Source organism: Rutidosis leptorrhynchoides, chromosome 1 (genome assembly GCF_046630445.1).
Source record: "Rutidosis leptorrhynchoides isolate AG116_Rl617_1_P2 chromosome 1, CSIRO_AGI_Rlap_v1, whole genome shotgun sequence".
Taxonomy (NCBI): Eukaryota; Viridiplantae; Streptophyta; class Magnoliopsida; order Asterales; family Asteraceae; genus Rutidosis; species Rutidosis leptorrhynchoides.
The window spans coordinates 178,410,018-178,482,106 of record NC_092333.1 but is presented as its reverse complement, the minus strand read 5'-3'; the positions used below and the strand labels follow the sequence as shown (position 1 = coordinate 178,482,106).

The 72,089-nt window shown below is 33.8% G+C and overlaps 1 protein-coding gene and 1 non-coding gene across 2 annotated transcripts; both read right to left on the bottom strand.

Moving 5' to 3' along the window:
• Positions 1–5,383: 5,383 nt before the first annotated feature.
• On the bottom strand, positions 5,384–5,490 carry LOC139887041 (small nucleolar RNA R71). The gene has a single exon (XR_011772893.1). It is a non-coding gene; the product is annotated as a small nucleolar RNA R71 (small nucleolar RNA).
• A 33,955-nt stretch (positions 5,491–39,445) lies between these two features.
• On the bottom strand, positions 39,446–39,964 carry LOC139892199 (uncharacterized mitochondrial protein AtMg00810-like). The gene has a single exon (XM_071875245.1). It carries the CDS (start codon positions 39,962–39,964, stop codon positions 39,446–39,448), a length of 519 nt encoding a protein of 172 aa, XP_071731346.1.
• Between the last annotated feature and the right edge of the window lie 32,125 nt (positions 39,965–72,089).

Here is a 72,089-nt window from a genome sequence, read left to right as displayed (position 1 = left end):
TTAATTGCACTTCTAATTATAGCACTTTTATTTATTGTTATTATATTTAATTGCACTTTTAATTATCGTACTTTTTAATTATCGCAAGTTTATTTTATCGCACTTTTATTATTCGCAATTTCATTATCGTTATTTACTTTATGCTTTAATTTAAGTCTTGTATTTATTTTTAATATTTTACATTTGGTTTTAACTGCGACTAAAGTTTTAAAATCGACAAACCGGTCATTAAACGGTAAAAACCCCCCTTTATAATAATAATATTACTTATATATATATTTGTATTTTTATAAAAGTAAACTAATATAGCGTTAAGCTTTGGTTAAAAAGATTCCCTGTGGAACGAACCGGACTTACTAAAAACTATACTACTCTACGATTAGGTACACTGACTATAGTGTTGTAACAAGGTTTAGGTATATCCATTTTGTAAACAAATAATTAAAACTTGTGTAAAAATGTATCGTATTTAATAGTTTTTCCTTGTAAACTTTAATAGTATTTTATACCCCTTAGCTTCGACATCAGCTTCATACGAAGCCGCCGGCTTGGCACGGATTTTGAGGTCTATAAATACTGGCCGAATTTTACAGTTTTCAATGTACCTTTTTCATTATATTTCTCTCTAGTTATGAAATTCTGTAGTTTAGGCTTTAGTTTATGGTTTTTTTTCAAAGTAACGTTGTAATTTTGCATTGGAAGTCAAGTTTCTTTCATTTAATCAAGGTATCTTTATTATTCTCGTACCTCTTTAACTATATCTTTATTTACTGTTAACTGCTTCTGTTCGTCTCCAACTATGAACTATACGTTCATAGTGGTTACTTGTACGAAAACTGAACTTCGTCTGGGAATCAGATGAAGCCACCGGCTTCACCAGTCCAAGCCACCGGCTTGACTGGAACAAAGTCGCCGGCTTTGTGCTATAATCCGTACAGTTTTTGGTTCTTTTCCAGATCTGTATGTTTGAGTTTCTATAATGATATTTGAATTGTTTTGAATTTGTTACGCTTTAATATACTTGTTTGCCATGCTTAATGATTAGATAACATGATTTTAGGGTTGATTAATACTTAATCCGATGATCTATTATTCGATTCATACTACTTGTTTAAATATAGTCCATCAAACTTGTTAAATTGAATTGCATGCAACTAGGTTAAACAACATAATAGTGATAAACTTGTTTAAATTAGTTTGTGCTTATATAATAGAGTTTAATATTGTTAGGCTTAATCGAAGATCCTTTGTTTGGATATGTTTAATTAATGATTGCATGAGAACTTAGTAGTAATTGACTTTCAGCTAGTAACTTGCGTTGATCTACTTGGTGTTTAATAGCTTATATAATTTGTCAGTCTATTTACATGTTGATCCTCATCACATGATTAATATGTATCATGTAATTGAATTGAACATGAAGAATGATAATGCTAAAAACGAACATATATTTCATAGCATTATCCCTCAAGAAAGACAAGCTTTTAGTTGCAATTGTTCTATTTACAAGTGATATCCGTTTAAATAATAAAAGGTGAAGACAAAAGACAGATTCGATGATTTGAAGACGCAAACGACCAAAAAGCTAAAAAGTACAAAGTACAATCAAAGTGGTTCAAATTATTGGTGAGAAACGTCTCAAAATTACAAGAGTACAAGCCGCAAAACGCAAAGTACAAGATATTAAATAGTACGAAAGGACGTTCGAAAATCCAGAACCGGGACCAGAGTCAACTCTCAACGCAACGGAGCTAAAATTACAAGTTAACTATGCACATAAATATAATATAATATATAAATAATTCTTAAAAATTATATATATTATATATATTTATAAAACCGTCGGCAAGAAGCAAACAACTACATGTGAGCTCTAAAAAGTGGCCATGCGATCGCATGACCAGGAAGAAGGTTTTTCATGTGATCGCATAGAGCCAAATTGCTGGCCACATCTATAAATTTCGCAGTTTTTGATCGAATAAACACATCTTTTTCTTTCTCCATCTCTCAAAGGTATATATATATATATATATATATATATATATATATATATATTATAATTTTAATTTTAATTTTAATTTTAATTTTAATTTTAATAATAAGGGTATGTTAGCGAATGTTGTAAGGGTGTAAGTCAAAATTCTGTCCGTGTAACGCTACGCTATTATTAATCATTGTAAGTTATGTTCAACCTTTTTAAATTAATGTCTCGTAGCTAAGTTATTATTATACTTATTTAAATCAAAGTAATCATGATGTTGGGCTAAATATTAAAATTGGGTAATTGGGCTTTGTACCATAACTGGTGTTTGGACGAAAGAACGACACTTGTGGAAATTAGACTATGGGCTATTAATGGGCTTTATATTTGTTTAATTAAATGATAGTTTGTTAATTTAATATAAAGATTTACAATTGGACGTACCTATAAATAACCATATACACTCGATCGGACACGATGGGTGGGATATTTATAAGTACTAATAATCGTTCATTTAACCGGACACAGTAATGGATTAATAGTCAATGGACTTATTAAAACAGGGGTGAATTATATACAAGGACACTTGGTGTAATTATAGTTTAAGTCCCCAATTAGTTGGAATATTTGACTTCGGATATAAGGATAATTTGACGAGGACACTCGCACTTTATATTTATGACTAATGGACTGTTATGGACAAAAACCAGACGGACATATTGAATAATCCAGGACAAAGGACGATTAACCCATGGTAATAAAACTAAAATCAACAAGTCAAACATCATGATTACGGAAGTTTAAATAAGCATAATTCCTTTATTTCATATTTAATTGCACTTTTAATTATCGCACTTTAATTTATTGTCATTTTAATTATCGTACTTTTTAATTATCACACTTTAATTTATTGTCATTTTATTTATCGCACTTTAATTTATTGTCATTTTAATTATCGTACTTTTTAATTATCACACTTTAATTTATTGTCATTTTATTTATCGCACTTTTATTTATCGCAATTTCATTATCGTTATTTACTTTACGCTTAAAATTAAGTTATATTTATTTTTAATATTTTACAATAGGTTTTAACTGCGACTAAAGTTTTAAAATCGACAAACCGGTCATTAAACGGTAAAAAGCCCCTTTTATAATAAAAATACTACTCCTATATATATATTTTTATAAAAATATAGTTTTTAAAAATATAGCGTTAAACTTGGCTAGCTCCCTGTGAAACGAACCGGACTTACTAAAAACTACACTACTGTACGATTAGGTACACTGCCTATAAGTGTTGTAGCAAGGTTTAGGTATATCCACCCTATAAATAAATAAATAACTTGTGTAAAATTGTATCGTATTTAATAGTATTTCGCAGTAAAAATACAACTATTTTGTACCCCTTCGCTTTAACATCAAGTATTTTTGGCGCCGCTGCAGGGGACCCTAAAACGCCAAAAGCGCAACGCTATAAAAAAACATTTTTATTAAGTTGTAATCTATTTTTTTTAAATATAAAAATATAAAAAAAAAGAAAAATATATCTATACTTTTAAGTTTAGTTAAATTAAAAAGTTTATATTTTTTTTATTTATTGTGAAAAGTTATAAAAACTAATAAGTATTTTTTTTAAATAAGTTTTTATTATAAATTATATTTCATATATATTAAAAATAAAAGTAAAAAAAAAAAAAAAAAAAAAACCAATCGGGCCACTACACTGTAGCAGCCCAATATCTGGCCCGAATTCGCAGACCATGCGATCGCATGGTAAAACAACTAACACCTCATGCGATCGCATGAGGTGAGTTGACAGGTCTGAAACCTTTGACTATCGATTAGGGTTAGGGTTATTTAATAATTATTATTAATTAATTAGTTAATTAGGGTTTAGTTATTTTAATAATTAAATTTTAGTTTATTTTGTATTTTTTGTTTTAATTGGTTTTATTTAGTCTTATAAATATATAAAATTAATACTTTTATAAAATAAATAATATAAAAATAATATTTTTATAAAAATTGTACTTTTTACAACTTTAAGTTTATTTTTATATTTTGTATCTTTATATTTGTTTTAGCGTAATATTTGTATTTTTCGTTCGTATTTAGTTTTAAATGTAGTATTTTGCCGTACTTATTTTTATTTCTTGATTTTTAAGCTTTGCCGTAAAATTCCTTAAGTGCTTTTTCTTTAGACTAAGATTTAGGTGCTTTAGAATTTTGCGACGCCGTTTTATAAATTTTAGTACTTTTTAAGTTATTGCCGTTTTGGGTATAGAATTTCTCTAAGCTTTAATACTTTTAGACGCAACTTTTAATTCTTAGTTTTTAGACTTTTAAGTTTCGACGCGCTACGTTCTTTTTATTATTTTTCGACGTTTTTCGACGCACTTTTTCTTTTTCATCGACGCTCGAGTTTTTAGGACATAGAATTTTCTATTTCTTCTCTAAAATTTCTTTGAATTTCGACGAAAAATTATTTTAAGTGGTTAAATTGATAGACATCCAAAATTTTCTGGTTCGTAGTAATAGTTGGATTTGTTAGTGGCGAGTTGTGGACTTCCGATTTAAAGGGTCCTGGCTACCTGCTGCATCTATCGGCTATTCGAAACGTGGGCAAAATCAGAAAAGTCTATTAATTTGATAACTTATATAATTTTTATATTTTATAACTAATAGGATATTCAGTGAATGCACCGAGCAAAACGTTCACCACCTTTTATACGTTCACCACCTGTAACTCGATCAAGACATCTAGCCAATATTGTCGCTGTTGATTTTTCTTTAGAATCTTCATCTAGTCGACCAAGTACTCCAATTCAAATTTCCGATAATCCATTTTTTGAACCCCACCTTACAATTGAGAATCCGGAGGATATTCAGGGACAATTCAGAGATCCTGAACCACTAATCTTTCCTCTGGAACCACCAATCATTCAAACAGAGATTGTAGAGGAACAACCCATTAAATCAGAATCCTCTAGTGATTCAGATTCAACAAATTCAATCATGGAAAATCTGGAACCTCTAAGTATGGAAGAGCGAATGAGAGCTAAACGCACTGGCCAAGGTCACGCAATTACTCAACTTGACATTAATGCGCCAGATTATGAAATCAAAGGACAAATTCTACACATGGTAACTAATCAATGCCAATTTAGTGGTGCTACGAAGGAAGATCCAAACGAACATCTTCGTACCTTTAATAGGATCTGTACTCTATTTAAAATAAGAGAAGTGGAGGATGAACAGATATATCTCATGTTATTTCCCTGGACTTTAAAGGGAGAAGCCAAAGATTGGTTAGAATTGTTACCTGAAGGGGCGATTGATACATGGGATGTCTTAGTTGAAAAATTTCTTAAACAATTCTTTCCAGCATCTAAAGCCGTAAGACTTCAAGGAGAAATTGTTACGTTCACACAAAAACCAAATGAAACTCTATATGAAGCATGGACAAGATTTGGAAAGTTATTGAGAGGATGCCCGCAACATGGTTTACACACTTATCAAATAGTACAAATATTCTACCAAGGATCAGTGTTGCAGATCTCGGAATTTCTCGGCGAGATCTCGGGGAGATCTCGGTTTCAAAACTCAGCCGAGAATATTTTCTCATCTCGTTAAGATTTCTCGGTCAACGGTTAAAATCTCGGTCAACGTCACGATTTCTCGGATTTTCTCGGTGAGATCTCGGATTTTCTCGTAATTTCTCGGATTTTCTCGCAATTTCTCGGATTTTCTTCTAATTTTTCGCTCATTTCTCAAATTTTCTCGTAAAAATCCATATAAATATACATATATTTATATATTTATACATATTTATATTAAAAAAAACTAGAAAGTCAACACAAGTCAACGTCCGAGATCTCCCCGAGATTTTTCCGAGATGCCGAGATCTCCTCAAAAATGTCCAAACGAGATCTCCCCGAGATCCGAGTTCTCCAACCTTGCCAAGGATGCGACATCACTACACGAAAAGACATCGACATAGCAGCTGGTGGTTCCATTATGAAGAAAACCGCAACTGACGCTTACAAAATTATTGATAACACTGCTTCCCACTCACATGAGTGGCATCAAGAAAAAGATATCGTTAGATTATCTAAAGCGGCTAGAGCCGATTCTAGCCATGACTTTGATTCCATTTCTGCAAAGATAGATGATGTCGAGAGACGAATGGAAAACATGACTAAAGATATTCACTCAATACGAATTAGTTGTGAGCAGTGTGGAGGACCACATTTGACAAAAGATTGTCTCAGTATTGAACAAACAATGGAACAAAGAGAGAATGTTTCATACATGAACCAAAGGCCTGGAAATAATTATCTGAATAATTATCAACCGTCAAGACCAATCTACAATCAAAATCAAAATTATAACCGAAATGTTCCATACAACAATCAACAAGGTCCTAGCAATCAACAAGTATCTAACAATACTTACAATCAGCAAAGACCTATTTTTCAAAACAAACCACCACAAACCGATGATAAAAAGCCAAATTTAGAAGATATGATGTCGAAGCTAGTTGAATCTCAAACGCAATTTTTTACATCTCAGAAACAAACCAATGAACAAAATGCTCAAGCATTTAGAAATCAACAAGTTTCTATTCAAAATTTGGAACAAGAAGTAAGTAACCTAGCAAGGTTAATAGGTGAAAGAAAACCGGGAAGTCTACCTAATGATACAAATGCTAACCCCCGGAATGAAACAGCTAAAGCCATTACCACAAGAAGTGGTATTACACTTAAACCACCTGAAATACCTGTAATTTCTGATGAAGCTATTCCTACTCCACAAGAACCACAGTCTGAGCAAGATAAGGAAACAGAACCGGTAGTTGAAAAGGTTAATGAAGATAACACAGTTAAGGCTAAACCTTATGTTAAACCATACCAACCACCACTTCCTTACCCGAGTAAAATGAGAAAAGAAAGACTTGAAGCCGAGCAATCCAAATTCTTGGATATGTTTAAACAAATAAATGTCAATCTTCCTTTCATTGATGTGATTTCAGGAATGCCGAGATATGCTAAATTTCTGAAAGATCTAATCACAAATAGATAGAAAATGGAAGAACTCTCGGCTGTTACTACGAATGCAAATTGTTCTGCAGTGCTGTTGAATAAGATACCAGAAAAACTTTCAGATCCAGGAAGTTTCACAATTCCATATTTTCTGGGTAGTCTTAGTTCAATAGAAGCATTGGCAGACTTAGGTGCTAGTATAAATTTAATGCCGTATTCACTATACGCTAAACTCGACCTTGGAGAATTGAAACCAACACGAATAAGCATACAACTAGCAGATCGATCAGTAAAATATCCTAGAGGGATAATGGAAAACATGCTAGTTAAAGTTGGTACTTTAGTATTTCCAGTAGATTTTGTTATTCTGGACATGGAAGAAGATTCTCGAGTTCCTCTCATATTAGGAAGACCATTCTTAAACACGGCTAAAGCAATAATAGACGTGTTCGGTAAGAAACTGACCCTAAGTATAGAGGACGAGAGTGTTACATTTTCAGTTGATAGAGCCATGCAACAACCACAATCTGCAGATGATACATGTTATTATATTCAAACTATAGATTCACATGCAGAATTGTTAGAAGAATTTCCAGAATTACAAGGAACAGGAGAATGTTCTTTAGGAGAAGGAACTGAACCAATTGATGAAGCTGAAATGTTAGCTACACTTATGGCTAATGGATATGAACCAACAACAGAAGAAATTCAAATGCTAAAATAAGAAGACAGATATCGATACAAATCATCGATAGAAGAACCACCGACATTAGAGTTAAAGCCACTTCCAAACCATTTGGAATATGCTTATTTACATGGTGAATCTGAATTACCTGTAATAATGTCGTCTTCTCTTACTGAAAATGAAAAATCTCAACTCATTTCTGTGCTAAAAGCTCATAAACCAGCTATTGCATGGAAAATTCATGATATTAAAGGCATAAGTCCTTCGTATTGCACACATAAAATCCTTATGGAAGAAGGTCATAAAACGTATGTGCAACGCCAACGAAGACTAAATCCTAATATGCAAGATGTTGTTAAGAAATAAATTATTAAACTGCTAGATGCAGGTTTAATTTATCCAATTTCTGATAGTCCATGGGTAAGTCCAGTTCAATGTGTACCCTAGAAAGGTGGCATGACTGTCATCACAAATGAGAAAAATGAGCTTATTCCTACTAGGACTGTAACAGAATGGCGTGTTTGTATTGATTAAAGAAAATTAAATGACGCCACCAGAAAATATCACTTTCCCTTACCTTTCATTGATCAAATGTTGGAAAGATTAGCAGGAAATAGTTACTATTGTTTTCTTGATAGTTTTTACGGATACTTTCAAATTCCAATAGCACCCGAGGACCAAGAGAAAACCACTTTCACGTGCCCTTATGGTACTTTTGCTTACAAACGCATGCCATTTGGACTTTGCAACGCCCCTGCAACCTTTCAAAGGTGCATGATGACGATTTTTCACGATATGATAGAAGAATGCATGGAATTTTTCATGGATGACTTTTCAGTCTTTGGTGATACATTTGAATCATGTCTAGTCAATCTTGAACGAATGCTTATTAGATGCGAACAATCAATTCTAGTACTGAATTGGGAGAAATGTCATTTCATGGTTAAAGAAGGCATCGTTCTTGGTCATAAAATTTCAAAGGAAGGAATTGAAGTGGATAGAGCTAAAGTAGATGTAATTGCTAAAATTCCACATCCCACCAATGTTAGAGGAGTTAGGAGTTTCCTAGGGCATGCCAGTTTTTACCGACGTTTCATAAAATATTTTTCTAAAATTGCCACTCCTATGAATAAACTCCTAGAAAAGGATGCTCCATTCATCTTTTCAGATGAATGCATCAAATCTTTTAATATTCTTAAAGAAAAACTCACTATTGCGCCGATCATGATAACTCCAAATTGGAATCTACCGTTTGAACTCATGTGCGATGCAAGTGATTTTGCAATGGGAGCCGTTTTAGGACAAAGGATTGAAAAATGATTTCAACCTATATATTATGCTAGTAATACGTTACAAGGAGCACAAACAAATTACACAACTACTGAAAAAGAACTCCTTGGTATTGTCTTTGCTTTTGACGAATTTCGTTCATATCTCGTTCTAGCTAAAACGGTGGTCTATACCGACCATTCTGCTCTTAGATACCTATTTTCAAAACAAGATGCCAAACCATGATTAATCCGTCGGATCTTACTCTTACAAGAGTTCGATATTGAAATCCGAGATAAAAAGGGAGCAGAAAATCTCACCGCTGATCATCTTTCTCGTCTTGAAAATCCTGAATTAGAAGTTCTAAATGAATCGGCCATACAAGATAACTTTCCTGATGAATATCTATTAAAGATAGATTATAGTGAAATTCCATAGTTTGTAGACTATGCAAACTACTTAGTATGTGGATTCTTTGAAAAAGGGTTGTCGTACCAAAAACGAAAGAAATTCTTTAGTGATATAAAACACAATTTCTGGGAAGATCCACGTTTATTTAAAAGTTGTCCCGATGGAATAATACGCCGATGTGTATTCGGGGATGAAGCCATTCAAATCTTAAACCATTGTCACACAGGACCAACAGGAGGGCATTATGGGCCTCAACTTACAGCAAGAAAAGTTTACGACGCTGGATTCTATTGGCCTACAATTTTCAAAGACGCACACATTCTTTGCAAATCCTGTGATGCTTGTCATAGGGCCGAAAAAATAAGTCAACGTGATGAAATGCTACAAAATGTCATTCAAGTATGTGAAGTATTTGACATTTGGGGTATTGACTTTATGGGTCCATTTCCAAAATCTCATAATAATCTCTACATTCTCGTTGCCATTGATTATGTATCTAAATGGGCGGAAGCACAAGCTCTCCCGACTAACGATGCACGAGTTGTAGTCAACTTCTTAAAATATCTTTTTGCTAGGTTTGGAACACCGAAAGCTTTAATAAGTGATCGGGGTACTCATTTTTGTAACAATCAACTTGAGAAAGTTCTCAAAAGATATGGAGTAACTCATAAAATCTCAACCGCTTATCATCCACAAATAAGTGGACAAGTTGAAAATACCAACCGAGCTTTAAAATGTATTCTAGAGAAAACCATAGGATCAAATCCGAAGGAATGGTCCATGAAATTGAAGGATGCACTCTGGGCTTTTAGAACAGCCTACAAAACTCCAATTGGAACCACACCTTTTAGACTCGTTTTATGGAAAAGCATGTCACCTTCCAGTAGAAATTGAACACAAAGCATTTTGGGCTCTGAAGACATGTAATCTTGATTTACATGAAGCTGGACGTGTTCGGTTAAGCCAACTAAATGAATTAGAAGAATTAAGACATGAAGCATACGAAAATTCATTAATCTATAAAGAAAGAATAAAGAAATGGCATGATAAAAGAATCAGAAGTTTAAAAGAATTTAAAGAAGGATACAGAGTTCTTCTTTTCAATTCACGATTCAAGCTATTTCCTGGAAAATTGAAATCAAGATGGTCTGGACCATTCATAGTCAAAAGAGTTTTCCCATACGGAACAGTAGAATTAATAAATTTAAATGGGATTGAATTTAAAGTTAATGGTCACAGAGTTAAACATTACATAGATAATCTAATGGAAGTTGAAGATGAAGTTAATCACAATTTCGACACCACAGCTAACTAAGTGTAGGAAGGTTCGAATCTTTTTAGAGTAATATATATATCTGTTAGAGTTAGATATTCTGTTTTCGTGTAGTTCTCGAGAATGGAATCCGAATGGTCTTTCCCTAGCAGACCCTAAAGAACTAGTCTTCTCCCCCCATTCTGAATTTTTATCTTTTTTAGGTTTTACGAGATGAAGAATTCCTTTGATCTGAACCATGGTCTAATGCTACACGCTATGATTACTAAACGTAATAATGACACACTTCTGAGTGAATTGGTATCATTCATAAGAGGCAAAATGGACGGAGTAAGAAAAGAACTAAGAAAAGATCATCATAAGATACATTTGATAAAGGAAAATCAAAATTCGAAACAAAAAGAAGAGCACGACACCTTGAAAGATGTTATAAATGCGGAAAATGGTGACATGAAGGTAAATGTTCAAATAATCAAACATATTCAAATACCGAATTTGTTACTCTATGCAGAAAAGGACCGTTTATATGTTTAGAAGAAAAGATATTGAAGAATCGAGGTTATGCTTACGTAGCTATGGAAAATAAAATCACACGACTCTCCTATGAGTCGGCTAAAGCAGGTCTCTGAGAATTCTTTCTCACAGGTACGTATGTACAGTTTTTATTTTTATTTTTATTGCTTTTAACCTTTTGATAATAAACGCTGAATCGTTCGCTATAAAGTATTAAATTGGTATTCAATAAAATTAGGTATGCGTAACCGAAATTATTGATATCATACAAAAATTTATTACATCACTGCGAAATTTACCGTTTATTCTTAAGGTATAAATATCTTTAATCAATCAACCCAAAATATTTCAGAAATTCGTCAGGAGTAAAACTAGGTAATATAGCCAAAATTACTTTACTGAAAAGAGGGGCGTATATTTTTGATAATATTTGATTGATTAAAGTGGGATAAAAGACCAAAAAGATTTTTAATTATATTTTTTTACCATGTTTTTAAATTTAATATATAAATATTAAATTATTATTGTAAACTTTTTAAAATCAATTTAATTAAGTTTGTAAATATTTAAAAAATTAATATTTTTAATATAAGTTTGTATGTATAAAAACAAAAATATAATATAAATTTGGTGTGAATTTTTAATTTTAATAATATGAATTTTTAATTTTATGCATTTTAAATTTAAGTTTGGTGTGAATTTAAAAACAAAAATTTACTTTATTTCATTAAGTTAAAAATGTGATTTCTAAAAATTCGTCGTAAGTTGAAAACTAGGTCGTTGAACCGAAATTGCTTTACCCGAGGGCGGGACGAGAACTTTTATTATCATTATTTTTAATCTTATTGAATTAAAGTAATCCAAAAACATTTAAAAACCCCAAAAATCTTTGCTTTTAAAACAACGCTTAAAAATGACAAATTTTAAAATTTTGTCCAGGGACGGACTAGGACAAAAAGGGGGACCTCATGCGATCGCATGAGATTTACCCTGTAACCTCATGCGATCGCATGAGGCAGAATATCTGGGCAGAAACATAAAGGCACGAGCTCTCTGTTCTGCCTTCTCCAACACACACATACATACGAACACATACACACATATCACCTTAAAATCACCAATTTTCACCCAAATTTCACCAAATTTTTCACAAAACTTCGCTACAATCATGCCTAGGTTCGTATTTTTCAACAAGAAGGTAAAAATTACACTCTAAACTCTTAAATTTCCTAGTTTTTGTGATATTTACCAATATTTTACCTAATTTGATTTTATCAATTTCTAGTGTAATTAGAGTTAAATTGTTAGTATATTATGCATGTATAACCTAGATTGATGCTATTTAACATGATTTGAAGCCAAAAACTTCAAAATATTTAGGAATCTAGGGTTTGTGTTCTTGAGCAATTTGGGGCTTTTTGATATAAACAGGTTATGGCCGATTTTTGTCATAAATTATTGCTAAATTAAGTAGTTGAACATGTTTAGGTAGCTAAATGATCCAAACTTTGATCCTAAACATGATTTTTGAAAATTAAAGTGGACTTTTTAGGTATAAAATTCATGAACTTGATTAAACTGATGTAAATGCCATTTGAAACTTGTTTAATTGCTAGTAATGGTTGTTTTAACATGTTATTTGAGTTAAATGATTATGAACTTTGTAAACATTTTCATATATGCTTATTTGAAAAAGTGTAGAATTGTAAAAATTTTGAAAATGTGTATAAGTTTAATTTTGATTGAACATGTTATTGTAATTATTTCTAGTTGTTATTTCGCTAACACTAATGCATATTTGGATGCACAAATTTTGTGTTTAATGTGTTTTGCAGAGAAATACCGATACTGATGGTGCATCATCATCATCTAGACAACCTGCTCCAGAACCTGAACCAGAAATGCAATATGAGCCACAATATGAACCACAATATGAACCGGAGCAACAACAGGAACAACAACAACAACAACCTGATCAACACGTACCTTATTATGATCCGCAACAAGAATATGTTAATGCCTACGTAGTATTTCCGATGCATCCAATAGTACAACACCCAACGATTAATGAAGAACAGTTCCATTCTAATCTGAGATTTGATTGAAGCTGGAAAGATTACCCAACATATCAAAGTAACAAATTCAAACTGGTACCGAAAAATGTAGAAGTGCCAAGGGTAATCGATTGGGAGCCTTTGGAAAGGATCCAACTAGCTAACCGTGTTAGACTGCTACTGATCCAAAGGTATGGCAGCTCTTCTTTTCCCGATTGGGAACGTTTATTCACCATTCGTAGGCCTGTATATAAAGAATGGTGCGTTGAGCTTATGAGTACTATAGCGTTAAATGCGGATGTAGATAGGTTAGATGATAGAAGTTTTCTTAGATTTATACTTGGCCGTAGGATGTATAGGATGTCCATGCTGGACATGGTCAGGGCTTTACAGATATATACGCCCACTGAATTACTATTACCCGATTGTACAAACTTGATTTATCATGGTGAAAGGGTAGATAGGAATTTTGATGCTAACGCCGTCTGGAGGCGTATGTCAGATTATAATGTTTTTGGGCGTGCAGGAACACACTCCTACTTACATATTAACAGAGTCGAGCTTCGTATAATTCATAGATTTCTGGCTAACTCGATTACATAGAGAGGTCACAACAAGGAGAAAATGACCTTACATGATTTATTTTACCTTAAGTGTATTCGAGACCCAAGAGGCTTTGTTAATATCCCTTATTGTGTTGGTTTTTATTTTTCTAAGATGGTGGAAGGAATATAGGAAGAGGGAGTAATAGGAGGAGGTATTTTTGTTACTCTCATTGGAGAGTATTTGGGTGTAGATAGGGATCAAGGGAGTCCACTTTTGGTATGTAGGGAACAGGTTGAGCCTTTAGGATTGAGGGTCTATCAGGGTGCTAAGGTATTAAAGAGCAGACGCAACCAGGCAGTACCCTATGATGGTAATCATCCACAGGTAGAGAGAGGTTCAGATGAGGAAATGGAGGAAGCGGATGACAATAGGGATGTCATTAGGGAGGCTATGACTGACGTCTACCAGTGTATAGATGAGGTAGAAATGACAAACGAGGATAGATTTAGTCGGTTAGAGCAGTGGCAAGCCCGGAATGAGTACGAGCATTCTAGGCAATGACAGCATGATAGATGGGACTATCATCAGTGTCAGATCGTGAGTCGGCTATCACCTCAGGATCACTACGTACCGACCCGACCTGCTTACTATCCTCCACACCAGCCCGAGATGAGACCACCATTTACTCTCTACGACCCTAACCAGGCCTACCAGTACACCTATCAACAACCATGGAACCCGACTGATGACATGAACTGGAACCCCTATCCAGATTGATATAGTTCCCGTTGGTGATTTCTATGATTTTTATTTTTTTATTATTTCTATTTTATTTATGTTTAAACCTATGATATTGTGATACTTTTATTGTAATGTTTAATATTTTTATTATGTTGTACTAATATTTCATATTTGATTTGAAAGTGGGATGTTAAGTCCCATTTTAAATTACCATGCATGTTATTATTTGTATGTATGTATATTGTCAATTGTACACAACAGGGTAAAACAGCGCATTTTCAAAGACTGACATTAAGTTCAGCAAAAGCTACTAATTTTGATGACAAAACGAAAAACAAATGTGATGTAACAACAAGACGGAATGAACAAATGATGTGCACCATTTATCATTCAACAAACAAACGCCAATATGTTTGGAAACTTTGGTAAAATTTAATCATGTTTCTACGCTAATCACCCTCAATAATTTAAATTGTTACCGATTTCTTGCAAATGAGGGCATTGCAAGATCTTAAGTGTGGGAAGGGGTTAAATTCTTTTGGATTTTTAAAATTTTAACTTATACACTTGGTTACCATTAAAAATACTAGTAACTCAGTAGTTGTATTAGAATCTAGTGCTCTCTGATAATAAAGAACAGCCCTAGTCTTATATACTGACTACCCAATTCTAGTACAATTTTTCAAAATTTTCAAATAAATGAATTCAAAATCATGTTTATACATATTTATGAACGATAAAACTGGGTAATAACACCGAAATTATTGTTACCTCGTAAAGGACATAAATTGAGAAACAACCCAAAATGTTAGAATTCATTTAAAATAGAATAGAGGACAATAAAAAGGCAAAGAAAGGAAAATAAAAGCCAAGTGTGGAAAAAATTTACCAAATTATTTAAAACATATATCACATATTTTTGTACAAATAATTGAAGATACTTTTGTTTTGGACAAAATTAGCCGTTTTACCTGGTAAATTGTAATATATTTGAAAGAAAGATGGTTCTACACGATGAATCAATTCCATTATTAAAAGGAAGTAAAGTCTTCCAAAAAAGACACGCGCTTCTTGATTTAGGTCAGGAAGTTGTCATCCAGACCAGTTGTAGAGTCTACGAAAAACCTTGAAAAGTTTTCTCAAAAATTAGCTGGAAATCCACGGACCTCAGCATCAAACAGGGTTGTCAAGTGGTCAGACTTATCCTAACTATGAGAGGATATGTCTCGTAAAATGCGGAGGGCGCCATGCAAATTAGCTTGATAAGACTAATGAATCAGATCCCCAGAAAGGATAATCTCCTTAAAGATCAAAAATCAGCTTTTAAGACTGATATTACTCAATCCTTGAGATTGACTTTTAAAGATTGAGAATTCAAACTCATGGAATTCGATGATATCTAAACTCGAGCTTGAACGAGAAAATATTTTGATCAAAATTACAAACCAATTTGTTTTCTGAAAAACCCATTTTTAATGCGTTCATTACCATTGAACGTAAAATTCTAGGAATTCACCTGGAATTCATTAGGTCACCTGAACCAAATCGGGTGTCAACCGTAAGAACGGTGGTTGCATAGCATGGTCGAAGACAGGACCTTGTGCCAGACTAAAAAATTATAGGGCGATCTTTACTATTGCTCCTACAAAGGATAGTAATTGCATCCGATATGTTATAGACCATAATTAAAAGCATGTCACGTGACATTGCCTTAACAGTTGCTTGATCAACGCTTTTCTTTACAACCGGACGGTAGTTTACCGAAAGATAATATACGGAACAAGTATACTGGACGTGTTGCTTTCCCGACACAAGGTTAGCAAGTGGGTGACACAAAACCGTAAGTTTTAAGCTAAAATTTTCAAATCTGAAACCCAACAAACCCATAAAAATATTTTGCAAACACCGGTGAAGGGTTATTCTTGAAAAATTATCTAGGGTAAAAGCTAGATTGAATTTTCAAAAGATCAAATGTTTTTATAAAGATCCAATTTCCTAAAGGATCTAAATTTTTATAGTCATGTGGGACTGTAAACCACATCGTTACTACCATTATTCATACCGCCGTATAAAAATCACTGATGTACAAAGTGTGAAGAATAAAGAAGTGATTCTAGTATTTTATTTCAAGACTATATTGCTTGAGGACAAGCAACGCTCAAGTGTGGGAATATTTGATAATGCTAAAAACGAACATATATTTCATAGCATTATCCCTCAAGAAAGACAAGCTTTTAGTTGCAATTCTTCTATTTACAAGTGATATCCGTTTAAATAATAAAAGATAAAGACAAAAGACAGATTCGACGATTTAAAGACGCAAACGACCAAAAAGCTAAAAAGTACAAAGTACAATCAAAGTGGTTCAAATTATTGGTGAGAAACGTCTCAAAATTACAAGAGTACAAGCCGCAAAACGCAAAGTACAAGATATTAAATAGTACGAAAGGACGTTCGAAAATCCGGAACCGGGACCAGAGTCAACTCTCAATGCTCGACGCAACGGAGCTAAAATTACAAGTTAACTATTCACATAAATATAATATAATATACAAATAATTCTTAAAAATTATATATATATTATATATATTTATAAAACCGTTGGCAAGAAGCAAACAACTACATGTGAGCTGTAAAAAGTGGCCATGCGATCGCATGACCAGGAAGAAGGTTTTTCATGCGATCGCATGGAGCCAAATTGCTGGCCACATCTATAAATTTCGCAGTTTTTGGTCGAATAAACACATCTTTTTCTTTCTCCATCTCTCAAACGTGTATATATATATATATATATATATATATATATATATATATATTATAATTTTAATTTTAATTTTAATTGTAATAATAAGGGTATGTTAGCGAATGTTGTAAGGGTGTAAGTCGAAATTCTGTCCGTGTAACGCTACGCTATTATTAATCATTGTAAGTTATGTTCAACCTTTTTAAATTAATGTCTCGTAGCTAAGTTATTATTATGCTTATTTAAATCAAAGTAATCATGATGTTGGGCTAAATATTAAAATTGGGTAATTGGGCTTTGTACCATAATTGGTGTTTGGACAAAAGAACGACACTTGTGGAAATTAGACTATGGGCTATTAATGGGCTTTATATTTGTTTAATTAAATGATAGTTTGTTAATTTAATATAAAGATTTACAATTGAACGTACCTATAAATAACCATATACACTCGATCGGACACGATGGGCGGGATATTTATAAGTACTAATAATCGTTCATTTAACTGGACACGGGAATGGATTAATAGTCAATGGAATTATTAAAACGGGGGTGAATTATATACAAGGACACTTGGTGTAATTATAGTTTAAGTTCCCAATTAGTTGGAATATTTGACTTCGGATATAAGGATAATTTGACGAGGACACTCGCACTTTATATTTATGACTGATGGACTGTTATGGACAAAAACCAGACGGACATATTGAATAATACAGGACAAAGGACGATTAACCCATGGTCATAAAACTAAAATCAACACGTCAAACATCATGATTACGGAAGTTTAAATAAGCATAATTCCTTTATTTCATATTTAATTGCACTTTTAATTATCGCACTTTAATTTATTGTCATTTTAATTATTGTAGTTTTTAATTATCACACTTTAATTTATTGTCATTTTATTTATCGCAATTTCATTATCGTTATTTACTTTACGCTTAAAATTAAGTTATATTTATTTTTAACATTTTACATTAGGTTTTAACTGCGACTAAAGTTTTAAAATCGACAAACCGGTCATTAAACGGTAAAAACCCCCTATTATAATAATAATACTACTCCTATATATATATATATATATATATATATATATATATATATATATATATATATATATATATATATATATATATATATATATATATATATATTTTATACAAATATAGTTTTTAAAAATATAGCGTTAAACTTGGCTAGCTCCCTGAGGAATGAACCGGACTTACTAAAAACTACACTACTGTACGATTAGGTACACTGCCTATAAGTGTTGTAGCAAGGTTTAGGTATATCTACTCTATAAATAAATAAATAACTTGTGTAAAATTGTATCGTATTTAATAGTATTTAACAGTAAAAATACAACTATTTTGTACCCCTTCGCTTTAACATCAAAGAATTAAGATGTTAGTTATGCACATCACATATCTAGCATATGCTTTAAGTCATGCTTATTGAATAATATGCAACACTTAGCTTAACCTAATTAGGGATAATAATTGGTCTATGATTATTATTTTTTCATGTGTTAATATAAGTTATGAAGCTTGTCTAATATGATTCTCATACAAGTGAATTGTCCATGTAACTACTTTTATTTATAATTGTTTATTTTAATATTTATTTCTTGCATTTATATTTTGTTATTCAATTATTTAATAATGAAACTTCAATTGTCTCTTTCCTAAGAGATAATATTCAAAACCTAAACAACAACCAAAAACATAAATATATATTTCTAATTCTTTAATAAGAGTTAGACTAAAGAATAAAACAGCTTATAACGCATCTACGCTCCCTTCGGACGATAACCTAAAATACTACATCTGATCGGATTGTGTTGCTCGTTAGGGTGTTAAAGTGTATTAAATAAAGCTTTTATAAATTTAAAAGTTGAAATAAAAGATTAAGCACTACTGCACATACTTTTGACACATCAATCGCACGCCTGCCTTTGAAGGGTTGCTTTCTCCGGCACCCGTGTGGCAGAAGCCTGTTTGGCGACAGGATAGTTTATCATAACCGGATGGTTAAGAGTCATTGGGTTGACCTAACCCGCCTGCACAGAACTTTAGATCTGCAAGTCATGACTATAAACGACGGCGTTGGTCGCGCCTGACCTCAATCCTAAGTATTAGCGCACTTAGAAGACTCCCGATGCGCACACACGGACTCATAACTTATGTATATATTGTGTGCACAACAATATATATGATAAGTTAAGTGTTGACATGCCTTGAGTATAATCACGATCAAATTCAACAAGTAACTTAGCCAAACATAGTAACATGTTAACGAACGATCTTACGCGCATGATCAATAGTTAGATATGAGAAAAACCCATGCAATTGGTTGTGTGAGTACCTCGCTATCGCCACTAAGGAGAAACGAACAAATCGAAAATGGCAATAATATATTAAGCGCGAGTACATCTCATATGCTTAATGATGAAGGAATTTGCCCAAATAAAAATCACACGCATTCATAAATTTAGGTGCGCCATAACATAAACAGTATTCGCAACAGAATAAAGCATGAAAGATTAATATTTCATCATCAAAGACATTACATAAGTACGGAAAAACAATAAATTACAACTTTTCCGTTAAAAAGCGCTGAGCATCAACGGTGGGGTCCTTAGACAGAGCAACTAATGAGGGGACCATGATGTTCGCCAAGGTGGACGCAATCTCTTCGCTCTTTTGAGCCATGAGAGGATCCACGTCTTCAGAGATTATAGCATCTAAAGCTGCAGAAGGTTGAACACGGGACTGGATCTTTCGCCAAAATGCTAGCCTCTCCTCCGCCTTAAAGGCAACCATGACATCAACAAACAGGTCACTCACATACACTTAGAATCACATGCGCGAATGACTAGCGAAGGGAGTCCCTTCTTTAGAACCTGAAATTGGCGCACCGCCGCATCGTGATCACCCATGCAGGTAGTCAACCGGCCAACCAAGCCCTCGCGCTCTTTCACAGCGCATGTATTTCAGACTCAAAAGAGTTCACCTTTTTGGTCAACTATTCGGCCCTGGCAGCCAGCGACGCCTTCTCAGAGGCAAGGGTAGATGCAGTAGCAGCTACCTTAAGACGCGCTTTCTCTGTATCCTGAAGCTGTACCTTCAGATATACGGTCATGAGCCTTATCGGCGGACAGTGTGCCTTGCACAGAAGAACCAGCGCCATTAAGATGAGTTTTCATCTCCTAGAGACGAAGCTGAGAATGCTTCAAGTTTAGCATGGTCATCCGAACATCGAAGCACCACAATGCTTTAGGCGATAGATGCGTGAAGTAATTGGGGAAAGTAAAATCCCCCAAGAAGCTCTATTGAGAGGCCGCTGCCTTCTCCAACACCGACAGAAAGTCGTTCATGCAATGGAACACCAAACGAGTCTCTGCAAATAAAGGATAAAATTAGTCGAATCATCAACAAGCCCAAAGACACAGCACAAACTAGGCAAAAGATTACCTTCCGCCTTCTTGGCGCGTTTTCGCTTGTGCCCACTCTTAGTCGGGGCTTCTGTAACCTTGGGCCCCTCAGCATCAACCTTTCGAGAGTCGTCATCAGCATGACTCTCATGTTGGTTAGTGCCACCAGAACCGCCGGCGCCACCAGAACTGCCGCCCTGGACCAAAGGTTCGGCATCCGAACGATGCTCGCTTTCATTTCATGTGTTTGGCGTCTCAGTATAGACGCCTTTGAGTTGCGGGATCCAAGAAGCCTGTATAGACGCATGACTGCAACAAATTACACAAGTTAGAAGAAAGAAATATAAAAGAAATAAACATAAAGTTAGCGCCCATCTGCCGCCTACCATTATCGCGGCCGTCTTTAATAATTGGCAGGTCGGACGGATAAGGACACATGTTAGCGATCCGCAAGATGTCGCTACCATAATGGCAAATCGGGAGTTTGCGGTTAATAAAGTACCCAAGCCTTTCCTCCTCGACCGGGGAAAGAGTGGGTTTAATGTTCAGTCGCGCGTCAGTAGCTTCTGTATGCCATACGCGGATATTAGCATGAGCAAGAGGAATGAAGGAATCATCGGTATAGAAGAACGAATTTTTCCACTTCTTGCGGACGCCAGCCTTCAAATGTACCACAAAGTTAACCCTATCATTGAAAGCGTACCAACTTTGTTGGCCTTTATGGTAAGAGAATGCGTTTTTAAATAGTGCAAACGTGGGAGGAAAATTGTAATGATTACAGATCATCTCGAAGAGTGTAATGCAACAAGCGCTATATGGATGTAATTGACTGATACCGATGTTGATATGGCTAAGAACCTCCATGAAAAAAGGAGTCGAAAGGGTAGTGCAATTTCCCTTCCACCATAACTTGCCAATACACGTTAACCTTATCGGCAACTACGGCATCCGCGCGCTAATTAGAAAGAGGCGCTATTGGATGAAGATCGCGCAGAGGTGGATGTAGTGACCCGAACTTTTCCATGTTTATATATATATTAAATGAAATTGTAATTTACATGATTAAGTGTTTCCAACATGTTAAGTAATCAAACTTGTTAAGACTTGATTAATTGAAATAGGTTTCATATAGACATTTGACCACCCAAGTTGACCGGTGATTCACGAACGTTAAAACTTGTAAAAAACTATATGATGACATATATATGATTATATATATAGTTAACATGATATTATGATAAGTAAGTATCTCATTAGGTATTTTAACAATGAGTTATATACATAAAATTGAGTTTATTGAATTAAGAAACTCGAAACGATATATATAACGATTATCGTTATAACAACTTCTTACTAAATACATATGAATCATATTAAGATATTGATACACTATGTTTAATCATGATAAATGATAAGTAAACATGTCATTAAGTGTATTAACAATGAACTACATATGTAAAAATAAGAGTACTAACTTAATGATTTCGAAACGAGACATATATGTAACGATTATCGTTGTATCGACATTTAAATGTATATATATCATATTAAGATATATTATTATATCATAATATCATGATAATATAATAATTTAACATCTCATTAGATATAATAAACATTGGGTTAACAACATTTAACAAGATCGTTAACTTAAAGGTTTCAAATCAACATTTACATGTAACGACTAACGATGACTTAACGACTCAGTTAAAATGTATATACATGTAGTGTTTTAATATGTATTCATACACTTTTGAAAGACTTCAAGACACTTATCAAAATACTTCTACTTAACAAAAATGCTTACAATTACATCCTCGTTCAGTTTCATCAACAATTCTACTCGTATGCACCCGTATTCGTACTCGTACAATACACAGCTTTTAGATGTATGTACTATTGGTATATACACTCCAATGATCAGCTCTTAGCAGCCCATGTGAGTCACCTAACACATGTGGGGACCATCATTTGGCAACTAGCATGAAATATCTCATAAAATTACAAAAATATGAGTAATCATTCATGACGTATTTACAAGTAAACAAAATTACACATCCTTTATATCTAATCCATATACCAACGACCAAAAATACCTACAAACACTTTAATTCTTCAATTTTCTTCATCTAATTGATCTCTCTCAAGTTCTATCTTCATGTTCTAAGTGTTCTTCATAAATTCTACAAGTTCTAGTTTCATAAAATCAAGAATACTTCCAAGTTTGCTAGCTTACTTCCAATCTTGTAGAGTGATCATCCAACCTCAAGAAATCTTTCTTATTTACAGTAAGATATCTTTCTAATACAAGGTAATACTCATATTCAAACTTTAATTCAATTTCTATAACTATAATAATCTTATTTCGAGTGGAAATCTTACTTGAACTTGTTTTCGTGTCATGATTCTACTTCAAGAACTTTCAAGCCATCTAAGATCCTTTGAAGCTAGATCCATTTGTCTCTTTTCTAGTAGGTTTATCCACAAAAATTGAGGTAGTAATGATGTTCATAACATCATTCGATTCATACATATAAAGCTATCTTATTCGAAGGTTTAAACTTGAAATCACTAGAACATAGTTTAGTTAATTCTAAACTTGTTCGCAAACAAAAGTTAATCCTTCTAACTTGACTTTTAAAATCAACTAAACACATGTTCTATATCTATATGATATGCTAACTTAATGATTTAAAACCTGGAAACACAAAAAACACCGTAAAACCGGACATACGCCGTCGTAGTAACACCGCGGGCTGTTTTGGGTTTGATAATTAAAAACTATGATAAACTTTGATTTAAAAATTGTACTTCTGGGAAAATTATTTTTCTTATGAACATGAAACTATATCCAAAAATTATGGTTAAACTCAAAGTGGAAGTATATTTTTCAATATGGTCATCAAGACGTCGTTCTTTCGACTGAAATGACTACCTCTTACAAAAACGACTTGTAACTTATATTTACGACTATAAACCTATACTTTTTCTGTTAAGATTCATAAAATAGAGTTCAATATGAAACCATAGCAATTTGATTCACTCAAAACGGATTTAAAATGAAGAAGTTATGGGTAAAACAAGATTGGATATTTTTATTTTATTTTTGTAGCTACGGGAAATATTAACAATTCTATACAAATCATATCCTAGCTAATTTATATTGTATTATACATGTATTCTAATATATTATGTAATCTTGGGATACCAAAGACACGTATGCAAATGTTTTGACATATCATATCGACCCATGTATATATATTATTTGGAACAACCATAGACACTCTATATGCAGTAATGTTGGAGTTAGCTATACAGGGTTGAGGTTGATTCCAAAAATATATATAGTTTGAGTTATGATCTAGCCTGAGACATGTATACACTGGGTCGTGGATTGATTCAAGATAATATATATATATCGATTTATTTCTGTACATCTAACTGTGGACAACTAGTTGTAGGTTACTAACGAGGACAGCTGACTTAATAAACTTAAAACATCAAAATGTATTAAAAGTGTTGTAAATATATTTTGAACATACTTTGATATATATGTACATATTTGTTATAGGTTCGTGAATCGACCAGTGGCCAAGTCTTACTTCCCGACGAAGTAAAAATCTGTGAAAGTGAGTTATAGTCCCACTTTTAAAATCTAATATTTTTGGGATGAGAATACATGCAGTTATATAAATGTTTTACGAAATAGACACAAGTAATTGAAACTACATTATATGGGTGAATGATCAAAGCCAAATATGCCCCTTTTTCTTGGTAACCTAAGAATTAGTAAACTGATCTACTAATTGATGCGAATCATAAAGATAGATCTATTGGGCCTAACGAACCCCATCCAAAGTACCGGATGCTTTAGTACTTCGAATTCGTTTTTATCATGTCCGAAGGATTTCCTGGAATGATAGGGGATATTCTTATATGCATCTTGTTAATGTCGGTTACCAGGTGTTCACCATATGAATGAATTTTATCTCTATGTATGGGATGTATATTGAAATATGAAATCTTGTGATCTATTATTATGATTTGATAATATATAGGTTAAACCTATAACTCACCAACATTTTCGTTGACGTTTTAAGCATGTTTATTCTCAGGTGATTATTAAGAGCTTCCGCTGTTGCATACTAAAATAAGGACAAGATTTGGAGTCTATGCTTGTATGATATTATGTAAAAACTGTATTCAAGAAACTTATTTTTGATGTAATATGTTCTTATTGTAAACCATTATGTAATGGTCGTGTGTAAACGGTATATTTTAGATTATCATTATTTGATAATCTACGTAATGCTTTTTAAACCTTTATCGATAAAATAAAGGTTATGGTTGTTTTAAAAATGAATGCAGTCTTTGAAAAACGTCTCATATAGAGGTCAAAACCTCGCGACGAAATCAATTAATATGGAACGTTTATAATCAATATGAACGGGACATTTGTAACGACCCGACCAAAACCGTTATTGACGGCGCCGTTAACTTAGGTCCCGTTGCGTAGTCGTAGTCCCTATATGAGACTCGTTTGACCAAAATTATGTCGCATTCATTTGGAAGGTACAAGACTTGCAAGTTTAGTTTACAAAACCGTTCGACAGCAAGTCTAAGTTTACAAAAGTCATAAAGTATAAATGAAATAACTTGCGACATAATTAGTTTGAAACCACAGTTGCTATAAATAGCGTAAGTATGTAAACAAAAGTTTGAATCCAAAAGTGCTATCCCTAGCATATGCATGCATGGTAGACTCCAATCAAGTAATCAAAGAGTGCGGAAGCGTGTAACAAATAGCCATGTGAAAACCTGAGAAAACATAGAAGAATCTGTCAACGCAAAAACGTTGGTGAAATCATAGCTGTATTAATAAAAGTTATATTTTGAACCACAAGATTTAGTATTTCCATAAATTGATCATCCAAAAGTTGCATTCCAAAAGTTGGTTCGCGAGCACCCAATTATCAAAGCTTAACATTCCTTCCATTGTATACCCCATCACTTAGTGCTAGAACAAACACTGATTCTCGAAAATATATTTCATCCGTAGACGGTAGCGAACCGTCAAAGATGAGGGTTGTCAACCCATATGGCCATATAACATAAGTTCTCGCTTACACCCGGCAAGTGTAACTAATGATAATCGAATTGAGGATTTTTGTTCTAAACTCGCTGTAGAATGTTTGTTTTCCTTGTACTTGTGTTCAAAGTATAAAAGTAAGTAGTACAAAATGTAACAAAGTATATGTTTCTCAGCCCACAATTTAAAAGTATAAAAGTTGTTGAAAAGGTGGGACTATGATCTCACCTCGAGTGCACGAGTATAAAGGTACTTCAACAAGTAAACGTGTGCATGAAAGTTGCTTAGCCTTGACCTAAACAAGTAAGTTATATCAATTAACCGGTTACGACACAAGGTCGGGTGAAATGTGTTCAATTAGTCCTATGGCTCGTTACGACTCGATTAAGTATAGCATGTGAATCACGTTGTCAAGTTTCATACAAGAAACAAGTATAAAAGCATGTTAGAACGATTGCATAAAAGTTTGGTTAAGTTTGACTAAAAGTCAAACTTGGTCAAAGTCAAAGTCAACGGGGTCGGGTCGGGTATCCGACAATTTTCCCATGATGAGAAATCATTTATGAGCAGAATGGCCAAGTTTCATGTTAATCGGAGTTACGGTTAAGCGGGAAACATTTTGTGAAAGGAAAAATAAAAACAAAAATGAGCTGGGCATATGCGCGGCGCGCAATGGGTTGCGCGGCGCGCACCCAGTGCAATTTCTGGTCAGAACTCAACCAAGAAGGCAAGCATCTGAGATTTCTGATTCTGCGCGGCGCGCGGGTAAATGCGCGGCGCGCACCATGCTGTTCAGCTATTTTCTGCAGTTTTCAACTTATGCACGAATCCAACTTCAAATACCCATAAATCCTAAACCGTAAACATCCAAAACAAGTATCTTATATCGTTGGAAAGGTATTTTGACAAGGAATACAACTAACCACTTTTCATCAAGCAAAAACATCATTTACAATAACCGAAAACTCGTCAATTGATCAAGAAAGGTTTATTTTCAAAGTTTCAAGTTCGTAAAACGTATTTTATGATTCGGGAATCCAATTTACACATACGATATGCCGTTTTGAAGGTAATGAAACATACATTACAACTAAACACTAACAATTAACATTCCATGGCATTTAAGCATCCAAAAGTTCATGTCAAGAACTATCAAACCCTAGTCAAACATCACAAAATCATTAATCGGGTTTTTTGAAGTTTTCTTAATCAACCTACGCATCAAAACGAAGCTAGTGATACTAGTAACACAATTAAAACATGCACTTTAACAATCTAACAACATTAACTCATCCAAAATCAAGGATTAAGCACACCCATTTCAAGTTCATGCTAGTTACTCCAAAAACAACAAATCGAGCAAACCAAACATATATTCATGTTAGACTTGAGCCATAGACACTAACTAACACCATTTCAAATCAAAAACACGAATTTAAAGAAATCTAGAGTTTTAGAAATGTTACCCAAACGAGATGAAGTTTGTATCAAAATGTAGAGGATGAAGAGAGGATCACGAAAATGTAATCGGATTTGTTGTGAGCTTCCAAGATTGAATTTAGATGATGAATGATTGAATTGGGTGTTTGTGTGTGTGTTCTTGATAGAGAGAAAGAGAGAGAGAGGGAGATGGTTGAATGGTGGTGATTGGGGTGGACTAGTTGACCTAGTCAACTAGTTTGCCCCGTGTCAATATTAGTCCCTCAAGTTTCAAAGCGGGTGCGGGAATTAACCAAACGAATATTTTAAAAACGCTCGAGTAGACGAGTGATGTTATAATTAAATAACGAGAATATTATAAACGTTAGTCAACGGAAATTGGGAATTTAAATAGCGAAAGATATTATTTAAAAAAAAAGACGGTGTTAAAAATAAATTTAACGGAAAAACGCGGGATGTTACATTATCCACACCTCAAAAGAAATTTCGTCCCGAAATTTAGTTGGAAGTAGTAGTTGTTGAATCTTACTCGAGATCTTGCGTTGTAAATTCTACGAATAAGTGAAGGTACGTCCTTGAGTATTTCCACGAATTTTGACGGTCGGGATCATATGTTGTTTTAAGGTTTGGCTTCCATGATTCATGGTTTCAATCGGTCCTCCTAGGAAGTGAGGTTTATCGTCGATAGTGAGTTCATCAAAGGAGATAACAAGTTCTCGTTTCGCAAAACACGTCTTTGAGTTGATACATCGAATGTAGGATAAACGGAGACTCAAAATGAGTCGGAAAATCTAAACGGCTAGCGACGGGTCCAAAACACCCCAAGAATTTAAAGGATCAAAATATCGCGGATTTAGCTTCCTACGTTTTCCCGAAACGGATTGCACCTTTCCAAGGGGCGACTCTTAACGTGACGCGGTTTCCCACGTGGAATTTGAAATGTTTACGTCTAACATCGGCGTAGCTCTTGGTGATTACGAGTCGCGTAGGGTTTTACCTGAATATAGCTCTCGGTTGCTCATGAATAACCTCGGCCCCAGTGAATTGATCATCGTTTACTTGGTTCGACAAAGGAGAATGACGTTTCCGGTCACATGTGGTTTCAAAAGGAGTGACGTTAGAACTCGAATGGAAATCATTGTAGTACGAGGATTAAGCTAAAAGAAAATACTTTTCTCAAGTAAATTTGAAGTTGGTAATACAAACTTGTATTATGGTTTCCAAGGTTTAAATCGCATGTTTGTTCGGTCCGTCGGGTTGTGGATGGTACACGGTACTCATGTCTAAACGCGGTCCCGAGGCTTTTTGTAAGGTACTCCAAAATCTAGAAGTGAAACGAGGATCTCGGTCCGGAACGGAGTACATTCCGTAAGGTATATTTGGACAAGTTTGTTAGGACAAGTTTCTCAAGAAAATTCGCGTCGCGAAAGATTTATCAGTTTCCAAAAACGTTCGTCGGGGCAAGTTCTCATCGGTTTCTGAAAGAAAAACGTTCGTCGGAACTATTCACCCTCGAGGTGAATACTAGTATAACGTGGAGAGTCTATCCCCCCATTGAGAGTTTAGAGTAGAGATTTCCTGAACCGGAAGTACGAGTGTGATGAGAGAGAAGTTTCCGCCTCGGTGCGAGCATAACGAGTAAATCGTAATTAGTCAATAAGACTGTGCGAGGACGAGATAGTATACACGTGTAACATACGGTTGAAGTCGAGAGGAATCGGTAATTCATTCGGAAGCATAAGTATAGTTCGACAAAAGTCGAAGGTGTGTCCCCGGTATGGTTGTTATAAATATTCTCGGAGTTTTCGGATGTCCAAACATGAATAGATGAAGTCATGTACATGGCACATGGTGGTGTTTAGGTTGATCGAGTCTAACCACCATCACGTGTCACTAGAACTTTGGTATGTCTTACCGTAATATAACCACGTTGATCGAGTGTCGTTATATTACGCTAACTCATACCTCCATTCCCACATCACTCTATAGATTCAAGTTCGTGTAATCGCGAAAATCTAAAATGAACAAAATGTAACGACGTCTCAAACGTGACTCGTATTAAATCGAAAGAGTTTCTACCACTCTAAAGAAGCGTTTCCCCGTGGGAAGTGTATAAATGATTGTTCACGTCAATGTGGTTCGAGTCAGACAACATTGTATTTAGGTATGAAAAGAGTAACGAGTCATGATAACAAGTAATACGCAACCGTAGCGATAAATGGTGATGACGATACTCATCTAGAGTAGTGACAGTGACTTTACAATATTCATGGATAGTAAGATGAGACGGAGGAAATAACAACCAAGGAGTCAGAGTTCCCGAACTAAAGTGGCAGGATTCGAGTTCGTATAATGAAGGTTGGGTACCATTAAAAAGTTTTCCTAAGAATGATTCAAGTGTAATGCACAAGTAGTCAAGTAAGTGCTATCTATAGCAAATGTATGTCAGAATGCAAATGCTAACTATCCGGTTGTAGTCTAGACTCACTAATGCGTCCTAACGACTCTGTTAGACACACTAATGCTCGTCCTAGTTCCCTACAACCAACGCTCTGATACCACTTGTAACGACCCGACCAAAACCGTTATTGACGGCGCCGTTAACTTAGGTCCCGTTGCGTAGTCGTAGTCCCTATATGAGACTCGTTTGACCAAAATTATGTCGCATTCATTTGGAAGGTACAAGACTTGCAAGTTTAGTTTACAAAACCGTTCGACAGCAAGTCTAAGTTTACAAAAGTCATAAAGTATAAATGAAATAACTTGCGACATAATTAGTTTGAAACCACAGTTGCTATAAATAGCGTAAGTATGTAAACAAAAGTTTGAATCCAAAAGTGCTATCCCTAGCATATGCATGCATGGTAGACTCCAATCAAGTAATCAAAGAGTGCGGAAGCGTGTAACAAATAGCCATGTGAAAACCTGAGAAAACATAGAAGAATCTGTCAACGCAAAAACGTTGGTGAAATCATAGGTGTATTAATAAAAGTTATATTTTGAACCACAAGATTTAGTATTTCCATAAATTGATCATCCAAAAGTTGCATTCCAAAAGTTGGTTCGCGAGCACCCAATTATCAAAGCTTAACATTCCTTCCATTGTATACCCCATCACTTAGTGCTAGAACAAACACTGATTCTCGAAAATATATTTCATCCGTAGACGGTAGCGAACCGTCAAAGATGAGGGTTGTCAACCCATATGGCCATATAACATAAGTTCTCGCTTACACCCGGCAAGTGTAACTAATGATAATCGAATTGAGGATTTTTGTTCTAAACTCGCTGTAGAATGTTTGTTTTCCTTGTACTTGTGTTCAAAGTATAAAAGTAAGTAGTACAAAATGTAACAAAGTATATGTTTCTCAGCCCACAATTTAAAAGTATAAAAGTTGTTGAAAAGGTGGGACTATGATCTCACCTCGAGTGCACGAGTATAAAGGTACTTCAACAAGTAAACGTGTGCATGAAAGTTGCTTAGCCTTGACCTAAACAAGTAAGTTATATCAATTAACCGGTTACGACACAAGGTCGGGTGAAATGTGTTCAATTAGTCCTATGGCTCGTTACGACTCGATTAAGTATAGCATGTGAATCACGTTGTCAAGTTTCATACAAGAAACAAGTATAAAAGCATGTTAGAACGATTGCATAAAAGTTTGGTTAAGTTTGACTAAAAGTCAAACTTGGTCAAAGTCAAAGTCAACGGGGTCGGGTCGGGTATCCGACAATTTTCCCATGATGAGAAATCATTTATGAGCAGAATGGCCAAGTTTCATGTTAATCGGAGTTACGGTTAAGCGGGAAACATTTTGTGAAAGGAAAAATAAAAACAAAAATGAGCTGGGCATATGCGCGGCGCGCACCCAGTGCAATTTCTGGTCAGAACTCAACCAAGAAGGCAAGCATCTGAGATTTCTGATTCTGCGCGGCGCGCGGGTAAATGCGCGGCGCGCACCATGCTGTTCAGCTATTTTCTGCAGTTTTCAACTTATGCACGAATCCAACTTCAAATACCCATAAATCCTAAACCGTAAACATCCAAAACAAGTATCTTATATCGTTGGAAAGGTATTTTGACAAGGAATACAACTAACCACTTTTCATCAAGCAAAAACATCATTTACAATAACCGAAAACTCGTCAATTGATCAAGAAAGGTTTATTTTCAAAGTTTCAAGTTCGTAAAACGTATTTTATGATTCGGGAATCCAATTTACACATACGATATGCCGTTTTGAAGGTAATGAAACATACATTACAACTAAACACTAACAATTAACATTCCATGGCATTTAAGCATCCAAAAGTTCATGTCAAGAACTATCAAACCCTAGTCAAACATCACAAAATCATTAATCGGGTTTTTTGAAGTTTTCTTAATCAACCTACGCATCAAAACGAAGCTAGTGATACTAGTAACACAATTAAAACATGCACTTTAACAATCTAACAACATTAACTCATCCAAAATCAAGGATTAAGCACACCCATTTCAAGTTCATGCTAGTTACTCCAAAAACAACAAATCGAGCAAACCAAACATATATTCATGTTAGACTTGAGCCATAGACACTAACTAACACCATTTCAAATCAAAAACACGAATTTAAAGAAATCTAGAGTTTTAGAAATGTTACCCAAACGAGATGAAGTTTGTATCAAAATGTAGAGGATGAAGAGAGGATCACGAAAATGTAATCGGATTTGTTGTGAGCTTCCAAGATTGAATTTAGATGATGAATGATTGAATTGGGTGTTTGTGTGTGTGTTCTTGATAGAGAGAAAGAGAGAGAGAGGGAGATGGTTGAATGGTGGTGATTGGGGTGGACTAGTTGACCTAGTCAACTAGTTTGCCCCGTGTCAATATTAGTCCCTCAAGTTTCAAAGCGGGTGCGGGAATTAACCAAACGAATATTTTAAAAACGCTCGAGTAGACGAGTGATGTTATAATTAAATAACGAGAATATTATAAACGTTAGTCAACGGAAATTGGGAATTTAAATAGCGAAAGATATTATTTAAAAAAAAAGACGGTGTTAAAAATAAATTTAACGGAAAAACGCGGGATGTTACAACATTTCAGTGGATACCAGTCTATTAACTTCACGATCGCGCGCTCTGAAATAACGGACCTAATTCTCCCACAATTGGGAGGCTCGCCAGAAGTAGAAGAAGTAGACGCCATCTATAAACAAAATCAAAATACCATAAACAAAAGAAACTAAACACGCGCTCACCTAAATCACTTAAAGTTGCACCCGAGAACACTAAAGGTTAAGTAGAGAAGATTTACGCTGGATTGGAGAAAACAAAGAAGATAAAAAGTTGTAGATGAGGTAATGAGGTATTTATAAGGGAGTAAAAACACGGGAAGCATCCCAAGAGAAGTTGAAAACGGGCGGTTAAAAAATGAATGGCGGAGAAGGAGCCACGTGTCGAAAAGGAGGAAAGAGAAAACAGTGAAGCAACCGGAGACGGTTGAAGTGACAACGTAGTCACTGTAGCAGACTGACAGACGCCGCCTGAATTTCCTTGCATTTAATGCAACAAGACAAATCATTATTTAAATAAGAATAATAAAGAAAGCGAAGGTGTTGGGCGCAAGGCAAGCAGACGGTGGTCATAAGTTGAGTTCAACATCATGCGCAATCCTTGCGCATACCATTAAACTGGAGGGACTTAATGATACGCATACCCGATTAGCTCGTGTAGCGCATCAAACAGCATCACCGTGTGAGCCACGCATACTACGCGCTAAAAGGAATAAGCGCCCAGTCATGGACCTAGCGCGGATTCAATACTAGCGCCAAGGGTACGTATGCATGTCAGGTGACGTTGTAGCTGGCAGAAGACACATGGCAGACAAGAGTCAGGTCCGACAAAACACTTTTTACTTTTGTCGGGTCAGCTCACACAAGGAGGTACTATTTGCAGACCACGATCCTTTTAGCTCTATTATGTGGCGATAGAAGACAAAAAAGTTTACCCTATAAATAAAGGACCCAATCCACAACAGAGGGGACTGGACATCCATTCTACAATCACACATATACTATTTTTAGGATACAAAACAATAGCGCCTATTACATAGCTCCATTCTACCCGCACTACCAGACTTACAGCATTTCACTAGACGTACTCTTTATCTACAGGTAACGTTCTGTGAACACAAACCCTATGACCTAGCGCGAGCCATCACAAACCAGGTAACCCGCCGATGGTGGGTCTATGTTTAACCACCCCTACTGATATCCTCATCTCGTAGGAGGTTATTCACGGTACTCCGGAGCGGAGAGTTAAACTCAATCGACCCTTAAATCCTCCTCTTCTTGATGTCAAGCATGGACCGAACTCGACTCGTTTATTCTATACTTGATCACCATCCGGTCCAGAGCTTTACATGTGATATGAATTTATATACATAAATAACTATATCGACGTTTAAAGCTCGGTCGAAATCTTGAACACCGTCATAATATTCTCAAGTGTACATGAGAACCCATACAATAATATAAGCAGCAAATCGTTATGGCTCTTAATGTTAGCTAGGACAGTAGGACTGATTCATTAGCCAATGTGTTTAATATAAAAGACGATTGAGGTTCTAGTACTATTGGTGATATAATTGAAAGTGTGATTCATGAACTTATAAGCATTATAAGTAGACATGATTTCTTTTCAATTTTCCATGCCAGACAAGGATTTAATTTCCATTCAATAAATAACTTTAAAACTCTTTTGAGCTGAAAATTTTGGTTTCATAAGCCGTCAGATTTGAAAAGTTAAAAACGTTTGGTAAAGAGCCAAAGGTTATGTTAAGAAAAACTTGTGCAAACAACTTTTGTCACCATCAAGATGCAAGTAGACAGTGGGCATCCGAAACAACATGAAAACAACCTTTTGGTTGACTTTCATTACATTTTAGTTGTACAACTATAATCATAATGCTGTCACATTTGGCTTAGCTTGTTCAACAGATATAAAATTGGTTAGTTGCTGTATAGTTGCTACTAGGTGCTCATAATTAAAGACGTGTATACACACATTTGCTTTGTTAGTTTGTGTATAGACATTGTAGGATCGTGTAAACAGGATTAAACGATCTTATTCTCAATAACGAGTGCGGAAAATCTCGTTATTGGGTTTTATACTCAAACCTAAAAGAAAACTTTGATTTTAATGATAAAAACGACTTAGATATGTTAAAGATCGACTATATTGAATGATAGAACACCAGGGATTCGGATTGTACGTGTAGGATAGGTTAGGATACGTAACCCTAACAATGAACCCGAAATCATCTATAAATACACACAGCACGTTGCAACCTTGCGGTTGCACCTTGCAACCGTGCGGTTGCTTTCCTATCCGTACGGTTGCATTCTGCAACCGTGCGGTTGCATACCAGCAGAGAAACTTAAACTCTAAAGCACTTGAACTTGATCATAATGAACTCGGAGACTAATTATGCACCAACAAACTCCCCCTAGGACCCAGTTCATTATCTAAAATCACAAAATTTATTTTCCCTGCAAAACAACTTAACACACAGTCAAACACATTCAATAACATGAAAAGTAAAACGTTAAAATCAAGTTATTACAACCAAATCGAATTTAATCCAACAGAAAACATTCAAGTTCACAGTTCATGTAAACAAGAGCATAAGATAGACATTAAGCGTGGATATCATAAGCATAACAAGTTAACCTAGTCATAGATAATTACAAGTTCAAACATCCCTGTCCATCAAGTTCATAATTTACATACCATCAATCCATAATCAAAAGACATAATTACCAATATTACACAAACACAGTTTCATCAAGACATCATCAAAAAACATAGTTACCAAAAGACATTCATCAAAATCAAACAAACATTTAAGCTGCATATAGAATTTCAGCTTCAACTTCCTCCTCATCAGTTGGATGCACCAACTCATCATCATCCCCAAAGAAATTGTTCAACAGGAAACCATAAGGCAAACCTCTACCAGCAGACCCAGTCAGCCCTGTCATCCTTTTCGCCACAACATATGCAAAGTTGAAAGGAATTTGACTAATCAGACACATTAACATCAGAACCTCAGTCACAGTCAGCTCTAAATCATCCTCATCTCTAAATATAACATTTATCTTTATGATTCTCATCATCTCTCTATATTCATCCAGAATGTTTTCCTCTCGTATGATCACCGGCCCCCTTCTTGGCCACTTGAACCCAGATTTACACAAACCAGAGACAAAACCAAATGAAGAAAATAAATTTCCAGTTGCAGAACTCCTAAGAGCGGTGTTTATGTCTTTGCTCATGCTAAAGAACTTAAAATCACCATCAGGAATGTCTAGAATCTCAGCAAACTCTTCTAGAGTCCAGTCATAGGGATACCCAAACATATTCAAATGAATGCATTTTACCTTCCTCTCATTGAACTCATAATTGGCATAGAATTCTCTGATAAGCTTAGGATAAGAAGTCCTGTCTCTATTCAGAAAAGCTCCAGTACCTATCCCTGCCCAGTAAGCAGAAAATCTTGGTTGAGCTCTCACACGACACCCTGTGAGGATAACACGATCAGCAACCAAACTTCTTCTCTGAGTGATAGCAGCCTCAGTTTCACTTTGAGAAATTCTTCGAGATGCCTTGTTCGCCATAGCCTGAAACTATAACACACAACCTTCAACAGTGGTCAAAGTAACACATAGATCATACAATTCAAACCACAAAAAATTATCAGCTTAAAAATCAAAATTAGGGTTTCTGACATGTACCCGTACGGTTGTAATGAAAACAGATACGGTTGCACATGTAACCGTACGTGTATGATCTAGCTAATACGGATGCATCAAGGCCTGTTCAAATTTTGAATTTGCTGTGCAACCTTGCGGATGCACATAAATATACTCGGTTGCAATCACAACCGTGCGGTTGCAAGGTGCAACCGTGCGGTTGTATTCATCCGAACAGTTAGGGTTTTCAAAACCCAAATCCACCAAAACGGGTATTGATCATCATACAAATCATTGTAATAGCAACTAATACCTCCGATTAGCATGTTTAAAACAACAATTTCAGTTAAAACACATCAACACTCACAATATTGATCCTTAAGTTCATAAAAATAAAAACTAATTAAAACATAAGTTTTAATGGATGAAAACGAACCTGTTGTAGATCAAACTGATGAGAAACACAAGTAGAATCAGAAAAACGAGATCAAAAACTTCCCTTAACACTTTGGAATTTTTGATAAATTTAACACTTTAGCCAAATGAGAGCACTAGCAACCCACGGTTCTGATTTTGGGTATTTATACCCATCCTGCAACCGTGCGGTTGCAGTGTTGTATCCGGCCCAAACTCATGTAACCGTGCGGATGCAATGTGTATCCGTGCGGTTAGTTGTTAAGTCCAAAAACCCTAAATCACTCTTATCCGGACGGTTACATGGTGTAACCATGCGGTTGCATGGTATAACCGTCCGGTTGCAACAAAATTATTAAAATCTAGTTTTCCAATTTTCGTTTCATCTAACTCTAATTCTCAACCAATTCAACTCACTTATGTAAACTAGTCCATAAAATCTCATCTTTACTCATCCTTTCAAGATCCAAAAGCATTTTAATCTAAGCCAAATAAATTAATACCCGACTTATAAAACTTTTCATTTTACGGATCTCTTCCACTAATCCCTTACACACTTGCTTACTCCCCCTGGTCCACACATACGGAGTTTATGAAATAACCACCAACGATATGTAAAATATACAATATGAAACATGCAAAAATATTAAAACACACTAAATCTTTTTGTCTTTTTCATTTTATAAGGCAAACATTGGAAAAATAAAATAATGCAAGCATATACATATGATGAATTAAATCAATAAACTAACTGTATAAAGAATATCACAAGCATGAAAACAGATTAAACTATCAAGAACAAACTATTCAGCTAACACAGCATAAACACATAATTTTGTGAGAAGATGAATTAATCAACATTTTTCTTGGGATTAGAACTGAACTATCATTTGCAATTATTAACATCTTTAAATTCATTCATTCAGAACTTTTTGTTCCATTTTGATTCTCAAGTACTTACACTTTCAGTCTTTGAAAATCAATAAACTTATCAGACTTTCCTCCCAGACTTTTTGAAAATCACTTGCGCACATGGGTAAATAATCTTAAACTTAGTCCTCACTTGAGATCGCACAAATTTATTAGGTAGTCAATTGAGCACAATATATTGACACTGTCCGCTATCACCTCGATGTACTTTCGACTAGATTGAACAGGAACATCTCACGATGTTTCTAGTAACCCTGTCTGCCATGAGCTTCTACCTTAAACTTATACCTTTCGATTCAGAAGGCTTTGTTTATCTCAATTTTATTGCATACTCCGTAAGAACACAGTTACCAGTCGCTATAAACCCCATGCTTGAGCGGAAAGCTAATAATGATGGATTGATATGATGATTTTGGGGGTGATGGAATTCTTAATCAGAATACCCTCCAGAAGATATCCCCATCTATCTAGATCAATCGGCACAATCCATATCACAGATAATAGATGTAACGTCCCTTTATATGATAAGCAAAAACTTGCTAAAATTATGATTTCCAGGACAGATAGAATGATTTGATTTTTCTAGATCTGATCCTCTGGCACTTCTCCCCCTCGGATATAGATAATTTAAATTGTTCTGATCAGCATAACGTTTGATCATCTTTTACATGAAGACTTTAAATTTCGATAGATACGAAGTCTAAACTAGTATAGCATGAACTTGTTGTATTTGATGTGGTGCACCATCTTTATTTCTTTGAGAGCATATCTACATGAATAAATAATCAATAACAAAGTCCACACGATCTTGCACATTTTTTTTTTTTTTTTTGGATTTTCTGATGTTGCCCTTTTTCCTTTGCAAACATTAACATGAATGAAAACAAACTTAAAATTAATAGTTACAACTTTGATGATGATGCACCAATCTTAGAGATGAACCACGCTGCAACTTATATCTTTGGCGTTGAAGCAGTCTCCTTTAATTACTTTCTCAAACCGATGAAATGTTTGTGATATAGAATTGCACTTTTCGACCCGTTCATAGTGAGAACACCCCCTTTGGATACTTGACTAACCTAAGGCGTTTTGGCCCAAGAAATAAATGTAAATATAAACTGGTATAGGTTCGAACAGAGTAAACTCACCTTGTGGACTTACTTTGCAATCCTTCACTAGAATATAAATCGTAGTAGGGGAGACCTCAACCGTATGTTGAGTTCCTGAACAATCATTTCTCAATATATTCTCAGTGATAGTTAGGTGACTACCGCCAACCGTTTTAAACCTTTCCGTGATTTTCTTGCCAAGATTATTTACTTTATGCACAAGTGATCCTCTCATTCCAAAAATCAATCCTCAAAATTTATCAACATTCATTAACTAAACATGTACTACTTACTTCTTACATAGAACGTTTAACATGCAAGTCCAGTAATACCAACATTTCCCAATTTCACATAGCAACTTCTCATTTTCTAGTTTTTAGATTTTTTTATGGTTTTTTCATTTTTAAATGTTTTTATATTTTCTGATGAAGCAATTTTCTCAACTATTCTACGCAACAGAAAGCAAATAAATACAATTTTTTGGTTTTTCAATTTTAAAAATGCATACCAGAAAATAAAATGATCATGCATAACAGAAAGTAATCTAAGTATCATGCAAAGATGATGCAGCATGCAAATACAAATATACAAATGATACATAATGGATGGTTACTTCAATAACTCCTTGTCGGACACAACCTCCGCCCTATCTTTCACACCTAATACATTTAATAGGAATAGGAAACGGGGTCTATCAAACGCTTTCGTAAACAAGTCAGCCCTTTGGGTGGTTGTACCTATTTGTAGGACATCTATTAGTTTCTTTTCATAACAGTCCCTAATAAAATGGTACTTGATCCCTATGTGTTTGGTCTTAGAATGATTAACAGGGTTCTTAGTAACAGCAATAGCAGCAGTATTATCAACATATATAGGAGTGTTAGAAATTTGCAAACCGTAGTCCCGAAGTTGTTGTTGAATCCAGACAACTTGAGAAGTACAACTTGCAGCTGCAATATATTCAGCTTCACACGCCGATTGTGCGACTGCCATTTGTTTCTTACACTGTCAGCTTATCAATCCGCTACCTAGAAACTGACACCCTCCCGAGGTTGATTTGAAATCTCTCTCTTACAACCCCCATAATCAGAATCACTAAATGCCGTTAGATCGAACCCATCTTTTCTAGGATACCATAAGCCCAAACTCAGAGTTCCCTTTAGATAACGCATGATCTTCTTTGCTGCTAACATATGATTCACATTCGGCTGTGCCTGATACCGAGCACATAAACAAGTCGCGAACAAGATATCTGGGCAAGACGCTGTAAGATACATTAAAGAACCAATAATAGCCCTATACAGAGTTGGATTGACTTTCGGTCCTGTATTTTTCAGTGTAATCCCGTGATTCACCGATAAAGGATTCTTGGCAATACGTTCATCTTCCATCTTGAATCGACTCAAGATGTCAGCTACATACTTTGATTGATGTAGAAAGATGCCCTTTTCAGTTTGATCAACCTGCAACCCCAAGAAGAAATTAATGGCCCCTAGTGAACTCATCTTGAATCGTTTTTGCATAAAGTTCTGAAACTCATCAACCATTTTCTAATCAGTTGACCCAAAAATTATATCGTCCACATAAACTTGTACCAACATAATTTCGTCCCCCCTTTCCTTAATAAATAGGGTCTGATCGATGACCCCTCGTCTAAAACCATTCTCTATCATATAGTTGGACAGAGTAGCATACCAAGCTCTCGGGGCTTGGTGAAGACCATAAAGCTCCTTCTCTAAGAGATACACCTTTTCTGGATGATGTGGATCAACAAAGCCCGGTAGCTGAGTCACATACATAGTTTCTTGTAGAGTACCATATAAAAACGCACTCTTAACATCCATCTGAAACACTTTAAAAACTTTTCACGAAGCAAATGCCAAAAACATCCGTATCGCCTCTAGTCTGGCAACCGGAGCATATACTTCATCATAATCAACTTCTGGAATTTGTTGATAACCTCGAACAACCAATCTTGCTTTGTTCCGGATCACGATACCCTGATCATCTGTCTTATTTTTCAATACCCACTTCAGGCCATAAGGCTTACAACCTTTAGGTGGTATTACCAATCTCCAAATACCTAAGTGATTAAACTGTTGAAGTTCTTCCTGTATTGCTGAAACCCACTCATCATACTGCAAAGCCTCTTTAACGTCTTCAGGTTCGATTTGCGATACAAAAGCACAATACGCATTCCTGAAGATTCTTCCGGTCTGATTCAATTCAGTATAAAAAGCAGTAACAACATTTGCAGAGGGTGTTGCACGCTCGTCCAAAGCAGAAGATTCACCAGTATTAGCACCTGAAACACCTGCAGGGTTAATTACATAATCATCAAAACGTTTAGGTAGAGATACTGATCGGCCAGACCGTCAAAGTCTGCCTATGTCAGTAGTGTCATCTGTATTTGTTTGTAAAGGATCCACAGTAACAGTTTGTGTGGGTTGAAGTGGTTCCTCCAACACAGTTCTATTTGTTTCATCCTCTACCAAGTTCTCGTATACTTCATCCAAATAAACTTCCACCCCCTCTGTAGTGACCCGAAATTTTCCATGTTTATATATATTAAATGAAATTGATATTTACATGATTAAGTGTTTCCAACATGTTAAGCAATCAAACTTGTAAAGACTTGATTAATTGAAATAGGTTTCATATAGACAATTGACCACCCAAGTTGACCAGCGATTCACGAATGTTAAAACTTGTAAAAACTATATGATATATATATATATATATATATATATATATATATATATATATATATATATATATATATATATATATATATATATATATATTAGTTAACATGTTATTATGATAAGTAAGTATCTCATTAGGTATTTTAACAATGAGTTATATACATAAAAATGAGACTATTGAATTAAGAAACTCGAAAACGATATATATAACGATTATCGTTATAACAACGTCTTACTAAATACATATGAATCATATTAAGATATTGATACACTATGTTTAATCATGATAAATGATAAGTAAACATGTCATTAAGTGTATTAACAATGAACTACATATGTAAAAACAAGACTACTAACTTAATGATTTCGAAACGAGACATATATGTAACGATTATCGTTGTAACGACATTTAACTGTATATATATATATATATATATATATATATATATATTAAGATATATTAATATATCATAATATCATGATAATGTAATAATTTAACATCTCATTAGATATAATAAACAATGGGTTAACAACATTTAACAAGATCGTTAACTTAAAGGTTTCAAAACAACACTTACATGTAACGACTAACGATGACTTAATGACTCAGTAAAAAAGTATATACATGTAGTGTTTTAATATGTATTCATACACTTTTCAAAGACTTCAAGACTCTTATCAAAGTACTTATACTTAACAAAAATGCTTACAATTACATCCTCGTTCATTTTCATCAATGATTCTACTCGTATGCACCCGTATTCGTACTCATAGAATACCCAGCTTCTAAATGTATTTACTATTCGTATATACACTCCAATGATCAGCTCTTAGCAGCCCTTGTGAGTCACCTAATACATGTGGGAACCATCATTTAACATCTAGCAAGAAATATCTAACAAAACAACAAACTAATGGAGCCTATATTGACTCCATACATCACGTGAATTAGCTCACCACCAACACTTTCATTTTCCAATTTTTATGCATCAAACTAATCTCTATCAAGTGTTCTTCCTTTGTTCTAAGTGTTCTTCATCATCTTCTTCAAAATCTAGCTCAATCTAGTTCATAAATCATTACATAAACCAAGTTACAAAACAACTACTCAAGAACACACCAACAACACTTTCAAGTTTGCTAGCTTACTTTCAATCTTACAAATCCATTTCAAGTGATCATCCAGCCTCAAGAATCTTTCTTATTTACAGTAAGATATCTTTCTTATACAAGGTAATACTCATATTCAAACTTTGATTCAATTTCTATAACTATAACAATCTTATTTCGAGTGGAAATCTTACTTGAACTTGTTTTCGTGTCATGATTTTGCTTCAAGAACTTTCAAACCATCCAAGGATCCTTTGAAGCTAGATCTATTTTTCTCATTTCCAGTAGGCTTATCCACAAAACTTGAGATAGTAATAATGTTCATAACATCATTCGAATCATATATATAAAACTATCTTATTCGAAGGTATAAACTTGTAATCACTAGAATATAGTTTAGTTAATTCTAAACTTGTTCGCAAACAAAAGTTAATCCTTCTAACTTGACTTTTAAAATCAAATAGACACATGTTCTATATCTATATGATATGCTAACTTAATGATTTAAAACCTGAAAACACGAAAAACACCGTAAAACCGGATATACGCCGTCGTAGTAACACCGCGGGCTGTTTTGGGTTAGTTAATTAAAAACTATGATAAACTTTGATTTAAAAGTTGTTCTTCTGGGAAAATGATTTTTCTTATGAACGTGAAACTATATCCAAAAATCATTGTTAAACTCAAAGTGAAAGTATGTTTTTCAAAATGGTCATCATGACGTCGTTCTTTCGACTGAAATGACTACCTCTTATAATATTGAATTGTAACCTGTATTTTCGATTATAAACTTATACTTTTTCTGTTTAGATTCATAAACTTAAGTTCAATATGAAACCATAGCAACTTGAATCACTCAAAACGGATTTAAAACGAAGAAGTTATGGGTAAAACAAGATTGGATAATTTTCTTGTTGTAGCTACGTGAAAATTGGTAACAAATCTATATTAATCATATCCTAGCTGACTTATATTGTATTATACATATATGCTAATATATTATGTAATCTTGGGATACCATAGACACGTATACAAATGTTTTGACATATCATATCGACCCATGTATATATATTATTTGGAACAACCATAGACACTCTATATGCAGTAATGTTTAAGTTAGCTATACAGGGTTGAGGTTGATTCCAAATATATATATACTTTGAGTTCTGATCTAGCCTGAGACGTGTATACACTGGGTCGTGGATTGATTCAAGATAATATATTTTGATTTATTTTTGTACATCTAACTGTGGACAACTAGTTGTAGGTTACTAACGAGGACAGCTGACTTAATAAACTCAAATCATTAAAACGTAATAAAAATATTGTAAATATATTTTGAACATACTTTGATATATATGTACATATTTGTTATAGTTTCGTGAATCAACCAGTGGCCAAGTCTTACTTCCCGATGAAGTAAAAATCTGTGAAAGTGGGTTATAGTCCCACTTTTAAAATCTAATATTTTTTGGGATGAGAATACATGCAGTTATATAAATGTTTTACGAAATAGACACAAGTAATTGAAACTACATTATATGGGTGAATGATCGAAGTCGAATATGTCCCTTTTGCTTGGTAGCCTAAGAATTAGTAAACCGATCTACTAATTGACGCGAATCCTAAAGATAGATCTATTGGGCCTAACGAACCCCATCCAAAGTACCGGATGCTTTAGTACTTCGAATTCGTTTTATATCATGTTCGATGGATGTCCCGGAATGATAGGGGATATTCTTATATGCATCTTGTTAATGTCGGTTACCAGGTGTTCACCATATGAATGATTTTATCTCTATGTATGGGATGTATATTGAAATATGAAATCTTGTGGTCTATTATTACGATTTAATATATATAGGTTAAACCTATAACTCACCAATATTTTTGTTGACGTTTAAAGCATGTTTATTCTCAGGTGATTATTAAGAGCTTCCGCTGTTGCATGCTAAAATATGGACAAGATTTGATGTCAACATGCTTGTATAATATTGTTTAAAACTGCATTCGAGATTTACTTTATTGTAACATATTAATATTGTAAACCAATATGTATTAGTAGTGTGGAAGTATGATATTTTTAGATTATCATTTCTTGATAATCTAGGTGGTGTCCTTTAAACCTTGTCGATAAACTAAAGGTTATGGTTTGTTTTAAAAACGAATGCAGTCTTTGAAAAACGTCTCATATAGAGGTCAAAACCTCGCAAAGAGATCAATTAATATGAAACGTTTATAATCAATATGAACGGGACATTTCAGTTGGTATCAGAGCATTGGTCTTAGAGAACCAGAAATTTGCGTTAGTGTGTCTTATCGAGTTTGTTAGGATACATTAGTGAGTCTGGACTTCGACCGTGTTTTTCTTTAAAAACGATTGCTTAACACTTTTGTTGGAAACTATATATTATTAATATGTAAATATTATGTGATATATTAACCTCTTAATGTGTTTGATATTATGTGATAGATGTCTACCACTAGTACAAATCCCATCGACTCACCTAATAATAATGAAGAGTCGAATATATATTGGGAAGATTCACAAGTTCCTAAAGAACTTGAAGAAGAGGAACCGGAAGAAGAGGAACCGAAAGAAGAGGAACCAGAAGAAGAAGAGGTTCCGGAGGAGGAAATATTAGGAACCACAAAAAATAGATAAATAAAAGAAAATCCTCAACCAACGGACCAAAGTTAAAAATGGTCAATGGTGTTTCCGCCAAGGAAGCAAAATATTGGAAAGATTACCAATTTTCCGATGAATCGGATCCCGATGAGGATTCCGATGATGTTATAGAAATTACCTCGACCTAATTTAATAAAGCAAAAGAAAATAATAAGGGAAAAGGTATAAAAATAGAGAAACCTGATTCCAACCCCGATGAACTTTATATGTATTGGCAACATCCGTATTTCCTAAATTGTAACAATAACCCGGGAACCTCTAAACCACCAGGTTTTTCTAAACCATTGTGGAAAACGACAGCTCGTATTAGGGGAGCACCATATATCCCTAGGAAATTAGCAAAACGAACCAAGTCCGAAGAAGAAGAAACGAGTGAGTCGGATTAAAGAGTTGTAATCATGTTGTGTAATATATGTAATATATTGTGCTTGTGCTTTTATGATAAATGTAAAAAAATTGTTTGTATTGTCTGTTAATTATCTTTTATGAATCTAACCCTCTTCTATTTTTACAGTATAAAAACACAAAATGGACGTTAAGGATAGACGACCAAATATTTTAGAAGACCTACCAGGGGATATGATTGATGAAATCTTATCTAGAGTCGGTCAGAATTCATCGGCACAATTAGTTATGGAAAAATTAACTTGTCAAACATTTGAATGACTTTCCAGAAATGCCTTATTTTATAAAAGGCTTTCCTTTGATAGGTGGGGTATATCACATTCGGGAGACCGTAAGTTACGCCGTGTTTTCTTTAAAGCGTTAAATGCGGGGAATCCAAATGCAATTTTACGCTACGGGTTAAGAACCTATTTTGACTCAACATATCCCAACATAGGATTTCGTGAGTTAGAAAGAGCTTCTAACATGCAACATAAAGAAGCATGTTATGCTTACGGGTTAGTGATGTTCGCTTCTCACCAAAGTGAGAAAAAGAACATCGGATTACAACTATTAAATGAAACATTCCCACAAGTGACGCACTCAGTAGTTGGGGTGGGAAACAAGGTTTTTAGATTGTTACGAGGCTGTTGTACATTACGTAACCCTCGTCCTTTTGACAACATTACAACATGTTGTCTAGCCAACGGTCATAACGGTTACTTCCCACAAAACCAAGGATGGGAAGTCGTCTTAGTAAAACCAGAATGCATGACTTGTTTCTGGACTTATGAATTGCGTGTTTTTATTGCCTTTGCTGAACGACTTGCGTATTAACTAGATTTATCTTCAAAACCGTCTTGTATCAAAGTTATTGTGTGCTATTTTTCATGTTATATGTAGTATAGCGGAATTGTAAGTTTGAAGAATATTTGAATGTGATATATTATTATAATCAGTTTTTCATATGGAATTGTAGTAGTTGAATTGTATATTAGCTACTAAGTATGAACTTAACGGGTAGGTAGTACCCGAATTTAAACTTATAAAACGCTAATATGAAGGAAAAGCTTTTATAAATGAGTTCATATTATGCTACGAAATAATATTGACTACTCTTAATATTCTGTATGATTAACTCGATTCAGTTGGCTATTTTGAAGGAAATGGCACCGACTACTCGACACACCATGAATATGAGCGAAGAGGAATTTCGTACCTTTCTTGCTGCAAACATAGCTGCAGTACAGGCTGCGCTACATACTAACAATAACTCTGAATCTAGCAATGCAGCTAACGGCGCAAGAAATCGTGTAGGATGCTCCTACAAAGAATTCACTGCCTGCAAACCTTTGGAATTTGATGGAACCGAAGGACCAATTGGATTGAAACGGTGGACCGAGAAGGTTGAATTGGTGTTTGCCATAAGTAAGTGTACTGAAGAGGACAAAGTTAAGTACGCTACGCATACCTTCACAGGTTAACGTGGTGGAACACATATCTTGAACAGGTAGGACAAAATGCTGCTTACGCACTACCGTGGTCGGCATTCAAGCAATTGATGAACGAGCAGTACCGTCCTAGAAACGAAGTCAATAAGCTCAAGGTAGAGCTTAGAGAGTTACGAACACAAGGGTTCGACATTACCACATATGAATGACGATTCATAGAGTTGTACCTATTGTGTCTGGGAGCGTTCGAAGATGAAGAAGAGAAGATCGACGCATTTGTAAAAGAGTTACCAGTAAGGATTCAAGAATGGCTCATAAACTCATAAATCAGATTAAGGGAAGAATTAAAGAGCAGGCGGCCGAAGAAGCCAACACGAAATAACTCAAGAGGAAGTGGGAGGAAAACGGTGACAAGAGTCACCAGTACAACAACAACAACAATTACAACCACAATCGCAACAACTATCCCAACAACAGCAACAATTAACGCAACAATAACCGCAATCTTAACAATAACTACAACAAACGTCCCAATAACAACAACAACTACAACAACCGTTTCAACAACAATAACAATCCCAACAACAACCTCAATAACAACAACGGCAACAAAAACCAAAAACAGCCATGTCAAAGGTGTGAAGAAAATCACCCGGGGTTTTGCACGACATTTTGCAACATGTGTAAAAGAAATGGTCATAGCGTGACAAAGTGTGAGGTCTACGGACCAAGGTTTTACAGAACTAAAGGAACAAATAGTGTTGGAACAAGTAATGCCGGAACGAATAGTGTCGGAGCAAGTAATACCAACGCTGTTTGTTATAAATGTGGAAAATCGGGCCACATTATTAGAAATTGCCCGAATCAGGGGAATACTAATGGGCAGGGCCGCGGAAAAATTTTCAATATTAATGCGGCAGAAGCACAGGAAGACCCGAAGATTGTTACAGGTACGTTTCTTATTGACGATAAATCAGCTTATGTTTTATTTGATTCGGGTGCAGATAGAAGCTATATGAGTAGAGATTTTTGTGCGAAATTAAGTTTTCCATTGACGCCTTTGGATAATAAATTTTTACTCGAATTAGCAAACGGTAAATTAATTTCAGCAGATAATATATGTCGGGATAGAGAAATTAAACTGGGTGATGAAACGTTTAAGATTGATTTAATACTAGTCGAGTAAGGGAGTTTTGATGTAATAATTGGCATGGACTGGTTGAAAAAGGTGAGAGCAGAGGTCGTTTGTTACAAAAATGCGATTCGCATTATACGTGAAAAAGAAAAACCTTTAATGGTGTATGGAGAAAAGAACAACTCGAAGTTAAATCTTATTAATAGTTTGAATGCGCAAAAACTAATAAGAAAAGGTTGTTACGTCATTCTAGCACACATCGAGGAAGTTAAACCTGAAGAAAAGAACATCAGTGATGTTCCCTGAAATGCCCTGTTCATATACATTATAAACGATTCATAATAGTTGATTACATCGCGAGGTACTTGACCTCTATATGATACATTTTACAAACATTGCATTCGTTTTTAAAAGACAAAATTTTTTTGCATCGAAAGTTGACGGCATGCATACCATTTCATAATATATCCAACTATAATTGACTTAATAATAACCTTGATAAATTCAACGACTCGAATGCAACCTCTTTTGAAATATGCCATGAATGACTCCTAGTAATATCTCTAGAATGAGCAAATGCACAGCGGAAGATTTCTTTCAAACCTGAGAATAAACATGCTTTCAAGTGTCAACCAAAAGGTTGGTGAGTTCATAAGTTTTTCGTAAACAATAAAATTCATCATTTTGATAGACCACAAGATTCAAATACAGTACACATATCTCGTGTACGAAACCATTTTCATAAATCTTAGTAACCGTACACATATCTCGTGTACAAAAATATCATACACATAACCTGTGCATAAAATCATTCTCTCGATACATAACATTCACTTTTCATTCATTGCTTAGCTTGGTAACCGACCTTAACATATAATGCGCATAAATAATATCCCCAAAATAGAACATCTCATCTGTATAATAATAAACCTCGAAGTACTAAACACCACACCCACTAGCTCTTCCGTCTAGTGAACATTCTGGGTGGGGGTGTTAAACCCGGTAGCTACCTTTAGCATTCGCGTGAATTAGGGCCATACCCAATTCTAATTCTTAGGTAACCAAGCAATAATAATCAGGGAAAAAATATTCACAACACTTAGTGGCAATTATCACGTCCAACTAATTCAATAATAATCCACAGAACTTCTGTCTGCATAATAATTCATTCGAGGAATGTTTTGCTTGTGTCTATCTCGTCAAACGTTTATAAAAGTATTTCATGTATTCATAGTTCAAAATATATTTCAAAAGCATTTAATAAAGCAGTTGTAAAAACAGCGCATGTATTCTCAGTCCCAAAAATGTAAAGAGTAAAAGGGAATCAAATGAACTCACAATATTGTATTTTGTAGTAAAAATACATATGACGACATTGAACAATGTAGGGTTGCCCTCGAATTCACGAACCTATATCATTCATATATGTATTAAAACAAATTCTTGTAATCGAATGGATTTATATATATAAATTTATTAGTTACACTATTTTTATATAAGTAATATATATTTTTAATTTGTGTATACATTTAAATGATTAATACTTATATAGTCATATTAATATATAAATCTGGTTAGTATAATATTAAAAATACCTAATTTGTTATATAAGAATATTTCTAAAAAAACAATTTAATGTAGTTAATATATACTTATAGTAATAATATTTTTAAAACTTTTATTTTCATATTCATACTACTTTTAATAATAATGATATTGTTATTACTATTAATCATATTACTTTTAGTTTTGATGATATTGTAATAAAATAGTTAGTAATTCTATTAATAATGATAATAATAATTATAATTGTAAAAATATTAATTTTACTGTTAATGACAGTTTTGATAATGATTTTGATAGTTTATATAATAATAATAATACTCATGAAAATATTAACAATCGTACTTATGTTAATAATAATACTTCTAGTATTTATAAAATGACACCAATACTAATATTTATGAAAATAATAATAATAATAATAATAATAATAATAATAATAATAATAATAATAATAATAATAATAATAATAATAATAATAAAAATTCTATTTGTGATTATAATACTTATATTAGAAATAACGATAATGATAAGCGTAATAATAGCAATATTAATAATAATAATAATCATAATAATAATAATACTTAGATATTAAAATTAACAATAATAAATATATTAATAATACTTATACGACTAATAATAATAATAATGGTTATAATACTTATAATTATGGTAATACTAATAATAATAATTATAATACCAATATTAACAATAACAATAATAATCATAACAATAATAATAATAATAATAATAATAATAATAAACATAATAATAACTAATAATAATGATGATAGAAATAAAATAAGAGTGTATACCCCTTTAAAAGCTTTTTCTAAAAAGAAATGTCCCAGATGAGACTCGAACCCGTGACCTCACATTAATCCGAAAACACCCCACACCACTCCTCTACTCCAGCTTTTCAGATTATAATCCCAGCCTAATACTATTTAACCCCATCTCTCGGCCCAAGTAGCAATTGATTTAATTACTCGGCCCAACTAGCTAGATTTCGGCCCAAGTAGAAAAGTAGGAACACGGTAGCCCAACAACCACCCCATAATGTAATCCATTTAACTATAATTGGCCCAACTAAAAATAGGGGAAATTAACGGCCCAAGTAGAAAATGTAAAGATGGCCTGTTTCATTACTTTGTGATGTTTGGCTCGATGGAATTAATAGAAACCGAATATCAATCACACCTTTATAGCTCACCTTAATATTCTCTTTACCTATCGAAATCATCACAGTCCATTATTAAAGAATTCTGTCACATGTTCGATGTTTCCTGGAAATATTACAATCATGTAACAACACCCATCACCATCCCGTATTCATCACCATCGTTATCACGTATCATGTACATCAATATATATGCAGCAGCAGCATCGTAGTATTAACCGTTTTGTTGTTCATCATCGTCAACCGTTTATCACAGTTCATCTTCTTCATCTGGGTTTTCAATTTCTCAACGAATAAGTAATAATTTCATGGTATTTTATGGCTATTTACATGGGTGGTTAGAGGAGCGTGCAACAGCTGTAACAGCAGCTTTGATTAACAAAAACATGATGGTATTTTTCGAACAGGAAATCATGAAATAAGAGTAGCGATTGCAATAGCCTGAGTAGTTTAATGGATGACAATTTTCTGTTGAAACATAAGTTGAGTTGTAGCAGTAATATAGGGATTAACAGATGTAGCAGTTGCAGAAGTACACGATCATTACCATTAAATCTTCTTCTTCTTCTTCGTTTTCTTTAATCACTGTTCATCATTGTGGGTTTGTGGTGGTGATGGTATCAAACAAAACAGAAATATAGAGGGTGTTTAGTGGTGATAGGAGGTGCAGGTGGCTGTGTCGATTAGAAGTAGAAACTATTAATAGTTGCAGGATTCGAGAGGTAGTGTTCATGGTGTCGGTTCTAGGATGGGGGTAGGTTTACAATGATAGAAACAAATAACAGTTTGATAGCACCTAATCGAAGTGATTATTCTTAACTTTGTTCTCGAACTAAAAAAGAAAATAAATGGCTAACAAGGGTGGTTATATAGGATGGTTTTGTGTAAGTGTGTGAATATGTCTATGATGGTGGTGGTTTATGGTGGTGACCGGCGGTGATGTGGTTGAGGTGGTGATGGTCGTGGTGTATGATTGATGATGATGGTGGTGGAAGGGTTAGACGAAGGTGGCGGTTAATAGTTGTTCTCAGATGATGGTTTATTTACCCATAAGTGTATCAAATATATATATATATATATATATATATATATATATATATATATATATATATATATATATATATATATATATATATATATATATATATATATATATATATATATATATATATATATATATATATATGATATTAGTCAGGATATTACATAGTAATAGAATTCATAAACTTAGTATAACAGTCGAGTTTATTTACAAATTGGGTTAGTTGTGATGTTGACAGAAAGCAAACAAGAATTCATATGTCTAGACACACACAGTAAATCTCCACTCAATATTATATATCATATTATAATAGGAAGATGTTATTATTAATAAAACGTGTGAGATTAAGTTAGTCGCCGCATTTCATGGACTGGACTTCGTGCTCCATTGATAATCAGTGGCGGATAAAAGTCTTCAGAAAAAATCCCATATATTTAAATTAACTATATTTATTTATTGTGGTCATTATGGTATAAATTTTGATTAGTAATTATTAAATAAAAATTACATTAATTATTCACTCCCAACCCCAAGTAAAATATAAAAAGTTTTAAAATTCAATAAATAGTTCCTAACTACATTTTTAATAAGCCTATAATTTATAGAACTCATTTTCAGATCACCGTTTATTTTAAAATCATATAAGTTTGAATTTAACTTGCTTAATATCGATCGACTGACAAACGAGTACTATTATCGTTTACTAATTAAATTCGAAACCATATAAATACACATTCAATATACCTTACATATATAGATTCATTTTAATAATAATATCATATATTATTTTATTTACATAATTAATTAACTCATATAATATTTTAATTTATAGTAATTAATATATATATATAATTTATTTATATATATATATATTTACACATAATGGTTCGTGAATCGTCGAGAATAGTCAATGGTTAAATGCATTCATTAAAAATAGTTCAAACATTTGAGACTCGGTTTAATAAACTTCGCTTATCGTGTCAGAATCATTTACAGATTAAGTTTAAATTTGGTCAAAAATTTCCGGGTCGTTACATTCCCGTCGCAAAAGAATTTCCCGATGTATTTCTGAAAGAATTATCGGGATTACCCCCACATCGATCCGTTGAATTTCAAATAGACCTTGTACCAGGAGCTGCACCAATAGCTCGTGCTCCATACAGACTCGCACCCAGCGAAATGAAAGAATTACAAAGTCAGTTACAGGAACTTTTAGAGCGTGGTTTCATTCGACCAAGTACATCACCATGGGGAGCTCCTGTTCTGTTTGTCAAGAAGAAAGATGGTAGATTCAGGTTGTGCCTCGACTACCGAGAGTTGAACAAACTTACCATCAAGAACCGTTACCCATTACCGAGAATCGACGACTTATTTGATCAACTACAAGGCTCGTCGGTTTATTCGAAGATCGATTTACATTCTGGATATCATCAAATGCGGGTGAAGGAGGATTATATTCCGAAGACTGCTTTTAGGACGCGTTATATTCATTGCGAGTTTATGGTTATGACGTTTGGATTGACTAACGCACCAGCTGTGTTCATGGACCTCATGAACCGAGTGTGTGGGCCATATCTTGACAAGTTTGTCATTATTTTCATCGATGACATACTTATTTACTCGAAGAATGATCAAGAGCACGAAGGACATTTGAGAAAAATGCTAGAGTTGCTGAGAAAAGAAAAATTGTACGCTAAGTTTTCAAAGTGTGCATTTTGGTTGGAAGAAGTTCAATTCCTCGGTCATATAGTGAACAAGGAAGGTATTCAGGTGGATCCAGCAAAGATTGAAACCGTTGAAAAGTGGGAAACCCCGAAAACTCCGAAACACATACGTCAATTTTTAGGGCTGGCTGGTTATTACAGGAGATTCATCCAAGATTTTTCCAAAATAGCAAAACCCTTGACTGCATTAACGCATAAAGGGAAGAAATTTGAATGGAAGGATGAACAAGAGAAAGCGTTTCAATTGTTGAAGAAAAAGTTAACTACGGCACCTATATTGTCATTAACTGAAGGGAATGATGATTTTGTGATATATTGTGACGCCTTAAAGCAAGGTCTCGGTTGTGTATTAATGCAACGAACGAAGGTAATTACATATGCGTCTAGACAATTGAATATTCACGAGCAAAATTATACGACGCATGATTTGGAATTAGATGCGGTTGTTTTTGCATTAAAGACTTGGAGGCACTACTTATATGGGGTCAAAAGTATTATATATACCGACCACAAAAGTCTTCAACACATATTTAATCAAAAACAACTAAAAATGAGGCAACGCAGGTGGATTGAATTGTTGAATGATTACGACTTTGAGATTCGTTACCACCCGGGGAAGGCAAATGTGGTAGCCGACGCCTTGAGCAGAAAGGACAGAGAACCCATTCGAGTAAAAACTATGAATATAATGATTCACACTAACCTTACTACTCAAATAAAGGAGGCACAACAAGGAGTTTTAAAAGAGGGAAATTTAAAGGATGAAATACCCAAAGGATCGGAGAAGCATCTTAATATTCGGGAAGACAGAACCTGGTATAGGGCTGAAAGAATTTGGGTACCAAAATTTGGAGATATGAGAGAAATGGTACATAGAGAAGCTCATAAAACCAGATACTCAATACATCCTGGAGCGGGGAAGATGTACAAGGATCTCAAGAAACATTTTTGGTGGCCGGGTATGAAAGCCGATGTTGCTAAATATGTAGGAGAATGTTTGACGTGTTCTAAGGTCAAAGCTGAGCATCAGAAACCATCAGGTCTACTTCAGCAACCCAAAATCTCGGAATGGAAATGGGAAAACATTACCATGGATTTTATCACTAAATTGCCAAGGACTGCAAGTGGTTTTGATACTATTTAGGTAATAGTTGATCGTCTCACCAAATCAGCACACTTCCTACCAATAAGAGAAGATGACAAGATGGAGAAGTTAGCACGACTGTATTTGAAGGAAGTCATCTCCAGACATGGAATACTAATCTCTATTATCTCTGATAGGAATGGCAGATTTATTTCAAGATTCTGGCAGACATTACAGCAAGCACTAGGAACTCGTCTAAACATGAGTACTGTCTATCATCCACAAACTGATGGGCAGAGTGAAAGGACGATACAAACGCTTGAAGACATGCTACGAGCATGTGTTATTGATTTTGAAAACAGTTGGGATCGACACCTACCATTAGCAGAATTTTCCTACAACAACAGCTACCATTCAAGCATTGAGATGGCGCCGTTTGAAGCACTTTATGGTAGAAAGTGCAGGTCTCCGATTTGTTGGAGTGAAGTGGGGGATAGACAGATTACGGGTCCGGAGATAATACAAGAAACTACCGAGAAGATCATCCAAATTCAACAATGGTTGAAAATTGCCCAAAGTCGACAAAAGAGCTACGCTGACATAAACAGAAAAGATATAGAATTTGAAATTGGAGAGATGGTCATGCTTAAAGTTGCACCTTGGAAAGGCATTGTTCGATTTGATAAACGAGGGAAATTAAATTCAAGGTATATTTGTAACGACCAGGATTTTTTCGACTACTTGATTATACTATTTACATGATTTAATAATTCAGACTTGATAAGCAATGAATTTTAATAAGTCTTGAACCTCCGAAAAGAGTTTTACACAAGCTTTTGGTCACCCTTTTATTCCGACGATTCACGAACGTCATAACTTGATTTAATTATTTAATTGTTTAATTATTGTGTATATATATATGGATTTATATATATTTAACTTGAAAATATGATAATTAAATATCTCATTAACTATATTAACAAAGTATTATATATATTTTCATACTACTAATTTAAAGAGTTTTCAAACAATATATATATTACTATTTAAACGACGTAATTAACTTATGTTAAAATGTATTTGCATATAATGTATTACGAGTGTAAATACATCCTTACAAGTATTGAATACACTTTATAATATACCAATACATATAAAGGATAGCTATACTCATATTTCCGTTCAATTTCCTCAAAGAATTCTACTCGCATTCATACGGTATTTTTACTCGTATTATACACAGCTTCTAGAAGTATTTACTATTGGTATATACCAATAGAAATCTGAAATTATTTGTGTAATATGTCATCCATGACCTAATCAATTTAATATGTCATGCATGACTTAATACAATTTAACTTATCTTAGATATTTTCAATAAAATCCAAAATTATAAGCTTATAAATAAGGACCATTTTAACTCATTTTTACTCCACATTTTCTTAAACTAAAAACACACACTTGAATGCTCTCATATCATACTTTAATCTCAGCAACTTTCCTCTTCATAATCAAGGTAAAATACTTCTCAAAATCCTTGTTCAATTCCTTGTATAGTTGCTATCTTATTATACTTATAAAACTTGTAAAAACTAAAACTTGTTTTGGTGAACACCAAGCTTGTTTGAAAAACTAATCTAATATTTCTAACTTAACTCTAATAACACTTATTTATATGTATTATGATGTTATATTAAGTTAATATAAGAACTTATAACTTGTACATATGAAGAACACCTTGAAACTTAACATATATCCTTTAATCTCCATTCGGTAAAAAGCGGGCTGTTTTGGGTTGGGAATTAAAAACCTATCTTAGACTTTGAGTTCGAGGCTAAGACTTTGGAAATATGTTAATATATTTAAATAAGACTTCCAGTATTTTTTTATTGATTTTAGACAAAGTGGAAGTATTTTATCAAAAATCATATATTGGGTGGATGCCGGGATTTTTCCAAATCTGTCCACCGACACAAAAAGAGGGTAAAGCTCTAAAAATTACTACTTGGGATGAACTTTTCGAATTGGTTTTGTGAAATTTACTTCTTATTGAATCTATATCAATTTGATTCACTTTAAACGGAGTTGTAATGAATATTTGGCGAGCAAAACAAAATTTGCTAAAATTAACGTTGTATGGACGAAATTTATATTATAAAAACTATATTAACCATATCCTTGTTAACTTTTCCTATATCCTATATATATTTAGACATTTTATCAGTAGTATAACAAAATATTATAATCTTGGTTAATTCTGTGATTGTATGTATGTATAATAATATTCTTGGTACGTCCTAACACAATAAGTATACAATACGTTTTGATAAATCCTAAGACAATACATACATAATACGTCTTAGTTAATTCTAAGACAATACGTATACAATACGCCTCTGGGTTGATACCAAGACAATACGTCGTGGGGTAATTCTAAGATTTTATATATATATATATATATATATATATATATATATATATATATATATATATATATATATATATATATATATATACCGATTATTGGACTGTTGGACTTTTCGGACTATTTTGGACTACTAACAAAGGACTACTAATATAAAAATGTTAAAAATTAATTCTATGAACTTGTTTTATTTTATTCACGTGTCGTATTATTATCTGAATCATTATTATTGTTATAGGTTCGTGAATCCAAGGACGACAGCCATATTTTTAATAAGCTGAAAACTTATTATTAATATACTTTTACTACCGTGAGTATATAGTCCCATTTTTAAACTCTAAAAATATTTTGGGATGAGAATACATGCATTTTATGTTTTACGCCATGGACACAAGTACTTAAAATATATTCTACGTTGAGTTGTACCATCTTGCATATCTTCCCTAATAGCTTGGTAACTAATATTTATATGTTGTAAAAACATGTAAGCGCGAATCCTATTGATAGATCTGTCGGGTTTGACAACCCCAACCGGGCTAGTCGCTCTAGTATCATAAACGGTTGCATAGTTCTTCATTTTTACTACACTTGGTACAGTGTAGGGAGATTTCATAATAAAGGGAATATGCCACATTAATGGTTAAGTATGGTTACCGAAGCACTCAATAACTTATAGAATACTTTTATACACTTGCGAGTGTACATATATTTATAACTATGAAATCTTGTGTTCTATATTTATATCGATGATAAACCTATATATCTCACAAACCTTTGTGTTGACTGTTTACGCATGTTTATTCTCAGGTCCTTAAGAAAGTCTTCCGCTGTTGCATTATCTGAGCAAGCTGTGCATGGAGTCTCATACTTTTATTTAAATAAAGTGTTGCATTCAATGAAACCTTTGTCATGTATTATATTCGACTGTTACGTCACGTGTGTAGTATTTGGTAACCGATGTATTTTGGGGATTATTTCTTAAATAATCGCTCACTTGTTTAAAACATTCATTATGTATAATAATGATGTGATTTTTATGAAACGAATGCAATATTTTCTAAAACGTATCATATAGAGGTCAAATACCTCGCTATGGGACCAATGAGAACGTATTGCGTTTATAGTAATATGGACGGGTCGTTTCAGTTGGTATCAGAGCGGTGGTCTTAGCGAACCAGGTCTTGTATTAGTGTGTCTAACTGATAGTTGTTAGGATGCATTAGTGAGTCTGGACTTCGGCCAGGTCTACATGTCAAAAGTTTTGCTTATCATTTCTTGTCTGAAATTACCTGTTTATCATCTTAAGTCTTGACGTGTTTTACTGCAATTATTACATAGATAGTGTATAGACAAAATTCATATCTTAGTATATCTGCTAAATCATATCTTAGCGTATCTATTACTGTAAACTTTGCCTAACATATTCCGTAAATTCCTCCGTAATCTATGAAATCTTTTGCTCTATATATATAGATATTCTATGTAATTAGAATACCATCCGATAGCCGAAAATTATTTCATATCAAAAAATCCTTTATTCAATCGTACGAAAAGGAACTCTCCACTAGTTCAAGTCCCTCGAATTCCGATATGGAATTTCACTCGAGCTTCAAAAGCAGTGTGACCGGAATGGATCAACCAATTAGCCATCATCTATTTTGGATGAATTGGGGATGAGTTCGTAGTCTACTTAATCATTGGAGATAAGAAGAAGGTGTTCACTTCCATCCACCACATTGCCCTCTTGGTGAAAAACATGAGGCACTTACCGGCGAACCCGTTCGTAACACCATTTTCTCTCTCCTGTCTAGGATATGCCGTAACGAGTATAATATTACTAATATTATTGAGGCTATCTGACCTTTACTCCGTATCTTGCATAGTGAATTATTTAGTTAAAAAAAAATTACCGTCATGAAAAGCAAAACTTCATTAGCAAGTGCATCCTACATCATTTCATTCCCTTTATAAAGCTCTTGACCTCTCTTTTTATTCAAGAAACTTTAAACATCTTCTTTCACAATACAAAATAAAACAAATTCTCATCATCCATACTCACATCAAACCACTACCAGCACCAGCAGCAGCATTACCAACAACATCACAAGCCTCAACATCGCAAGCCGCATTAGGAGCATCAACATCATACGCACTGCAGGCACTGAGGGATACCAATAATAATGAGTGATGAAGTATTAATTCATTATTTCATTTACGTTGAAAAAATATTCCGCAGCGATTATGTAATCTCTAAAGTTTTAGGGATTATTGATTTCTAGTTTCAACCGTAAACCAAATGATATTAATATAATATTAACTCATTAAATCCATATTACATCTGAAGAAAATATACATACATATATTTTCATAAAGACTGTAATAAAAATTCTTTTGTACAAAATATTACTTGTGAAATTTTATTTTAACGGGTAGGTAATACCCTAGAAATACTTAAGTTCACATTAATATGTTACACTGTACATTTTCAATGATGTTTCGACAATCGTTAATTATACTCTCTCCTTTCATAGCAATATACATCATTTCACAAAATTCAAGACAACCATTTTCCATACCAATTCAATTACATATTCTGATTTTGACAGATCAAAATCCAAGTCAAGATTTAAGAAGTGCCATCAATCTTAAATTCCTACATCCTTCAAAATCATACTTTAAATTCAAACTATACTAGAACATCACTTTCATTCACAGAACTCATAAAGATATTCGTATCATTCAAGATTCACAACGAACTCATTATACGGATATTGATGATGACAACCTGCGTCTAAACTCTTCAAAATTCTTGAAAACATCTCAACTAAGGAACAATCGAGAGAATGAACCAATCACACGATACATACGAAGAATATATGCATATAGATATGCATTCGGAGGATACTTGAACCTAAGCAAAGGTTCAAAACGTATCCGTGTCAGATCCTTTAGCATTATTATTACCCAAAATAACTTTACAATCCCTTTTCAAAATAGCGAATTTTATCACAGCTCCAAAAAGACAACTTTGACTTTTCATCCAGAGTAGCCTTATTATAACCTTGATATATACGTTGTCTTTTCACCATCGTTACTGGGGAACCTTTTATATTCCACCACATTAGTAGTAAGCTTACCAGCAACTTTATTGCTCTTTGACTTAAATCTCTCTGAAAGATCACTATAAAACCTTGTCATGTACCCATCTACATCTTGTAACAATAATTGTCATACCAAACCCCAGGAAGCATCAATAATTATTCTTGAATCTCACATCATTTCTGCATATACATATAACGTTATTTCCTGGAATTATAATTCTGAAATCCGGAATAGCACTTCAACCTACGAATCAGTACTATGAAGTTTTGAAAAAGCTGAATGAAGCAGCAGAAACTGTAGACAACCGTAACAGTCAAAAGTTGATGATAAAGAATATTGTGTTAGCAAAGCACAGAAAAATAGAAGGTTTGGAACTGGAAAACGGATTGAGCAAACCCTGAAGGAGGCTGTGGACAAATCATAAGGACGAAATCTACCTTCAAAGAATCCAAATGATTCGGTGTCTGCTAAAATCCTTAGCAAATACCTTGCTCCTTACTCTAAAACCCTTGCGGACAATATTCTTCATCATCCTCTTATCTTAAATATTCTAAGATATCATCGTATCTTCCATTATAAATATCCGTCATATTTCTGAAGATATTTTCATAACCATTCTTATCTAAAATCATTTATTCCTTCGCGTTATCTGTATCACATCATAAAGAAAACTGTTTTAGTTTCTAAATATCTGAAACCTCTGAGTGTAAAGTATGAATGTTTTTGAAGTAATGTTGGGAACTGAAGCATGAGTTAGTATAATATAATGACACTTGATCAACATGATTATATTACAGTAAGTCATGCTGAGTTTCTAAATGGAATGTGATGATTCATAGATCATAACGTCATCATGTGCCATTTTACACTACTCTTGCATTCTATTTAACCTCTAAAAAATATCAAGAAAATATTTTCTTGATGATTCGGTCTTTTTCGGATATTTTGGTAATTTGAAAAATTAAATCGTGCTACTACCTTTTCTTTCTACTTTGTATATTATGATAATTCGAAACTTCATACCTACGAATTCTGGACCATTACTTGCGAAAAGAAAACAAAAGCATGAAGCTCCGAAATAGAAAGGGGGTATAAATCGCAATAAACAGAAAAGACCATTAACCGTAGATGTCAATGATTATGGAAAACAGGAGCAGGGACTCCAAAAAATAAGGAAATATATAAGGCCCGACGACAATACATAAATTACAAACCGTGTATATCAATATCTATTGCAACGAAAAGACACGGGAGAACTAAAAACACTATAAAATCAAGAGTATAGTAGAAGTGAACAGATTCTTCTGGCGGCAGATGAAAAAGAAGAATGATGGATATAAAAGTTAGGAGTATATCAAGGATTAGAACCGGATGGAGCATATTGACGAATGTTTTATAAGTATGAATTAAGGAAGAAAGTATAGAAAATGAGAGATGTGGAAATAAGGAAACGAAGGGGGTGTTAATTTATAGCGATATATCAGACATAGCAATCGAGGCAGATTACACACCTAATCGAAGAAAATTCTAATTTCCTTAATTACCGAAGAATCAAATCTTATTAAGATTACAAAGATTTTCTTTAATCCGAAAATCAACCGTGATGACGTCAAAAGTTAAGACGAATCTTTACTTTCCTCATTTCACTATTTTGCGATAGCTTCACTCATACACTTCACATAATCGAATTGTTTTATCCATATTACTCATTGATGATAAAACTCTAAATTTTCAACTCGTATTCTTCATGAAAACATACGTATTGTCAGCCATGACGATCTCGATCAAAGTTCGGGACAAAATTTCTTTAACGGGTAGGTACTGTAATGACCCGGATTTTTCCGACTACTTGATTATACTATTTACATGATTTAATAATTCTGACTTGATAAGTAATGAATTTTAATAAGTCTTGAACCTCCGAAAAGAGTTTTACACAAGCTTTTGGTCACCCTTTTATTCCGACGATTCTCGAACGTCATAACTTGATTTAATTTTTTAATTGTTTAATTATTGTGTATATATATGGATTTATATATATTTAACTTGAAAATATGATAATTAAATATCTCATTAAGTATATTAACAAAGTATTATATATATATTTTCATACTACTAATTTAAAGAGTTTTCAAACAATATATATATTACTATTTAAACGACGTAATTAACTTATGTTAAAATGTATTTACATATAATGTATTACGAGTGTAAATACATCCTTAAAAGTATTGAATACACTTTATAATATACCAATACATATAAAGGATAGCTATACTCGTATTTTCGTTCAATTTCCTCAAAGAATTCTACTCGCATTCATACGGTATTTTTACTCGTATTATACACAGCTTCTAGAAGTATTTACTATTGGTATATACCAATAGAAATCTGCAATTATTTATGTAATATGTCATATATGACCTAATCAATTTAATATGTCATGCATGACTTAATACAATTTAACTTATCTTAGATATTTTCAGTAAAAGCCAAAATTATAAGCTTATAAATAAGGACCATTTTAACTCATTTTTACTCCACATTTTCTTAAACTAAAAACACACAATTGAATGCTCTCATATCATACTTTAATCTCAGCAACTTTCCTCTTCATAATCAAGGTAAAATACTTCTCAAAATCCTTGTTCAATTCCTTGTATAGTTGCTATCTTATTATACTTATAAAACTTGTAAAAACTAGAACTTGTTTTGGTGAACACCAAGCTTGTTTGAAAAACTAATCTAATCTTTCTAACTTAACTCTAATAACACTTATTTATATGTATTATGATGTTATATTAAGTTAATATAAGAACTTATAACTTGTACATATGAAGAACACCTTGAAACTTAACATATATCCTTTAATCTCCATTCGGTAAAAAGCGGGCTGTTTCGGGTTAGGAATTAAAAACCTATCTTAGACTTTGATTTCGAGGCTAAGACTTTGTAAATATGTTAATATATATAAATAAGACTTCCAGTATTTTTTTCATGATTTTAGACAAAGTGGAAGTATTTTATCAAAAATCATATACTGGGTGGATGCCGGGATTTTTCCAAATCTGTCCACCGACACAAAAAGAGGGTAAAGCTCTAAAAATTACTACTTGGGATGAACTTTCAGAATTGGTTTTGTAAAATTTACTTCTTAATGAATCCATAGCAATTTGATTCACTTTAAACGGAGTTGTAATGAATATTTGGCAAGCAAAACAAAATCTGCTAAAATTAACGTTGTATGGACGAAATTTATATTATAAAAACTATATTAACCATATCCTTGTTAAATTTTCCTATATCCTATATATATTTGGACATGTTATCAGTAGTATAACAAAATATTATAATCTTGGTTAATTCTGTTATTGTATATATATATAATAATATTCTTGGTACGTCCTAACACAATAAGTATAAAATGCGTTTTGATAAATCCTAAGACAATACGTACACAATATGTCTTAGTTAATTCTAAGACAATACGTCTCTGGGTTGATGCAAAGACAATACATATACAATACGTCGTGGGGTATATATATATATATACCGATTATTGGACTGTTGGACTTTTCGGACTATTTTGGACTACTAACAAAGGACTACTAACATAAAAATGTTAAAAATTAATTCTATGAACTTGTTTTATTTTATTCACATGTCGTATTATTATCTGAATCATTATTATTATTATAGGTTCGTGAATCCAAGGACGATGGCCATATTTTTAATAAGCTGAAAACTTATTATTAATATACTTTTACTACCGTGAGTATATAGTCCCATTTTTAAACTCTAAAAATATTTTGGGATGAGAATACATGCATTTTATGTTTTACGCCATGGACACAAGTACTTAAAATATATTCTACGTTGAGTTGTACCACCTTGCATATCTTCCCTAATAGCTTGGTAACTAATATTTACATGTTGTAAGAACATGTAAGCGCGAATCCTATTGATAGATCTATCGGGTTTGACAACCCCAACCGGGTTAGTCGCTCTAGTATCGTAAACGGTTGCATAGTACTTCGTTTTTACTACACTTGGTACAGTGTAGGGAGATTTCATAATAAAGGAAATATGCCACATTAATGGTTAAGTATGGTTACCGAAGCGCTCAACAACTTATAGAATACTTTTATACACTTGCGAGTGTACATATATTTATAACTATGAAATCTTGTGGTGATAAGCCTATATATCTCACCAACCTTTGTGTTGACTGTTTACGCATGTTTATTCTCAGGTCCTTAAGAAAGTCTTCCGCTGTTGCATTATCTGAGCAAGCTGTGCATGGAGTCTCATACTTTTATTTAAATAAAGTGTTGCATTCAATAAAACCTTTGTCATGTATTATATTCGACTGTTACATCACGTGTGTAGTATTTGGAAACCGATGTATTTTGGGGACTATTTCTTAAATAATCGCCCAATTGTTTAAAAGATGCATTATGTATAATAATGATGTGCTTTTTATGAAACGAATGCAATATTTTCTAAAACGTATCATATAGAGGTCAAATACCTCGCTATGGGACCAATGAGAACGTACTGCGTTTATAGTAATATGGATGCGTCGTTTCAATATTGGATCATTCAAGATTATTGATCGTGTCGGACCAGTAGCTTACCGACTTGAGTTACCTCAACAACTCGCGACTGTACATAACACTTTCCACGTCTCGAATTTGAAGAAATGTTTTGCTAAAGAAGATCTCACTATTCCGTTAGACGAAATCTAAATCAACAAAAAACTTCAATTCATCGAAGAACCCATTGAAATAATTGATCGTGAGGTTAAAAGACTTAAGCAAAACAAGATACCAATTGTTAAGGTTCGATGGAATGCTCGTAGAGGACCCGAGTTCACCTGGGAACGAGAAGATCAGATGAATAAGAAATACCCATACTTATTTCCAGAAGATATGTCAACATCTCCAACTGCTTAAAATTTCAGGACGAAATTTATTTAACGGGTAGGTACTGTAGTGACCCGAACTTTTCCATTTTTATATATATTAAATGAAATTGATATTTACATGATTAAGTGTTTCCAACATGTTAAGTAATCAAACTTGTTAAGACTTGATTAATTGAAATAGGTTTCATATAGACAATTGACCACCCAAGTTGACCGGCGGTTCACGAACGTTAAAACTTGTAAAAACTATATGATGACATATACATATATATATATATATATATATATATATATATATATATATATATATATATATATATATATATATATATATATATATATATGTATATATATATATGTATATATATATATATGTATATATATATACATATATATATATATATATATATATATATATATATATATATATGTACATATATATATATATATATATATGTATATATATATATGTATATGTATATATATGTATGTATATGTATATATATAGTTAACATGTTATTATGATAAGTAAGTATCTCATTAGGTATTTTAACAATGAGTTATATACATAAAAATGAGACTATTGAATTAAGAAACTCAAAAACGATATATATAACGATTATCGTTATAACAACATCTTACTAAATACATATGAATCATATTAAGATATTGATACACTATGTTTAATCATGATAAATGATAAGTAAACATGTCATTAAGTTTATTAACAATGAACTACAAATGTAAAAACAAGACTACTAACTTAATGATTTCGAAACGAGACATATATGTAACGATTATCGTTGTAACGACATTTAACTGTGTATATATATATCATACTAAGATATATTAATATATCATAATATCATGATAATGTAATAATTTAACATCTCATTAGATATAATAAACAATGTGTTAACAACATTTAACAAGATCGTTAACTTAAAGGTTTCAAAACAACACTTACATGTAATGACTAACGATGACTTAACGATTCAATAAAAATGTATATACATGTAGTGTTTTAATATGTATTCATACACTTTTGAAAGACTTCAACACACTTATCAAAGTACTTCTACTTAACAAAAATGCTTACAATTACATCCTCGTTCATTTTCATCAACAATTCTACTCGTATGCACCCGTATTCGTACTCGTACAATACCCAGCTTCTAAATGTATTTACTATTGGTATATACACTCCAATTATCAGCTCTTAGCATCCCTTGTGAGTCACCTAACACATGTGGGAACCATCATTTAACATCTAGCAAGAAATATCTAACAAAACAACAAACTAATGGAGCCTATATTGATTCCATACTTCACGTGAATTAGCTCACCACCAACACTTTCATTTTCCAATTTTTATAAATCAAACTAATCTCTCTCAAGTTTTCTTCCTTTGTTCTAAGTGTTCTTCATCATCTTCATCAAAATCTAGCTCAATCTAGTTCATAAATCATTACATAAACCAAGTTACAAAACAACTACTCAAGAACACACCAACAACACTTCCAAGTTTGCTAGCTTACTTTCAATCTTACAAATCCATTTCAAGTGATCATACAACCTCAAGAAATCTTTCTTATTTACAGTAAGATATCTTTATTATACAAGGTAATACTCATATTCAAACTTTGATTCAATTTCTATAACTATAACAATCTTTTTTCGAGTGGAAATCTTACTTGAACTTGTTTTCGTGTCATGATTTTGCTTCAAGAACTTTCAAGCCATCCAAGGATCCTTTGAAGCTAGATCTATTTTTTTAATTTTCAGTAGGTTTATCCACCAAACTTGAGGTAGTAATGATGTTCATAACATCATTCGAATCATATATATAAAACTATCTTATTCGAAGGTTTAAACTTGTAATCACTAGAACATAGTTTAGTTAATTCTAAACTTGTTCGCAAAAAAAAGTTAATCCTTCTAACTTGACTTTTAAAATCAACTAGACACATGTTCTATATCTATATGATATGCTAACTTAATGATAAAAAACCTGAAAACACGAAAAACACTGTAAAATCGGATATCGCCGTCGTAGTAACACCGCGGGCTGTTTTGGGTTAGTTAATTAAAAACTATGATAAACTTTGATTTAAAAATTGTTCTTCTGGGAAAATGATTTTTCTTATGAACATGAAACTATATCCAAAAATCATGGTTAAACTCAAAGTGAAAGTATGTTTTTCAAAATGGTCATCAAGACGTCGTTCTTTCGACTGAAATGACTACCTCTTATAATATTGAATTGTAACTTGTATTCCTGACTATAAACTTATACTTTTTCTGTTTAGATTCATAAACATAAGTTCAATATTAAACCATAGCAACTTGAATCACTTAAAACGGATTTAAAACGAAGAAGTTATGGGTAAAACAAGATTGGATAATTTTGCTTGTTGTAGCTACGTGAAAATTGGTAACAAATCTATATTAATCATATTCTAGAATACTTATATTATATTATACATATATTCTAATATATTATGTAATCTTGGGATACCATAGACACGTATACAAATGTTTTGACATATCATATCGACCCATGTATATATATTTTTTGGAATAACCATAGACACTCTATATGCAGTAATGTTTGAGTTAACTATACAGGGTTGAGGTTGATTCCAAAAATATATATACTTTGAGTTGTGATCTAGCCTGAGACATGTATACACTGGGTCGTGGATTGATTCAAGATAATATATATCGATTTATTTATGTACATCTAACTGTGGACAACTAGTTGTAGGTTACTAACGAGGACAGCTGACTTAATAAACTCAAATAATTAAAACGTAATAAAAATGTTGTAAATATATTTTGAACATACTTTGATATATATGTACATATTTGTTATAGGTTCGTGAATCGACCAGTGGCCAAGTCTTACTTCCCGATGAAGTAAAAATCTGTGAAAGTGAGTTATAGTCCCACTTTTAAAATCTAATATTTTTGGGATGAGAATACATGCAGTTTTATAAATGTTTTACGAAATAGACAAAAGTAATTGAAACTTAATTATATGGGTGAATGATCGAAGCCGAATATGCCCCTTTTGCTTGGTAGCCTAAGAATTAGTAAACCGATCTACTAATTGACGCGAATCCTAAAGATAGATCTATTGGGCCTAACGAACCCCATCTAAAGTACCGGATGCTTTAGTACTTCGAATTCGTTTTTTTATCATGTTCGGTGGATGTCCCGGAATGATAGGGGATATTCTTATATGCATCTTTTTAATGTCGGTTACCAGGTGTTCACCATATGAATGATTTTTATCTCTATGTATGGGATGTATATTGAAATATGAAATCTTGTGGTCTATTATTACGATTTAATATATATAGGTTAAACCTATAACTCACCAACATTTTTATTGACGTTTAAATCATGTTTATTCTCAGGTGATTATTAAGAGCTTCCGCTATTGCATGCTAAAATATGGACAAGATTTGGTGTCAACATGCTTGTATAATATTGTTTAAAACTGCATTCGAGATTTACTTTGTTGTAACATATTAATATTGTAAACCAATATGTATTGGTAGTGTGTAAGTATGATATTTTTAGATTATCATTTCTTGATAATCTAGGTGGTGTCCTTTAAACCTTGTCGATAAAATAAAAGTTATGGTTTGTTTTATAAAAGAATACAGTCTTTGAAAAACGTCTCATATAGAGGTCAAAACCTCGCAAAGAGATCAATTAATATGAAACGTTTATAATCAATTTGAACGGGACATTTCACCCTCAGACTGTAAGGTCGATTCATCTAACGCTGGAACGGAATTGCCCGAATCTGAGGCATCATCATTAGTCCCTATCACTGGTGCTATCATTTCAGTTGCTTTAGGCACTTGAGATTGCACACTCACATCATACATACGTTCTGCAGAGAGACGCATGTTATACATCATTTGTGCAGCTATCTCTTCATAATCAGAGTCATCTTCAGGAAGATTGAATGAATCAAACAACTTATCATAATCAAACTACCACGTATACCCTTTACCAGATGGGATTGCTGCATGTCTTTGAATATCAATTTCGGTACATTCTTCAACACACCGCGAATCCAAATTATAAACACGTTTGCACGCATTCCCATAACCCAAGAACCTACCTGTAACCGCTTTCGGATTGAATTTCCCACCTGTATCTCTAACCATTATAGTACAAAGAGAACCAAATGGTTCGAGATGTTTAATGTGAGGTTTTCTTTTCAGAAATAGCTCGTAACATGTCTTGCCATGACGTTTCACAACAAGCACTCTATTCATCGTATAGCACGCATTCAAAACTGCCTCACTCCAAAAGGTAACTGGTAATTCTGAGTCAGCCAGCATGGTCCAGGCAGTTTCAATTAGAGTACGATTCTTTCTTTCAGCAACACCATTCATCTGAAGTGTATAAGGTGAACTAAATTGTTGTTGAATTCCTCTTTCATTGCAATACTCTTCCATATTCTTATTTTAAACTCTGTCCCATTATCTGTTCGGGTCCTTCGAACCCTCAATTTATACAACGTTTCAAGCCTCATGATCAGCAACTTGATTTGTTCGAACGTATCACCTTTACTTTTCAGCATCACAACCCACGTAAACCGTAAGTATTCATCAGTAACCACTAAGCAATAGGAGTGTCCAGTAATACTCTTCTTGTTAACTGGACCGAAAATGTCCATATGAAGCATCTCAAGAGGAGTATCAATGGAGTGATGTTTCTTTGCCTTATGTGGTTTCTTAGCTTGCTTACCCTTCTTACACGGCACACAACCAGTAGGAGCCTGAAACCCTTTAACGTTTACTCCTTCTACCAAACAATTGTTAACTAAATGGTTCATTTTCCTGAAACTCAAATGCCCCATCCTTTTATGCCATAGCATAGACTCTTGTTCAGAAGCTTTGGACACAAAGGCCTAATGTCCCGTAGCTGCATGCACATAAGCCTTTCACATATCCAGAAGGTACAAGTCTTGACATCTTGGTGCCGTCATAAGAATCATATCATCTGGAACTTTATAATCTTTTCTCATGATATAACACTGCTGTTCATCAAATAAAACTTTGTGCCTCTTGTCGCACACTTGAGAGATAGATAGCAGGTTATTGGACATTTCTTTTATATAGCTCACTTTGTCAAAACTGACTGACGAATTTGAAATCATCCCTTGAGCAGTTATAATCCCTCCTTGATCACCAGCAAACGAAACAGGTCCACCCTTAATAGATTTAACATCATTCAATAGAGACATGTTCCCTGTCATGTGCCTGGACGCCCCACTATCAACAATCCAAGTATTTTTCTTTGGACTGTAGGCGACCTGCACAAGTAATAAGAAAAATGATTAGTTTGAGGGGGATACCCATGCCTTTTCGGCAATGGCTTTCCCATTTACATTAACAACCATTTCATTTTCCCAGACAGCGGTGCTCGAACCACAAGTCCCATTAGAACCCTCCTTAGTTACCCACATTTGGCTTTTATGTAAGGGTTTCTTGAAATAAACATTATCTTGCTTAACCTTTTTACTATTTTCAGTCTTGGACGGATTCTCATAAATCACATTTCGACTTGACCCTTGAGAGTTTGGTCTAGGCGACATCTGATTTTTAGGAGGAGAAGCTGATTTAAATTTTTGAAAACTTTTAGGGGGACTCAGCTCGATCCTCCTTCTGGGAGCTACAAATCGTTTAGAATAATGAACTGCCCTGTGACCTCCCAACCCGCAATGCAAACATGTACGCACTGTTTCAATATCATCATTCCTAAAGTAGAAATTGAAGTTAGGTCTACGAGCAGGTGGTGATCTATTTCTTAAATATCGGGGTGGAGATCTCCTGTTTACAGGAACTCGCACAGGAGTTCTTTCAGGAAACCGTTTTGGTGGAGCAACATACTTGGACTGCGAATTTCCAGCAGGTTTCAAGAAGTCCTCCTTCTCAAAATTAGGACCTTTAACAAATTTAATTGGCGATCGGTTCCTAACCTTTATTGGTCTCTGATGTACCGGGTTTTTCAAAATTTTAACAGTTTGTGGGTTAGGTTTTTCTACATTTTTATCCTTTTCAACTCCTACACTAGAAGTCTCAGATGTACATATCCCGTTAGCCTTATCTTTTTCGGTCGATTGAATGGGGACATAATCTTCCCCGAACTGTTTCTCCGGAGGCGGGAAACTATAGTCATGCTCGAATGGAGGTGGACACTATTTATAATCACTACTAGTTTCTTTTCCTCCTACATTCTGACAATACTCAAGGACAAATGCAGATCTTTTGTAGATATAGGCCTTTTCCTTTTCAGTTTCAAAACTAATCTTAAAAGATTCTTTTTCTCTCTTAAGCTCATCTATCTCCTTAATCTGCCTCACTATGGTCTGAGTATTCAACAACACTTTTGACTTCAAATCAGTCACCTGATCGTCTAATGTCTTAATTATGTCCCTAAACTCTTTTTCTCTATTCTTAAAGTACATATTATCCTCATATTGCTTCTTAAGAACCTGGTAAGCCTTTTTAAGGTCATCTATTTCTTGATTCAAAGCAACACAATTATTACAGTTTAGGAAAATATCAGACAATCTTTGGACCTGATCCTCTAGAGTTACACATCTATTGCATGTTTTAACTGACTCTCTAAGTTCACTAAGCTGCGTTTCAAGATTAACACATTTAGTACAGACAAATTTAGTTTCTAGAGTTACCTTGGCTTTGCTTGACGAATCAGCCATAAATGCATATAGGCGTGGAGCTTTCTCATTAGCTTGACCAAACTCTGAATCAGATTTTGACTCCGATTCCGAACTTGAGCTATCCGAACCAATATCTGACGAACCCCCTTTCTCGACCACCAACTTGTCTACCACACTTCCCTTTGTAATGAATCCAGAAGAACGACCAGTTTGTTTACTGAACTTCCTCGGTTTATCATCTGAGCTGGAAGATTCGATGTCGGTCCAAACATCTCCATCATTATGTTTTGCCCATTTAAACTTCTCTTCAACCCTTTTATTCACATACCCTCTTCATAAACAATTTGCCCAGTACCATGCCCTATCCAGTCATTCCTCTATCTTACATCCTAAACATTTGCATTGTTTATCTCTTCCAACACAACCCATCTTTTCTCTC

What these genes read in the sequence shown, in the direction of transcription:
- LOC139892199 (XM_071875245.1), bottom strand. Translation starts at nt 39,964, where the DNA reads ATGGTTGATGAGTTTCAGAACTTTATGCAAAAACGATTCAAGATGAGT.